The 72089-nt window shown below is 38.6% G+C and overlaps 2 long non-coding RNA genes across 2 annotated transcripts; one reads left to right on the forward strand and one right to left on the reverse strand.

Annotated features, from left to right (window-relative positions):
• Positions 1-4111: 4111 nt before the first annotated feature.
• Positions 4112-17662, reverse strand: LOC116667103. Its single transcript, XR_004323864.1, has 3 exons — positions 17594-17662; positions 17321-17378; positions 4112-4443 (listed from the first exon to the last, which is right to left on the reverse strand). It is a non-coding gene; the product is annotated as an uncharacterized LOC116667103 (long non-coding RNA).
• Positions 17663-50703: 33041 nt separating this feature from the next.
• On the forward strand, positions 50704-67462 carry LOC116667104. The gene is made up of 3 exons (XR_004323867.1): positions 50704-50713; positions 57126-57129; positions 67376-67462. It is a non-coding gene; the product is annotated as an uncharacterized LOC116667104 (long non-coding RNA).
• The last annotated feature ends 4627 nt before the right edge of the window (positions 67463-72089 follow it).

Consider the following 72089-nt stretch of genomic DNA (forward strand, 5'->3'; position numbering starts at 1 on the left):
ATCACAGTGTGCAGATACCACAGTCATGTTTTCGTGTATCCATGTGGGGGGACGTTGAAGTACATTATGCTCCTAATGCATACAAACTTTGGAAAACTTTTATGCTTAGAACTTGACTTAAGACACCCCATCACCTATTTCTAATGCTAGTGAACTTTGTGAGTTCAGTAAATTTTCTTTATCTTCGACAAGATGAGTTGGAAGTGGATTTCAGAGAATCCATGGCTTTTAAGGAGAAGGAAGAATTCAAATAGTGATAGAATATAGAGCTAAAAAAAGATGTAGAGAAAAATTTTAGGTAATAAAATTTGATAGGAAGGTATTTGTGGGAGCAGGACTCTGCAAAGATATGAGCAAAACAGTTTTAGAGAATGGAATTTATGAGAGAGGTGGGATTTAAGGTCAAAATGTGATATTGAGGCCGGATTGTGGGGCCGTTTGAATGCCAGGCTTAGAAGTTTGAATTTTACTTCATCCTTTAAGACCTAGAGAAGACCTTTGCTTCCATAAATAAAAAGACAACATTTTCTTCCCAGCAGTCAGCATAGCAGAATTATGGGCTCTGTTGTGTTAGCCCTGACACTGTCCTTTTGGCTTGTTTGTTTTTCTTTATTTTATAAAATAACCCAGTTTATTGTAAACAAATACAAAATAACCAAATCAGAAAGTAAAAGCCGTACATAAATCCACTCCACAAATAGTCAGTTTAATACACCTTCCAGATAAATACACAAATATGCGTATCACACACACATAGACGCAGTCTTAATAAAAAAGCCACTTCTTTGTAATTCTCCATTTCTATACTTGCCATTATAGGAATATATTTATGTACAAAGTTATCAACTTAACTCAAAATATTTATGAGTTATATACACATTGGTGAAAAAAACTTTAAAACTACTAAAAATTCATAATCTGACTGAGGTCAGAAATATAATATTCACATTCATGATAGAAACTAATGTTTTCCAAAAACTCTTCCTACCCCACCCACATAGATAAATCCTTGTTGAAAAATTGATATACATCTTTCCTCTTTTTTAAAAAAATTAAATTATATAACATATAAAAATGATGTTATATAAAATATAATATCTGTTAAAACACATGTATGTGTGTGTGTGGACACACTTTTAGATGCACACACACATATGTATTTTAATGAAATTGTCATTTCTACTCACAGGACTGAAGCTTGCATTTTTTTCACTTAACTTATCATGGAAAATGTGCACCTAGTTCTTTTTAATAGATTAAGAGCATGGATGCATTTAGCCATTCTTCTTATTGTTGAAAATGAAAGTTTTTTCTTTACTATGACTTTGAGCCATGTTTACTTTATGAATTTACAACACATTTTGGCTATGAATGCAATCTGAATACACTTCTACTTTTTTGCCTAAAACTCTAGTCCAAAGATTGTCTCCAATGCTGGATGTTCTGGAGGTCATTCCCACGAACCAAATCTTCAAACAAGTTCTTACTTCAATAGTTAGATGAGCTATCACATCCACCAATCTCATTAAAAAAAAAATTACATATGTTGAATGTGCCAGAAACTGCATGTTAAGGATTCAGACATGTTTAAGATCTAATCTTTACTCTCAAGCAACAGTAAGTTCAGAAATTAATGAACTACACTGCGAAGTTTCAAATGGTTTTTTGAAGACTTAATTTTGTCCCTGATGCAACCTAGACTCATTTGTCCCTATGATTCAGATACACTTCAGATTGTCAGAGGACTGCTGGTGTGTATGCACATAATATATGCTCTTTATGATTGACAGTCTCAGGAGTTTGTTCGCTTGTTTCTTTTTTATGAAAAAATGGCCCTAAAACATAGATCTGCAAGGAACATAGTGAGTGGCCTGAGGTACACCAGTAGAAGTCTGATGGTAGAGTAACTCTAAGGACAGGAAAAACGGCACCCGCGTACTACTGAGGTCAAAACTCTGATGTTACAAAGCTCTTGCTTAATATCCCAACTCCACTACTTGTCAGCTGTGGAATTTTGACAAGGTATTTGACCTCCCTGTGCCTCAGTTTCTCCATTTTTAAATGTATGATTTTAAGGTTACACGCCCCATGGAATTGTAAGGATTAAATGAGAAATTGCATGTCATGTTCCAATCACAGTGCTCCACCAAAACGAAGACTAAATACATAAATGTGTTCAATACATTCAATCAATAAGGGCAGTAAAATTTTGCAGCTATTTTATATGGGTATTTATTTTATTCATATTGTCTTATGGGATCATTCCTGATTTTTAACTCAAATGGGACATAAAAAGGCAAGTAAAAGTGAAAGAGGTGAATTGCAATCATCTCCAGGGACCTTGAGAGTCAGACAGAATCTGTAGTGGTTGACATAGTTGACAACGTGTCAGGAGCCCCCAAGAACCTCTCCAGATTCAGTGATTTGCTAGGGGAACTCACAGGAATCAGCGTATGGTTATACTCATGACTAGTTTATCAAAGCAAAAGGGTAAAAATCTAATTTAGCAAAGGGAAAGGGGACATGGAACAAAGTCCAGGGGAAGCCAGGTGCAAGCTTCCAAGAGTCTTCCTGTGGTGGCGTCGCACCAGACACATAATGGCTCAAGCCACGAGTTATGACCGCACATATGAGATGCTGTCGACCAGGGAAGCTCATTGCAGACTCATCACCAGGGTTATTAGTGACTGGTCGTGCAGTCACCCTCTGCTTCACGGTGTATCAAAATTCTAGAACCCCAAAGGGAAAGCAGGTATGTAGAATAAATCATAAGACTTATACAAACATTTTAGGCAAGATGAGCTACATTTACCAGTTCTGAGGATGGTAAGAAATCTAAATTCCCAGGTGCCAGTCAACCAACCCTGCAAGGAAGCCTTTCTAAAGACAGGAGCCTTGCACATGCTGAGTTAACTCTGCTGCATAGCAATGAAAAATAAAATATTGACACAAGCATATATAACAACAAAGCCACACTGAAGGTAGAAATGTTAGCAACAGGAGTAGTATTATGACCCTTAATATCTATGTTTATACTAAATTATCTCCCCAAACTTATTTTATTGAACTGCCAGGAAGTAACCTCCACTTTGGAGAATTAGGACCCAGGCCAGACATTAGCGCTCTCAGACCTGAGCAGTTTGAAATCCCATAAGAACAGGTTCTCCATGCATCTTGGTGGTTGCAGGAACATCTTTCTTTTCTTTTTTTTTTTTTTTTCTCTTTTTGGCCTCCAGGACTGACAATTTCTGCCTAGGAATCATCAATAGAGCTGGCAAGTGGCACTTTTGATAGGTATTTACTTTGACAAAGTCACAGTTGAACAGAATAGGGAAGAATAAAAATTATGGACAGGCAAGAATCCTTGGGGATAAACATGAACTAACTCTTGGATACTCTAAGGTCAGATGAGAGACACTAGGAGGACTGGAGTTCCTGCAGAACTGGTGAAACTCATTTCTGTGTATTCCCTTTTCCCTAGCTTTGTGCATAATTCAACAAAGTTATATTGAGCATGTGTGTCAGGGAAACGGATGTTGAAAATAAAACAGTGAATCAGGGAAGCAGAACTCCCTGTCTTCGTGGAGTTTACGTTCTGGTAAATACAGAGCTTAGACTTATCCTGAATTTGCTAAATAGATCTTTTATGCCTTCATTCAAATCGTATTAAATTCTCAAGAGAACAAAGCCAAGGATGATGTCTGAATTTTTCCCCTAAAACACTCTTGTTTATTTATGATTAAAGGATTGTCAAATCACCTTCAAATAAAATAAAAATAATACCCGGCTTTCACTTCACTATGTTAGCTCTGTGATAAAATATTTACTTACTCTATCCAAACAGGGCACTGGAGTTTGGCAAGACTTGCCCTTCAATGGTCCATTCAGTCCTGCAGTGATCATTAATTCCACTCAATCGGCATCCATTCAGTTATTGGATATTTCTCAAGTACCTAATTAGAGGCATCGCATATGCTAAGCATTTAAATACAACATCTATTTAATTGCCTTCTTTAGATGGTGCAAAAAACCTGTAATATCTAATATGAATTATGTTCTTCCCTTTAACAATTGGGGACAGTTTCTCACCTTTATAGCTCCTGGCTCTTCTCTCTTCCTTTAGGATTCTCAATGTGCAATGACAGTTGCTCAGATATCACATTGGCAGGTTCCTTCAGCATCCAGAGATGTGATTCCTGACAGCTGTATATATTAATGGGTAAGCGCAGATTTCCCGTAACAGTGGCATTCAGAACCATCACGTTCAATGACACTCCCTATCACTGGGTGCCAAAGAATCCAATCAGCAATATCTCCATGATAGCTTTGATTCATCCCAGAGTGATTTTGAATTACTTATGATGGGTTCTCTTAAATCTCTAATTCACCGTCATGGCCATGTAGTTTGTTTTGACATAATATTTGTTGCTGGGGAGGGAGGACCTGGCAAGAAAAGTGTAATTCACACGTGACAAGTTGAAATAGGTTGTCAACAGGTTTTTACAAAGGTGCTGTCAAGCATAATTGGAAGCAATGTGGAAGAGCTGCTGATTCCTGGGAACTGACATCTGTAAAGAGGCTACTTGTCAATCTCAAGCCATGTGTCTCTGCTAGAGAAAGAAAGGACACATTTTCCTATAAGGAAAAAAAAAAGCTTTTAAGGGAGCGGGAGAGGGCCTGGGAAGTCATAGCTATTTTGAGGTCAATTGTTGTAGGCACACAAAACGAAAAGGTCTCAAGGTCACATTGCATCTTTCCATAGGCACATTGATATTGCCATCACCACCATTTCTGCATGGGTGAAATGCATTTTTAGCAACTTTCAAATGACTTTCAAATGACATATAACCATGCACACACACACACATAAATTTTTGGTATATAATTTTGGGCTATAATTGGGAAAACTTTAAACTATACTGAAAATCCCTGGATAGGACAGAAGACCTGAGTGTTTTTACTGCCTTTTCTCCTTGCAATGGGATCTAGGTAAGTCGAGTCACCTCTTTGTGTCTCAGTTTCTTCACCTGTAAAATGAGGGAATTGGATGCAATACATCGAGTTTCCTCCTATTATTTTTCTACTCCTAATCTTTATTTAGTAAATGTTTCTAGGCTAGCTATATAGATAAGTATAGAGATACCTGAATTATATAGGATGTCACATAAGATGTACCCATGTTTACAGTCCCTTTTCAAATAATACATGATCATGAAAGCTCATATGATTCAGAAAGGAAAGGAAGGACAGAAACAAACACAAGAGAGGAAAGGATGTGACAGGTGAAAACAGAAAGAAAGAAGAGAAAGTTTGAAAAGTTATTATGAAATGACCTGCCTCTTAGTAGGAACTTCATGAATATTTAATATATATTTGTTGATTTTGGGTGGTCTTGAGGCTAATAGGAGATGTTATATGTTAGAACAAAACAACATGTTTGAAAGTTCATAAACGTGGGTCGTGAAAAAACAGACTAGAACCTGCTTTAGTGGTGGATTCCTCATTACTATTGAAAGAATTCTGAGGTCCCTCTTAGTACAAGTAGCAACAATGCCATCAAAACATACGGAATTCTCAGTGGATGACTTTTCACTGATAATGGGTAGACAGAGCCCACTTCTTTACCTCAATGTTCAACAAAAAGCAGTCAAAATATAAGCATGCAATGCCATTTTTAGATTTTAATAATAATAATAATATAGGCACATCTTGTTTCACTTGGCATCATTTTATTGTGCTTCACAAATATTCCATTTTTTTTAGATTGAAAGTTTGCAGCAATCCTACATGGAGCAAGTCGACCAGCACCATTTTTCCAACAGCATTTGCTCACTTCATGTCTCTATGTCACAGTTTAATAATTCTAACAATATTTCAAACTTTTTACTGCTGTTGCATTTGCTATGGTGATCTGCGATTGGTGATCTTTGATATTACAATTGTGATTGTTTGGGGACACCGTGAATCTCACCCCCACAGCAAACTTAATAAATGCATGTTCTGACTATTCCACCATCCAGACATCCCCCGTCTCTCTCCCTTTGCTCAGGCCTTCCTATTTCCTGAGACAAAAGTGTATTAAAGTTAGGCCAGTAATAACCAGACAAAGACAATGAGTAAAAGAAGCATCTGATGCCTCTCACTTAAAATCAAAAGCTAGAAATAGGTAAACTTACCAAGGAAGGCATGCTGAAAGAAAATAGAGGCAACAATCTAGGGCTCTCTCACCAAACGTTGATGAGTTGTAATTGCAAAGGAAAAGCTCGTGAAGGAAATTAAAAGTGCTACTGCAGCAAACACACAAATGATTTTTACAAAGCCAGACAGACTTTTTGCTGATACAGAGAAAGCTGGAGTGGTCTGGATAGAAGATCAACCAGTCACAACATTCCCTTAACCCAAAGCCTAACCTAGTGCAAGGTGCTAACCTCTATTCAATTCCGCGTAGGCTGAGAGGGATAAGGAAGCTGCAGAAGAAAAGTTTGAAGCTACCAGGGGTTGGGTCATGAGATTTAAGGAAAGAAGCCATCTCCATAACATCAAAGTGCAAGGTGAAGCAGCAAATGCTGATGTAGGAGCCACAGCAAGTGAATCAGATCTGGATAATTCATGAAAGCAGCTACACTAAACAACAGATTTTCACTGCAGATGAAACAAGTCTTCTACCGCAAGAAGATGCCATCTAGTATTTTCATAGCTAGAGAGGAGAAGTCAATGTCTGGTTTCAAAGCTTCAAAGAACAGGCTGTCTCTCTTGTTAGGGGCTAATGCAGCTGGTGACTTTAAGTTGAAGCCAATGCTCATTCACCATTCTGAAAATCCTAGGGCCCTTAAGAATGATGCTAAGTATTCTCTGCCTGTGCTCATAAATGGAATGAGGCACGGATGACAGCTCAACAGTTCACAACATTGCTTACTGAATATTTTAAGCCCACTGTTGAGATCTAATACTCAAAAAAAAAAGAATCTTTTCAAAAGATGACTGCTCATGGATAAAGTACCTGGTCACCCAAGAATTCTAATGGAGATATACAATGAGATTAATATTGTTTTCATGCCTGCTAACATTACATCTATTTTGCATCCCCTGGACAAAGGAGTAAGTTTGATTTTCAAGGCCATTATTTCAGAGATACGTTTCATAAGACTATAGCTGCTTTAGGTGCTATAGGTTGTTGAAGTTGGGGGTGGCTGTGACAGTATCTTAAAATAAGACAACAATGATGTTCACTGTACTGATTGACTCTTTCTTTCATGGATGAGCATAAGGCTGTAGGTGGCTCTGGGCAAAGTAAATTAAAACAGTCTGGAAATATTTACCATTCTATTTGCCATTAAGAACATTCGTGATTCAAAGGAAGAAGTCAAAATTCCAACATTAACAGGAGTTCGGAAGAAGTTAATTCTAATTCTCATGGATGACTTTGAGGAGTTCTAAACTTCAGTGGAGGGAGTTATTACAGATGTGATAGAAATAGCAAGAGAACTAGAATTAGAAGCGGAGCCTGAAGATATAACTGACTAGCTGCAGATCTCATGATAAAGCTTTAACAGATGAGGAGTTGCTTCTTATGGATGAGCCAAGAAAATGGTTTCTTGAGATGGAATCTACTCCTGGTGAAGATGCTGTGAAGATTGTTGAAATAACAACAGAGGATTTAGAATATTACATAAACTTAGTTGACAAAGCAATAGCAAGTTTTAAGAGGATTGACTCCCATTTTGAAAGAAGTTGTACTGTGGGTAAAATGCTATCAAAGAGCATTGCATGCTACAGAGAACTCATCCATGAAAGAAAGAGTCAATCAATACAGTGAACATCATTGTTGTCTTATTTTAAGATACTGTCACAGCCACCCCCAACTTCAACAACCCTGATCAGTCAGCAGCCATCAACACTGAGACAAGTCTCTCCACCAGCAAAAAGATTACTACTCTCTGACAGTTCAGGTAATGTTTAGCATTTTAAGAATTTTTAATTAAGTGTGCACATTGTTTTCTTAGACATAATGTTACTGCACACTTAATAGACTACAGATAGTGTAAATTTAATTTTATATGCACTGGGAAACCAAAAAAGTCCTGCGACCCACTTTATTGTGAGATTTGCTTTACTGTAGTGGTCTGAAACTGTACTTGCAATGTCTCCGAGGTTGGCCTGCATTACTAAACACCACTCAAGTCCGTGCAGCATTTATCCTTAGCAGATGTGGCTTTTGATGGACACTCTTTCATGCTGTTAGATCCTTTGGTTAGTTTCAGATTTTCTACCCCTGGTAACTGTTTTCTAGTCATAGACCTTTATATAATCTTTAATAGTAACATGCTGAAGACTCTTTAAAAAGGGGGTTAATTTGACTCCCTGATTTGTTAATTGTGCCTGGCTCAAGCATCTAAGATGGCAACGTTTACCATTTGCTCAAACTAGCTACACTGAATGTCGTAAGCCCTAATTCTACATCAGCCATGTCTTGGTTATATATGAGCTTAATAGCAGTCATCAGGTGAACATCTGCTCACTCCTCACTGCGGGGAGGAGGATTGGAGAGGAAGGAGGAGTAAAGAGGTAGGGGAAAGGCAATGAGAAGGATAGGCTTAAAAGTGGAATGTGAACCTCGCTCCATGAAGGGATGTGTGACCAGACTAGTAGTGAGATTAGCAATGGTTACACTTGACACAATGGGATTTTCAGTTCATCACTCCATTGCTTGGTAGTTAATGTGATTTGATTTTCTCTGTTTTATATATTTTAAAAAATACTCACAAATTACAGTTTCTCAGTTATTGCCCTTTAGTGGACATCTATCAGTTTACAGAATGTCCATTTAAAAAAATGGCTATTAGCTTAATCAGCTGCCCGACATGTAATGGGGAACCTGAAAACATTCCTTCCTGTGTGTGACTCAGTAGAAAGTGCAAGTTCACATACTCCACCCAGCTTTCTAATCACTTTTCAGAAGGTCTACTTGCCCAAATGCCATATTTTAGAGGCATAGAGTTGTTGATTTCTAACTTGAGTGCATTCTTCAGGTCTAAACAGTCATATGCTATCCATTCCTTAAAGAAAGAAACATAGATTACCAGGTGTTTGAGGAAAACCAAGCACAAAAAGCTAGAATCCAAATGAAAAACACATTAACACCCAAAAAAACAGATAGTTAATGGACAAAACCAACACTGAGACATGTACACGTTATTTTTCTTACAAATGGAACCATGATATGTGGGGTTTGCAACTTTCCTTTGTTTATTTGGTTTTACCTAACACATGAATGAAGAGCTTGACCATGCTGCAGGCTCCAAGGATTGGCTACTAGTTCTTTGTATTCTGTGGCATAAGGCTATAGATCTTCCATCTTATTCTTGCTCAGCTATTAATTTAAATCCCGTGAGTCTGTGGACAGCCTAGAGATTAGTGTGCTTTGAGGTCGGGTGTCCAACTCTGACCCACATAGTGGTCATCTCTTGATTAAGGATTAGAATAGACTGCTTCCATCACTAGAGGTCTGGATGTAGATCATAAAGACAGAAGGATTTACATTATTGTTTGGAAGATCATATATTATATTTTCTGCTTTAAGACATTTATTTGTTTAAATAATTTCTTAAAATTTTGATTTTTAAATTTTTTTCTTACATCTTTGCCCTCTCTCTATCATCATGACGCCCTGATACTAATATTAACAGCGTGTGTGTATCATTCTTTGCATTTTCCTATGCTCATATAATCATAGACATACACACACATGCACACTCACTGGGCTTGTTAATAGTTTTGCAAAATTATTTTTTATTACATATACCAAACTGATACTATTAACCGTATATAATGTAAAGGAAGTTGCCTTACATAGTTGAAAATATTGTAAATTATGACAGACTTCTGAGAAGGTAATTTGGGGAAATTTATCAAATATTTGAAAATGCCTGTGTCCACCACTGTAGCAATCCTACCTCTAGGTATGTGTTCTAGAAAAACACATATCCAGGGGCCTACAGAGGAGAGAGAGAATACGAGCATAACAAATGCAGCATCATTTCAACAGTGAAAATCATTGACATTGTAGAAGCATCTTAAACGTTCTTCAGTGAAAAAACAGCTAAATAAATTGTGACTCTCCATAAGGTGAGATTCGGCCAGAGCCCGGTTCTGCATTAAGCTCAGCAGGCCCAGTGCCCAGGGCCCACACAAATACTTTCCTTTTAATTTCTTTGAGTATCAGAGAAAATGGATCTAACAATAATTATATAATAATTATTCCATCCTGGATTATATTCATTTTTATACCAGTATAGTCATAAAAGATCATTTATATCACTTTTTTAATGTAAAAGGGGCCCAGGGAGGCAAACTTTGGTAGAGCCCATGAAAGTCGCACTTCAGCTCTGCTTTTAAAAGTAATGATGAATATTTACATAGGCTGCAATGTTAATATTTTCAAGGTAACTTAATAAATTCAAACAGTAGTATTTTGAACAATGTGAATATTATTCTACAAGATATTTTAGAAGACATCATACTTCTATGTGTAAAGTGTATAAATACAAAAGCCACCTGGACGAATGCACATTTAGCTTAAAATAAGAGATGCTTTTGCTAACAGGAGTGGCTTGATGATGTGTGTATGAAGGGAACTTTTAATTTTATTTATGTTCTTAGATTTTTCTTTTAATTATTTTATAGCAAGGTTGTGGGTTTGAGTTACATTATAATAAAAATTCTCTTGAATATACTGTTCTGGTTACTTTCATGCATAAAAAATTGAATCAGAACCTAGTGGTTTAAAGCAACATTTCTTATTATGTTCTCAAATTCTGAAGGTCAGCAAGTTGGACAGAGTACAGCAGAGATAGCTCATCCCGGCTTCATCAAGCTGGGGCCTCAGCTTGAATGGATTAAAGACTGGCCATCGCATGATGGCTGGGGGCTGGAATTATCTGACATGTCTGGTGCCTGGGCTGGGATGAATAGAGGACTCGGCCTGCTGACTATAGAGCATGCATGCGATCTCACCATGTCACTTGGCCTGCTCACACAAGGCTACCCCAGGGCAGTTGGACTGTCTAAACAACAGCTGGGGCTTCAAGCATGAGTGTTCCAATGGATAAAGCAAAAGCCCCATCCATCACCTTTTAGGATCAAGCCTTGGAAATTGCAATGTCGCTTCTGCCATATTCAAAGCAGTCATAAACTGCTGCCTCCATCCCCAAATCTGGATGTTCACATGATGAAAGAGTGTGAGCGATGTTGTCATGGCCATCTTTTACAGATACAGCTAACCACAGGCTGCCCTCTGATCACAAAAATGTACATCCCTCCAATATACAAGATGCATTCATGCTCTGTGCTAAGACTGCTAAAATTTGGTCCCATTATGATGGCATCAACTCCAAGTCTAGAATCCTATCATCAAAGTCAGATCCATATCAAGAGGAAGCCCCCTCCATGTGACAGATCTAGGACACAGTGTCTATTAATGGGAAAAACTGTAAGCTAAACAGCAAAGGAAGCAATCAACCAAATGAAAAGGTGACCCACAGAATGGGAGAAAATACTCACAAACTGTATTTCTGATGAGGGGTTTATATCCAAGATATATAAGAAACTTCTACAACTTAATAGCAAAAATACAAATAATTTAATTAAAATGGGCAGAGAACTTCAATAGCATTTCTCCAAAGAAAACATACAAATGGCCAATAGGTATATGAAAACATGCTCAGTATCACTAATGTTCAGGGAAATGCAAATCAAAAGCACAATGAGATGTCACTTCATGCCTGTTAGGCTGTCTGTTATCGAAAGAACAAGACATAACAAGTGCCACTGAGGAGAAAGTGGGATGAACACTATGCTGTGGGTGGGAATGTAAAATAGTGCAGCCACTTTGGGAAACGATATGAAGATCCCTTTGAAAATTGAAAATAAAACTACCATATGATCTAGCAATCTCACTTTTAACTATATATTCAAAAGAATTGAAATCAGGATCCAAAAGAACTATCTGCAGTCCCAGGTTTATTGAAACATTTTTTATAATAACCAACGTATAGAAAGAATCCAAAAGACCATCAACAGATAAATAAAGACATATATATACATATATATATATATATATCATGGAATATAATTCAGCCTTTAAAAAAGAAGGAAGTTCTACCATTTGCATTTGTGAATTTGAAAACATCATGCTAAGTGAAGCAAGCCATTCACAGGAGGATAAATACCACATAGCTCCACTAGTGTGAGATATCTAAAATAGTCCGACTTATAGAAGTTTTGATGGCTTCTAGGGACTGGGGAAAGTGGGGATTGGGGGGTTGCTAATCAATGTGTATAAAATCACAATTGTATGAGATCCCTAAGCTTAGAGATCTGTCCAAAATAGAGCTTGTAGTAAGATATGCTGTAGTACACGTAAACATTTATTAAAAGGGTAGATCTCACGTTAAGTGTTCTTAACACACACACACAGATCAAAAGAACAGAAGGGAGCTTTGGGAGGTGATGGATATATTTATTACCTTGATGGTGTTGTGGGTGTATGCATATGTCCAAATTCATCAAATTGTCCTTATTAAATATGAACAGATTTTGCTTATCAATTATACTTCAGCAAAGCTGTAAAAAATATATCCATCAAGTTGCTGAAATGCAGAAAAAAAAATTCTATAAACTAAAGAGTGTTGTCTGCCCCCTCACCCCCTGCAACACACACACACGTACACAGTCCAGTGGTGGCGCAGGCCGGAGACAACTTGCCAATTCTTGATCAGGGTCAGTGTCACTCCTTGTTAATTGTTATCCTTGACTCTTAGCTCTGCTATCTGGGGTTTCAGTTCAGATTTCTGAATCAAAGTTCCAATTATTTAAGAAGTGACTCATTTTTTTTAACTAAGTGGCCCCTTCAGCTTACTTCCTGTATATTAAAAAAAAATGGATGTTTCTCTTTATACGAATTGGCCCTTTCAATCCCTTACTCTTAAAAAAAATGGGCTTCGATGTGTATCTATTTATAAGTAACTCTATTAAAAAAAGAAAAGAACACATCTACATACCTCCTTGGGATGGACCCTTTTTTCCCTCCGTTTCCTTTTGAGGCTGCTGGGGAAGATTTAAGATACTTAGAAGCCTTGTGGTGCAAGAGACAGCCTGTGAGGCACACCATTCAGATCCTCAGGGGGCCTGTGCTGATCTGAAAGGATCTAAGAGGCACCCCACCTTACGTATTTCTGAAGTCTTAAAATCATTTTTTAAAATGACACCTTTGGCTTCATTGTTATCCTGAGAGCAGCCTTCATTTTATTTTCGCCCAGAGGCCCTTTTTCACTTGATTTTTTGTTTTGATGTTTTGCTTTGCCTTGTGTTTTTATTTCTTTGGAACCCAGCGAATTCTGGTTTCTTTATAATTCCTATACATTTTGCTTGAAAATTGAGCAGTTTCTTGTTATTTCTCTTTATCTAAATGTCAGCCAACACAGATCAAACAGATTGAATAAATTAGCTGGCTCTTCCCACATTCTTCCTGAACGTTATCTAATCAAACCAGTCTGGATAATTAAGGAATGTTTCTATTCCCACATCACCACAGGAGAAGGTGTTACCAAACTTTTTTACTACACAGAACTACCTTGTTTCCAGCCTCCTATAATAATTCCCCCAATGAATCCCAGCTTTCTCCAACATTCTTCTCAAGGCATTTCCAGATTCTGCTCACTCTCTGATCCAGAGTCAAAGCCATGGGTTTTAGGTTTCTATTACAGCAGCACATCTCACTTTTAGTACCAAATCCTACTTCAATTCTTTGCTTCATAAGTTGACCCAAAACTTAGCAGCTTAAAGCAACCATTTAACTATGTGGATCTGGGGGTCAGAAATTCAGATAGCACACAGGAGGGTGGTTTGTAGACACTAAAGGGAATGATGTTGAGGCTCACAGAAGACTGAAATGGCTGGAGAGGGTGATGTGAGGTTGAAGGTTTGTTCATTAACATGTCTGGTGCTTGGCCCCAGAAGATCAAAGACCAACACTGCCGCCCAGAGCACCTACACTTCCCTTCAGTATGGCCCGGGCTCCTAATAGCATGATGCCTCCAGGAAGGGTGGTCTGCTTCCTCTCCACACACAGTTATTCCAATGCACAAAGCAAAGCTGCATCACCTTTCATGGTCCAGCCTCAGAAGTCACTTACACATCATCATTTCTGGCATCCTCTGTCTATTGATGCTGGTAAGCTCACCCTGATTTAATGGAAGGAGCAAAGACCCCATCCTTGGATCAAAGGAATGGCAAAGGCGCATCACAGAAAGAGCATTCCAGATGGGAAGTATTGTGACAATCTTTGGGAAGAACACCCTGCCACACATGCCACAGCAAAGTATAAATACTAACCTACAAAAAACTAAAACTTCCAGAAGATCCATAAAAGTCCATGTGGAAGTTAAGTTTTTATTTATTCTTAAAAATCACCAATTAGATCCAAGCACAACTGAAACTCCCATTAGCTTCTGTGTGTAGAGTTGAATGGGTTATAATGTAGTGGCTCATAGAATGGATCATGTATAAAAAAGTGTTCTGTGGACTTGGCCACCTCCTGCTCATATTCATCAATTCAGCTCTAGTATCGCCTTGAGGAAACTTTTGCTGCCTCTTTCTGCACTCACTGCTCACCCCGGCAGGGTTTTGCGTCCCTTCCTTTTGTTCCGAGAGCACACCACGTGGGTATACATTGTAACACGCATCACTGGGGATTCGTGATCACAAATCTCCCTGTCCTTCTCCTTCACCCTGTTGTCAACCTCCTGGTGCCTGAGGACTGGACTGTGCCTATTTCTCATTGAATTCCCAGGGTTTATCAAGTGCTTAGAAGACAACACAGTGGGCCATTCTCCTCCTCAAGGATGATAATAACAACAGTGAACTTTTACATTTACACATTCTTGGAGTTAACATGCATGTTATCTGACTTGAAACTCACATGTCAGGATTGATATTCTCCTTTTCACAGATGAGTAAACTAAATTCTGGATAGGTTTTGTTAACTTGTCCTTTATCACTAGACACAATGACAGCTGAGGAGGGACTGCAATGCAGGATTTCTCAATTCTAGCTCAGTCATCATCCTGTTTCTCCTTTCTGCCACTATGAATGATTTAGAAATGATGACTTGTCATGAAGCTACTAAACAGACTCCTGATACAATTCTGATCACACTATATTGTGATTTAGACAAAGCAATATTGATATACTTACCTTGAAGAAACTCTATATAGAATGTCAAGGTAAATAAATATAAAATTTAATTCCCTCCAATTTACAGTAGCTGGATCCCATAAGAAAATAAGATACTGTCTTAAGATTCCATAAAAATTGGAGTTGCATTCAGCAGACTTCAATCTTATAAAACTGAAAATGTAATTATTTAAGTGTACATTCCAAACAAGATATATTTATTCTTATACCACTCTTTAAATATCCTAATGTTTCATATTAAATTGTACATAAAGAAGATACTCACTGATATATAAATTATCCAAATTCTTTATTCAAATATACGTCCACTTATTTCTAAGTTCAGTTGCTTATGTAATTTCTTGAGGAAGGAAATGAATGTTTTTAGTATCATTGGTACTTTCTCAGCATTTCACTATTAATATGAATACTTAGAAATTAGAAGAACAGCATTATGGATTTAAGTCTTATTTTCCTTCACATTTCTAGGTCTGTCCTTCCTAAATTTTAATCATTGACACAAAGGGCACCTTGGAGAGGAGCATACTGATTTTCCTGATGCAATCTCTCTCTCTTTTTTCATCTGTTTCACTACGATAGCTTCCTGACCTTTGAGAACTTCCATTTTCTCTTCTGGAAAACAGGCTAAGACCTACCATTTACATTTTGCATGAATGGGTGGAGTTGAATTTTGACCCCTTCTTCTGGCAAAAAAAAAAAAAAAAAAAAAAAAAGAAAGAAAAAATATGAACACGTGTTTGTTACTAGGCTCCCAGTACCTTAGAATGTGACAGTGTTTGGAGATGGGGTATCTAAAGAGGTCATTAAGTTAATGAGGTCACCAAGGTGGGCTCTAACCCAATGACTTCTGCCCTTATAAGAAGAGATTAGGACACAAAAGTGCAGAGAAAAGAACTTGTAAAGACACAGGGAGGAGGTGACCAGCAACCAGCCAAGAAGAGAGACCTCGGAAGGAACCAATCCTGTGGACACCTTGATCTCAGACTTCTAGCCTCCAGGACTGTGAGACAATCAATTTCTGTGCTTTAAGCCTCCCGGTCTGCGGTACTTAACAGACAGCGCTAGTAAACTAATACAAGAAAGTATAAATTATCCTAAATTTAGGTTTAAATTGATAACAGCACAGCCAGCAAGGTTGAAGGTAAGTTTTCTCACATTCTGTCTCTTCCTGGAATCTCTTCCTTGGAGTTCCAAGAACAGAAGAGCCATCGGCATTTTGCTCAGATTTGCACACCATGTCTTCTTCATCTCTTCAAAATCATGATAATTATTTTTTTCATTTTTTTTTCTTCTAATGTTTCCCTAAATTAAAACCTATCAATTTCAGGTCCCACTAAGATCTTTCCAGCCTAGCAACATTAGTCGTTGCCTGTGTGAGACTGCCAATGAAATTGATACATGCTTCTTACTGTAATAGGCATATTTACCTCTTGGTGAGTGTGTATTTATCCTCCAAATGTTAATGAGTCTTATGCATCTCCCTTTCCAGGGAGACTGTAATTTCACACACAGTCTACAGATGCACAAGGAGGAAAAACCACCTTTCATGCTGGTCACTGCACTTAATTTTCTAGTGCCTCTGAACAAGCAATTCCAAAAGCCAGGTGGCTTGTGCTGCCCCACAGCAGAAGTGATTGCTTTCCCACTGTCTGACTTGAGTAATGTGCTAATAGAAAACCTGAGTTATGGATCTCCAGAACCAGGACAATAATAAAATCATAATGATATTGTTAGCAATCTGGCCCCAGTGCTGGTTCTTTCTCCCAGAGAAACACTGTCACAGAAATAGAAAACCTCATCAATCACAAAAATCACACGAGAGGCCAGCCAACCGGCTTAAATTTACACACAACGTTGCAGATGAGACTGAATTTCACGGCTGGCGAGCGGTTTCTCTTAGAAAAGCCCAATTAGTGCACGAATTGGTGTGGCTGCGCCTCTCTGAGTAGATCCTGGGAAGTATGAACCAAAGTGACTTTGACAAGGTTGCACAGGTATTAAGAGGTAGGACCAAGATGAGAGCTCGGTTTTCACGTCAAGCCCACGCTGCCTCTCTGCTGGCACTTACGTCTTATGCTCTAGGGGCTCAGTGTGTGGCCAAATCCAAGGTTCTGCTTCCTCAAAAACTGTAAGCAAACAAGAAAAACAAATGAATATCTAAGTGCATGTATTAGTCAAACAACCCAGCTAGCCAGCCAAAATTAACTAGTATGCCCTTGAGTCTTAAACACCCTCTTACCCCTTACAACTACGTAATCAATACCAACAGACAATGATTTTGCAGCTTGAAGAACAAGAGAAAGCCAGATATCCAAGTTTCCAAGTAGTAAGCGCTACCTACCGTACTAGCTTCAGATGGAGCACGCACTCAGGAGATGCACACTCTACCACTCATAGTGCTGTTGTTGTCTTCACTGTGGTTTTTTCAAACTCATATCTAATCCATCAGAGTAGCCAATTAGAATTCCTTAGACAGTAGACTCATACTTGAACCACTTCCAAAATGAATGAGTCAAGTGGAACCTCTTTCGACATGACTACCAATAAAACCAAATCATGCTGACAGTGTTTGGCTTTCTCAAAACATGGACCAATTTTAGGGAAAAAAAAAAAAAGATTCCATCCGTAGTAAGTAATTTTTAAAAGCAATTCGTAACTCATGCATTTACTTCAAATCTGAAATTTTTATTCGATAAATATTCATTGAATGCCTGCTTCATGCCAGATCATGTTCTACCTGCTGTGGGCTGTAAATAAAAATCCTATGTTCATAGTCTGGTAGGAAAAGTTAGACAATAATAAAAAAGGGAACAAAAATGTAGAATGTTGTAGTTAAAGTGAATTAGAGTGGGGGTATAGGGAAAACCATGCTGTGGGTGAAGGGACAGTGTTCTTGCTATGGTTTTTAACTGTTCTTTTATTGAGTTATAGTCATTTTACAATGTTGTGTCAAATTCTAGTGTAGAGCACAATTTTTCAGTTATACATGAACATACATATATTCATTGTCACATTTTTTTTCTCTGTGAGCTACCATAAGATCTTGTATACATTTCCCTGTGCTACGCAGTATAAATCTTGTTCATCTATTCTGCATTTTGAAATCCCAGTCTATTTTAATGAGGGCGGTCAGAGAAACCCTCACCACAAAAGCGATATTTGGGCAGGAACCTTAAGGAATAAGAAATGAAATTATATTGATATCTGAGCCCAGAGTGTTCCAGATAAAGGACAGGTCCAGAGCTAAAGCTCTGAAATGATGCAGTCAGTGGGCTCAAGGCTTATCAGGGAGTCAGTATGGTCAGAGGGTGGAGGAAAGAAGGGATTAAGAGGGGATGACTTTCAGTTGGACAGGGAATGCTGTAAATAATTTACATCCTTGTAAGCTAGTTGTTAAGAATGTGGGTGCCATTTTGGGTGGAAAAATAACATGATTTCTTTGTTTAAAGGATCACTCTGCTTCCGTGTTCAAAATAGACTACATGGGACAAAATTGGCAGGAAGGAGACAGTTAAAACATATCACCCAGGCAAGGGGTGCTGGTGGCTTGAACAAGGACAACAATGATGTTGGCAAGAAGTGGTTGGATTTTGAATTTATTCTTGAAGGCAGAACCAACACACTTTCCTGCCAGATTCAGTATGAAATATAAAAGAAAGAGAGGTGATAGGAATGATGCCAAGTTTGTGATCAACTAGAAGAATGAATTTGTCATTTATTGAGAGGAGAAACCCTGGGGGAGGGGAATTTACTGGAGGAGTAGAGAGATAAGGAAACACATGTTCTCACAAAGTATTTTGAGTCAATGGGTCTAGGTTTAGGAACGGTTTTGGTGAAAATAAGATGAGATTAGTTTTAAAAAGTTTACTTGGCATATGTTGAAGTTCTGAAAGAAGCTTCTTGGAATAAATTACGCTTGAGCTAAGGTACAGAGGATTAGTAGGAGCTATGAAAGTGGAGAGGAGGATGGTTTAAAGGATCTATGGAGAAGTCTAATGGGTGCATGGCTGGGAGCAGGATAAACCACTGCACACCAAAACACAGTCTGCCACAGAACTTGCTTTGAAAAAGTGAATTTGTTCCATTGCAACCGATATATTAAGGAACTGTTTGAGCATGACTGAATTTTGATTTTCTTATCTGTGATTTTTGTCCATGAGGAACACTGGTGAACACAGAAAACCACATCTCACTGCACCGAGCTGTGTGGAAATACACAAAATGCACACATGCAACATCTTAAACACCAACAGCCACCTCAGTCCAAATGGAGTGCCGTGGACCACATGCACCCTTCCACATCCGGTGTGACAGCTTTCCCTCCAATTCCAGGCAATTCTCCTCCCCCGACCCCTCCTTTGCAGTTGTTCACAATCTGCACCCTTCTCGTCCTCACACTCGTAAACACACTTCAGGTCTCTGTCAGGGTCAAGTTCCATTTCTTTTGTAGCACGTATGCATTTCTTAACCATTTGGCAGGTGTAAAACTGTGTTCCCATTTGTATTGGTTTCTATCTCCTTTTTGTGTGTCCCAAATGAAATGTTCAAATTTTCTCTGCCCCTGGCTCCATAAGCCACGTTGTTTTATTGCATAATTTTGCACAGTGCCATGATTGTTAAGAATGCACATATCATGTAATAGCAGAACTGACTGAAGCTGAAGGAAAGCCAGGTGCTTTGGGAGCGTGGAACCGTGCAGGGAAAGGATGGAAAGCGAGGGAAGGGGAAGAGCTGAAAGATGAAGTGGGGAGCTCGGACTGTCCAGGTCATCAAGGGTCTTGGAAGACGGTGTCCATTGTTTGACTTTGTCATGAAGTTGATCATAAACCATGACAGACATCATACTTATAATTTAGAAAGCTCTCATGGAGCATGGAGATTGGGTAGGAGGAGAGTGAGGCTACAGTTAAGACTCTCAGTGAGGAGTGTGTTTCTTCAATATGGGCTGGACGAGATGGAGACTTGGTCGATGACAGCACAGATGGACAGAAGTGGACTAGGCAGATCAAGTTCTGCTGATTTCTACACTCATCAACAGTTTATCTGGAATATGTCCACAACTATGTGGTACTCTAGAACGAGCAAAACTGTCAAATAAGAGTCAGAGCTCTGACTTACACTACACCCCCCGGGTATAGATGGATTAATGCATGAGATGCGCTGGGTGGGCAAAGAATATCCCTCCTGTGGCTCTGACAACAGCCCTGCAACCTCCTTAATCCCTTCTATGGTTTCCCTTTCCCTGAGCAACCCTGGTGCAAAGCATCCGATGAGATCCATAGCTCCCAAACTCCATCACACCATTTTTAGGTTTCATAAAATTAGACTTTGAGAAGTTCTTTCAGGAAAGTTCCTTAATCCTTCAGTCAGCATCATGATGCCATTTTAATGAGCACAGAGTGGATTTAGCCATGGAATTAAGATGCTTGAATGGCTTGGTTTCAGCCCACACTTTATCAAACCCACATCACATTCCCTGCAGTCTAACTGCACCTATTTCAGAGAATCAAAGATAACCTTTTTTTTTTTTTCTTCCTGTCTTTCTTTCACTTTCAAGGCAGGAGTAAAAGGGAAACACTGACCATCCCATCACCTTCTTAGGCTCTGATTCAAAAGTGCCCCTACAGTTTAGAGTAAGACCTCAAAGCAGAGATTCAGTATTCAATGCTGTGATCCTACCCGTGTCTCATTCCAGACGAAATTACTTTTTGGGAATCTCTTAAGCCCCTCACCCATTTCATATTCCAAGCAATTTCCTCTCCCAGTGTCCCTAGAATGCAACCGAATGTTTTGATTCTGTAGACCTGTTCCATAAGCAAGGCTGTGTGGAGAAAACACTTTCATCAGAGTGCAGAGACTGAGCTCCGGGAACATCACTCCAAGCAGAAGAATTGCCCGATGGCCAAAGGTAGGGTGTGGGGCTCCAGGGACGGGGCTCCGGCTTGAATATCCTGTTCGTTTCTCTTCTTCTCACGGTAATTCTAGGGCATGCTTAGAGCCTGACTTCATCTGCCGCGGCATTTTATTATTTGATTATGCTCAGGTAAGCTAATTACTAGTAAGAAGGTAATGAAAACCTGAAGCCGGCAGTTAAGTGGCAGCGAGCAGTTCAAGCGTAATGGGGGTTTTAAGTGTTTTCATTTTCCTCCCATTTTGCACATTGTGAAGAGCCATCTCCTGCTCCTCTGTCTAATGCCCTTAAAATCAGGAATTCATGCAAAGGAAAAATCATCAGGCCAAAAGCAGTCCTTTCTGCCAGCATGCCAAAGGACACTTTTTCAGCGATTCGGGACTGATGCTCAGCTAAGTTTTATTTCTTTGATGTGTTTGCTTGATTTATTACTGAAGCTTATGATACTCGGCCTAAGGGGATTTAAACAGAACTTAACATATACAAATAACTATCTTTCCAGCCAGAAAAATCCTACAGTCCTAGAAAAAGAAGTCTGCTGTGCCCTGCATGACGATTGGATGACTGTGGATTAGGATCCGAGTCTAGCTCAGGGAATAGCTTTCAGACTCAAGTCTGCAGTGGGATCAGGAGAAAAGAGACTAGAAGATCTGAGAGGCCTCTGTGTCTCCTCTGAAGCTTAGGGGGTAAGGGGAGTAGGTGACAGGACACTAGGGAGAGGGTGGGACCGGGACACGCAGGGTCCAGTCGCCCTCACTGTAGTGGGCAACATGCAGTTACGATGTGATGCAGGGGAAGCGGTTTGGCTCTCACAATGGGAAGTGCTTGAAGACGGTAATGAGTAAACAAGGGGAAACCAGTTTAGAAAAAAATAGTCTAGAAAGAAAAGCTTATCTGTATGATAATTTTCCTAGGGCTGCGGTAACAAAGAACCACACACTGCATGGCTTAAACAACAGAAACTGGTAGTCTCAGAGCTGCGGAGGCTGGAAGTCTGAGATCAAGGTGTCAGCAAGGCTGTGCTCTTACTACCAGGTCCAGATTCGTTCTGCTCACTGCATGACAGGCCAATACATTGGGAGCCAAGATGTTGGGACAAGGAATACTGACTTTACTCAGAAAGCCAGCAGATCAAGAAGATGGGGGACTAATGTCCTGGAGAACCGTCTTCTCCAAAGTCAGAATTCAGGCTCCTTTTATGCTAAAAAGGGAAGGGGGCGTGATCGGTTGTTGCAAACTGCTTGGTGTTGGAATCCATTGTTCTTGCAGCTGTCCACGTAGGTCAGGTCGTGGTGTCCCTGTAAACCTCCAACTGAAACAAATGTGATTTTCTAACCTGCAGCTTTCTATGAATGGAAAAGTGTTAATACGCTTAGAAGTCAGAGCCTTGAGAATGGGCTCTCCTGTATAGTTCAGGCTCTAGGCAACATTCTTTTACAAAAGGTTCAGAACCAGCATGATTAAGCCCAGGAAACAGAGCACAGGGTTAGAGCCAAAGGAACAGATATAATATGGAGTCAGATTTGTTCTTTTCTATTATACTGTCTCTGAAGGTGACAGAGAAGGATCTGATCCAGGCCTCTGTCCTATTTTCTGCTGGTTTGTTAGCAGCAACCTTTGGGGTTCTTTAGCTTGATGCATTCTCTTGTTTCCTGCATGTGTGTGTGTGTGCACGCGCACATGTGTACAAATTTCCCCTTTTGCTAAGGACACCAGTCACATTAGATAAAAGGCCCACCCTGTTCCAGTATGACCTCATCTTATCTAATTACATTTGCAATCACCCTGTTTCCAAATAAGGCCGCATTCTGAGGTCCTGAGGGCTGGCCCTTCAACATATGAATTTTTGTTTGAGTACAAAATTCAACCCATGACATAATGTGTTTCATAAACAAAATCACAAGACAATTAGACAGTGAAGAAGGAAAGTCCAAAAATGCATTTTCTTTTAGAGAAAGGAAAAAAAAAATAGAAGACAAGATGAAGGAAAGTAGGAAGGAAGGAAGAAAAAAGGAGAGAGAGGAATCAAGGGATTTAAGATAGATTTTTTTTTTTAGTTTATTTTAATAATTGAGAAACTCAGCATAAGGATGGATGTGATGGGTCATAACCACAGTGTGATTAGTCACAATTCCCTGTGAGATATAAAGAGGGGTGGCAAACTCAAATGTCCAATGCTGGTCCAGATCCCATCTCCTTATTCCATCAACATTACTGCTAGGCATCTGAGACCAAAGACGGGCAAAGCTTGAGTGATGCAAAAATACAAAACAATGAAATACATGCATTTAGGAGAAGTGAGTTGGAAGCAAGCTCTGGTCACAGCCCCACTGGGGTGGGAAGAAAAGAGAAAGAGACTAGGAAGCAGCATTCATTAAAGGGCTTTCTGCGACAGCCAATTTACAGAAATACTTCTTGTCTCTGTTTCACCTTCCCCCTCTCCTGCCCGCTCACTCCTACCTTCTTTCTTTTATTAAATGGTTTTCTTCCCTTGCCTGGCACCACTCCGGCGATAAACAGCACAAAGCTCTGTCCTCAGGAAGCTGACCAGAGTAGTGTTTATTTCCCCCATTTCCCAGGAGAGAAACTGAGGGTTGGAAAGTGTAGGCAGCACCGCCAACCTCTTGCTTCAGAAGACACAGGATGTGGATTTCGTAACTTTGTTGCTCTTCCAAAGACCCGACCTCAGCGCCTCTCCTGGAGAGAGTAGAGCTCAAAGCAGGAAGTTTGGTAGAGAAATGGCCTGGGGTGTAAGTTTCCATGGGCAGGCAAGGGACAAAGTTACCCCTAAGTGGTTCTTTATATTCTTCCTCTTTTTGTTTCAACTGAAGAAAAAGCATCTTTGGTTCGAGGGAGATCAGGATATCAGAGGGGTTTTCTGAGAGGACGATGTGAAGCTGGGTGTCCAGGATTGGCTCCAGGTTTAAGAAAGAAGGTAAATGAGGATTTTGTTTTCCCTTCCTGGTAGTCAGTCCAGCTCATCCCTCGAGCAGGGAAGCAGGAACTTCACGCATTTGACTTTCAAAAGGACTGGATGGATATACTGCAAACTGTGGGGAGGTTGGGAATGGAAATAAGGTAGACCAGGGTAATTTGTAATTTTTAAACTATATATTTTTAGATAATTTTATACGGAACATGATGATGGATATAAAATAAGAAGAAATTCCTATATACTTGCTACTATTTTTTGTATGACAATGACTGTCTTATGAATTGAAATGGTGAATAAAGATGGAATCTATAACTGATGACTGTAAAAAAAAAAGTGGTATCTATAATGTGTGTACATATCCATGTATATATACATATGTATACATGTATGCATGTGTATGTGTGTTTACATAAAATTCTGCCACCAAGTGTCCCTTGGAAGTCTGGGTCCTTAGTAAATTTCCATTGGATAGTTCTGAATCTCCTTTTTTTATCTTGGCTAACTAATTTACTCACTTTCTAAGGAAATGGAAATTTGAATTAGTGTCTATAGCTGTTGTCCACAGGGTCACCACACTGCTTATGAGTGTGAATGCTGCTCTAGAGGAAGATGTCAAGGATGCTGCTATCTGGATTTAGGATAACATAACTCCAACACGCTTTAGACAGAACACAGTCCAAATGCCCTGCTGATCTGGAAGGCTGACCACCTGTCTTGTTGATGCATTAGGCTCCCCACGTCTTTGCTCTTCTAGGATTGCTTTATCTTCTATCGCATTTCAACTCCCACCACCAAGATGAGATGCAGGAGCAGAGGAAGGGAATGGGCCAGAGGACAATGTGCGTAGAACACGCTCAGGGTCACCCCACCCCTCTGATTCTCCCTCATTGCGTTTGAACTATGTTCAGCATCTGGTCCGTCAGGATGAGTTCTTACTGGGGAAAGTTATTTTGTTTGTTGACTTTTTGTTTTCAGTGGCTCTCCAAGATGGTTCTAGACTATCTGAAAACTAAATTTAGATCCAAACTGAAAGAGAGAAGACAGAAAGAAAGAACACTGTATAATTTGAGGAAAAAGCAGGTGTTTTAAAGTCAGACTGACATGGGATCACACCCTGGTCCATCTGTTTGTTAACTGTGTTAACTGTTTTAAAATGGAGAAAGTATCAAACAGGGTACCTGTGCAATAAAAAATGTTATCATATATATTAGGAACCCAGGAACATGGATGGGTCAATAATTTTTAATACAATGCTTTTTTTTATTATTTAGCCAAATTAATTGGCTTGATGTTGTATTCTTAAAGTTACACATGTTGGCATTTACCAGTGTTGGTTTATAATTTAACTTCTTCTGGTGGAAAGGTGTCAAGGAGGAGAGGTGAGTGTGATAGAAACTGCAGGACAAATGGGAACCTCAAGGAAAATTTATTTTACTATCATGAACACGATGAGGATGATTCTCAACCAACATGCCAATTTTAATATAAAAGGGAATGTGCTTGTAAAGAAATTCAATCTCACCTTTTACTAAAATAAGAAGTTAAAAAATAAATAAGCACTCACTACTTAGGTTAAAAAAAGCCTTCATCCAACAGCATGACACCTATATAAAACTTATAATAGTTTATGGATAACATTTTCCATGAACAAATCCTTTTATGCTCTGTAAATGCCCTTTAAGGCAGGTACATCTATACTGGCTGTAGCTATACTGCATATAAAACTATAAAATACAATTGAGAAATAGAAAGCTCAGAGAATTTAAAGAATTGGACCAAAGTCATCCATGTAGTAAACTAAGGAAAGAACACAGGTCCCTTGGGGTCATTCTTCTGTATTTGTAATACTACCTTAGTAACCCTTATTGAGCAGGTGTGATACTGAAGTGTCAAATCAGTTACACTGGACCGTTTAGACCGTGAAGATACTGGACTGTATCTGGTTTGCTCACCATTTTATCCCCACCTCTAAGCACAATGCCAGGTGTATAAGTGCTTAATAAATATTGATTGAATTGATGAAATAACAAGATTGTTACTAGGTCAGCTTGTTGGGGGCACGAGTTATACTTCAGAAGCTATCAAAATTGCCTGTAAGTGTGAGCACATTAGGAACACTGACTCTCAGGAGGCAACAGTTTGAGAGCAGGTCATTTTGAACTTCGGCAGGGGGTAATTGTGTGTGTGTGTGTGTGTGTGTGTGTGTGCCTATGCAAAAGGAAGGGGCAGCGGTACTGAGAAATTAGGATGAGGGTCTAGGGATTATAGAACACAGCCCAAAAGACAACTTTAATATAAATAAAATAGCCTTACTATAATCCAACCTTTAAGTTAGGTTGGGAATTGCGCTCTACCAGATATCTTGCATATGTTTGGGATCAGGTAATATTAGGGCAAAGGTACAGGATGTTTAGTGATCCTTTAGTCAAGGGGTCAGCGAACTATGTCCCATGAATGAAAGTGGCCCACCTCTTGTTTTTGTAAATAAGGTTTTACTGGAACACAGCCACGTGCATTCCGTTAAATATTGTCTGTGAGTGTTTTCACCTGAAACGGTGAACTGAGTAGTTGCAGCAGAGAATGTATGGCCCACAAAGCCTAAAATATTTGCATCAAAATGTTTGTGGACACCTGAGCTAGTCCACACCCCTCATTTAGCCAATCCTGAGCCTGGGCCCCTGATGGATGGGTGGCAGGGCCTGCTCAAAGTGACAGTCTTAGAGGCAGGCTGGACCAGAACCTGAGTCTCTTCACGGCCACCTTCCTTTGCCACAATGCATCCCATCAGCCTATTCTAAAGAGTGACGCCGCTTCACAGTTACTTTCACTTTGCTATAAAATACAATAAAATCCACCGATTTTATTCCATGTGTCTATGGTTTCTATTGCCTATGCAAAGCCCAGCATCTTCCAGCTGCTTTGCAACATCAGCCACACGAGAGCACCTAGGACCAGCGATCCCTCCAGGGGAGGCCGCAACACCGTTAACTGGGCGTATGGAAGCTGAGGTGAGAACTGGCACAAAGCTGCACAAAATTTCACAGAAAATTGATGTGAGAAAAATGAGGCTTCAGCAATAACTCAAAGGCCGATTGTATTCAGATGCCAGCTGGATATTCTCCTTCAGTGGGTCTTCCATAAGCATGAACAGCAGACACACACTGCTCAGTGGTGTGCCCCAGAGAATGGGAGGGGATGGGCCTGGATCCCCCCTCATGGTAGAAGATATGGCAGTGACTTCAGCGGTGGTAAGGACACCACCAGCATGCCACTGCAGGTGTCCGAGTCACCTTTCTCTTACGGGGTGGACAGCAGGAATCGGCAGAGCCAAAAATGTCAAATGAGGCCAAAATGATAGAACACTTACTGAAGCTCTGTGGGAAATGCGCAAATCATGGAAACAGGCAGAACTACAAAGTTGGAAGGATTCCAAAAAGCCAAGAAAGGAAGCAGGTTACCCTAAAAGTGGAAGAGAATCAAGGAAAACAATTGAATATCAATAAAAGGAATTAGTATTCAAGAGCTGGCGTCGGTGGTTGGAGGGGGGAGAAGGAATTAAAGGAGTGTGGTCCTGGTCACCATGGCGGGTTCAGGCACCTGCCCCGGCAGTGTTCGCACTGGTCAGCTGCACCTGGGGGGCCAGGGGAGGGCCAGCCAAGCAGGTGAAAGTAAGGAAATGCTGCTTACTCCAGAGGATGTCCAGAGTTTCTCACTAGTTAACAAATCAGTGCATCACTTTGTAACTGAGTGCTTCCGGTACATTGTGACACATGTGCGTGGAGATCTGAGACTTTTTGACCATCCCGTCTTGCTTTCACTGGAGAACTGAACTTTTTCCCAATCCATATCAACATGCTATGGATATGATCCCAGAGTGGCCACTGATCCAGGTTAGCTGTAACAGTCAGGGCAATTAGTTCAAACATCTGCATGCACTCTTTCTAATGTAGTAAGAAGATGAATTTCTTATTATTAGGTGCCACAGAGTCATTCATTTATATGGAAGAATGATCAGAGATGAAGTCTGAAGACACTGACTAAATGACTCTGAATCCTGTCATGCCAACAGCTGTCCATGATGGCTGCATTCTGAATGGCACCTGCGGCCCCCACCCCTATTGCTGTATTCTGAATTAATGTCACATGGATGAACCTGTTAGGTTGAATGTAGCACACATACCTCATCCTTGGATGCAAGGGAAGCTGGACAAGGGCATTCCAGGGTAATATCTTGAACCCTCCAAGAAAAGGGGTATCTGTAAGACACAGTGATCATTCACTTCCCTGTCCAATAAGAGGACCCCATCTCTCCGAACCTAACATTTGATGAAACATATGGGTTAGACAGGGTACATGAGACTTGAGGAAGTAGTGTAGATGTTGAAAGGTAATGGTTCACTCTTTTTAAATCAGGAATGAAAAGTACCACGTACAGTTGCACCTGCGGACTGCGTCACTGACGTGTGGCTGGGATATGAAAGGAATGTGGCTCGGAGGGAGGTAGAGGTGAGAGGTATGGTAAAGGACGGGAACATGACTGCATCACAAACACCTGGATCCACTTGTGCCTGAAGCCACATAATCCCTGGATTTTACAGTTTCCTGAACCGGCATCCTCACGTTGTCCCGTAAACTAGCTGTTCATAAACAGCGTAATACAGTATCTAGTCTCTACATCGGTGAGATCACAGATGTGCTTGCTGAGTAAACTCCTAGGCTAAGGGGAACCTAGATAAGCATATAGTCTTTTCAGGAATGGAAAGCAAACTGTGTCAGTGCACCTCTTACAGGTGAATGCTTCAAAGAGAAGATCAACAAGATACATAAGATTTTCATGTTTGTCCTTCCTAGCAGACGCTACATCACCTTCTTCCTGCCAGTAATTCAGGAGCTTTCGTGTGGATGGGTCAGAACCCTCTGCCTGGGACATGTTTTCTAGCTAGTGTTGCTATTAAACACACATACACACCCCCTGAGCCTATGATGGTTTTCTCCCTCTGTGTCCGCAAGACACCCTGGACCTAGTAAGACCGGGGCTCCTGCGAGCCAGGCCGCAGCGCACCTATGCGGGCCGCCCTGCTCTCTCTCACTTTCTTCTAGCTGCGCTCTGGTGCCGCCATATTGTCCATCCCACTGCTTTGCCACTAGTTAGGCTAATGTTGCCCTTTGTGCTTAAGAAGAGAGAGAGAGAGAGAGAGAGAGAGAGAGAGAGAGAGAGAGAGAGAGAGAGAGAGAGAGAGAGATGCAGGGAGGTTTGCAACTTAAGGCCCGCCCTCCAGCCCAGTTCATCAGAGAACTCCCCTCTGGACCCCTTGAGGCGAAAGGTCTGCTGAATAGAAATACAGTTTGCTTTTGTTTTCCTCTTCTTCCTTTGGGAGTGTTGTCAAAGTAAACCCGATCCAGTTAAGGAAGCTAAAGGAGTGAGGCAAGTTTTATTTAGGGCTGTTGCAACGGGACAAAGAGTGCCCCCCACCCACAGCATAGAACTGAGCTCCATTTCAGGGAGAACAGAGACAGCGAGAATTTGTAGCCAAGTAGCAGGGAGGGGCCAATGAATGGAAACTTACTATTAGGAGACGCAAGTCTGGGACGATTCTGGCTAAACCGACCTACCTGGGAGTCCTGCTGAAGGCAGGCCAGGGTGAGCAGGCACCAAGAGGGGGGGGATTCCTGCTGAACCGATGTAGTGTTCTTGCCCAAACTGCATTCTACAAGAACTTGCGCGGGGGGGCCTAGGAGAAGGTGCAGGAGCTTGGCTAAAATTTGATCGAACGAAGCATCTTCGCCGGTGTTTTCCACAGAAGCTATTGAAAGAGCAGTGCCATGCTGACCAAGCAGAGTCTGCGGGCTCCTCAGTCCCCTCCTCATAAAAGCACGTTCACAGAGGGGGCTGTAGTCACCGTCCGTAGTGACCTGTAGTGAAAGCAGCCCATGGTGAACACAAGCGTGTGCGTGTGTGACTGAAACATCACACTGCACACCAGAAACGGACACAACACTGTAAACCAACTATACTTCAATTTTAAAAAGTGTGTTTATAACCTCGAAATGCAGTGATGACTGATAATTGTGCTCTAGACACTGCAAGACAGTGTTACCCAATTTAATCCTCCTGAAAACTCTGTTAGGTAGATTGCTATTATTTCAAATCTACAGCAGAGAAAGGAAGTACAGCAGAAAGGTTCTGACTCACAGAGGAAATGCAGGAAGTATGCAAGTCAGAGAGACTCCACACCTAAATGCCGGAGAACATATAAGTGGGAGCACCTGGGCTTTGAAATCAGGTTTGTCTGAATCAAAGCCTGCATTTGTTGCCTCATACCTGGTGCCTGGGCTATGACTCAGGATGCAAAGTGAATTAATTTTAGCAGAAGGGAAAGACTGAAAGTTCTCTGTTGAGTCTGGAAGCAGATAAACGTATATGAAGACCAACCCTGGCAAAAGTAAATATGAGGCTACTGAGTGTAGGGAAGATTAACTAGACCGATGTCACTCTCGGAGTTGGGGAGAGGACCTTCCCGTCTTCTCATGCTTCCATGTCCCCCTAACCCAGGACAAAAACAGGGGAAAACCATCACTGGTCTATTCCCCTGCTTTATTCTATGGTTGGAGAGGGAGGTGGAAAGATTCATCAAGCTGGAGAGATGATAAGTTTGAAAAAAGAACAGAGAATGTACAGTAACATTTCCTTCTAGTTTATTAGTCAGCAGTCTCCAGAGAAAGAGAACCCGTAGGATGTGTCTATGGAAAGAAGACATTTGTTTTAAGGAACTGGCTCATGTGGTGTGGAGGCTTGGTGGGTCCAAAATCTGACAGGGGAGGCTAGCAGGCTGCAGACTCAGGAAGGAATTGCAGTTCAACTTCAAAGGCAGTCTGCTGGCAGAATGCTTCCTGTTTGCTTAGAGAAGGTCAACCTTTTTGATCTCCTAAAATCTTCAACTGATTGGATGAGGTCCATCCGCGCTAGGGGAGCAATCTGTTTTACCCAAAATTCACTAATTTTGTTATAAGTCTCATCCAAAAACACTCTCATAGAAACATCAGAATAATGTTTGACCAAATGTCTGGGCACCAGGACCCAGTCAAGTAGACATGTAGAATTACCCATCACACCACTTTCCCCTCCTTTTTAAAGGCAGGTTTTCAAGCACGTGGGTTCTGGTTTTTCCAGCACTCCCAGGGACTGGGTGGGTAAATTTGAGTCACAGACAGAGGGTGTATTGAAAGTCCTTTGGCAGCAGATCTAAGACCATGTCCCCATCAGTTTGGTAATAATAAAGATGATATTTTTACCTCTTTTTTCTGATTCCTCATAAATGGGTCCTAAATTTAGCAGAAGGACACAGGATGATATTATAAATGGGTGCAAGGACTCCGAATCTTAGAAATTAAAGACAACAGTTAAGCACATAAAATTCAGACAGCTTGAGGTTTTTTGGCTCAGCCAGGAGATGCTTTTGAATAAATCTAAGATTTAGTAAGCTCAGATCCCTGAAGCCTTTCTGGGTGTGGATCACAGCTACCCCTAGTTTCTGTTGCTGGCAGACGTGAAGCTATTTTTAAAGAGGTGAGGTCCTGGGTGATGCCCCCTTGGCTCTTAATAAGCACATCCCTGGGGCATTGGTAGCTAAAATTGACCTGACTTACATAGTGTGGCTGTGTTGGGAAGCAGGTAAGAGGGAAAAGATTGGGGCCCAGTCAAGATTCCTCAGTGAATGTTTTAAGCATCAGTAGATGAGATGATTTTTGCTTTCAGCCCAAATTTTCTTGTTTGCTTGTTTTTTTGTTTGTTTGTTTTTCTTGCAAGAGCCTAAGGCAGTGACTTAACATCACCATTGCAGTTAGGTTCAACGTCCGCTCAAGAGCATTAAGTCCAGCCTTTGAATTCATAGAAAGCCAGGGCACAGTGCGCTGAATAACGACTTTAGGTTGTAAAGAAGCAGCCTCATGAATGAAAGGCTGGTAGATTTCACTGATGAATAAATAAAAAGGGAACAGTTCTTCACTATATAGGTAAAGGTGGAGAGGAACTCCATGAAACAAATAGCAACTCAAGAGTTAAAAAAAACAAAACGAAAAGGCCTGTGCCTGTAACATCCGCTCCATCTCTAGAAATTGAACTTTCTTGGAAATAAATTGATTTAAAAATTATGTTTCTGTCTTTTCTCCCAATAGGAGCAGTGGCGAATGACAGACGCTTTATTGAAGGCAATGTGCTTGGGTAGGCAGAGGGGCAGTTCCGTCAGGCAGGGTTTGAATTAGAGTCCAGGACTGGACAAATAGGAAAAGGGGAAGAGGGTTCACTTGGGTTGATGCCCTAGTAGGGAGGTTAGGAAAGACGTGGGCATCTTTGTTGATACTAGATCAGAGAGGATGTCTCTACCCCCCGGTCACACATAACAAGAAGGCTTTACTCCAGAGAGCAGAGTGCACCGACCCCCAGAGGGAAGCCAGACACAGGGCACATCTAAAGCATTTAAGAGCTGTGTCACAATGAAAGGGAAACTGTCCATAATAGATCAGAACAGCCATGTGAAGTGATGACAGACAGCTGGTACCGATTTGAGAAGGAAAGATCAGGAAGGACACTGGCTGCCCAAAGCCACGTAGAGACGTTAGAAGCAGCTTGGCGGCGGTTGTCAGGAGCGCAGTTATCCCACTGCCCTCAGTGGGCGGCAAAGGGGATGGAGGCCACGAGGAAGGCGCAGGGCTCACGCGCCTTTCCAAGGGAACCGAGCAGAGCAAGAATGAATCAAGAACAGGGCTGTTTCCAACACTGGTTTGAGAAGAAAATGCCACCAGGGTGAGGTTACCCTACTCAGGAAGGAGAAAGAGGACGGGATTGTTTCGGATGATGGAAGATGTTAGTCAGACCCACAAGTCATCAGCTTCACACCTCTCCTAATGCCGACAACCTACAGAGGATGCTACGAAGACAGATACCTAGACCTCAAAAGAAGGAGATACGGAAGGAAAGATGGTGGTCGGATCCAGTAAAGCACATTAGCACAACAGAGAAGGGAAGGAGCCGACAGAAAATATAAAGTGCACTAAACCACTGAGTCTTCCTTAGAAGAGAATGTGGAAGAGAAACTCAGACGGAAATAGGACAAGAAGGTCCTATCTTCTTCTGCTGCAAAAGCTGTAGCAGAAATGTTACTTGGCCTGAAATGCTCGAGCACGGAAGGGACACAGGGCCTTGAGGCGTTCACAGCAGAGGTGTGGCCCCTCACCCGGCAGGCGAGAAAGTGACTGAAACTAATATGCTCGCTCAGTGCCTAAGGGTGCCCGCTTCATAACCATCTCCAGGAGCTTTTGTTTTGGCTCCTGCAGGGAGTGATCCTTCAAGAATAACCAATATGGTGACAAGGACAAAATTGTCCCTAGCAGACAGTTTCTCATACTCTGGAGAGATTCCGTGGCAAAGACTGGGCGAGGAGGCACCGTGGGATGAGGCTAAAAGTGGCCGCTTTGAGATGGAGGTTGAGCCGTTAGGAAGCCCACACTCAGCCGCGAAGCCAGTGCACCAGAAGTCCAGGGCTCAAAGGGGGAATGAACTTGGGAAGCTTTAAAAGTGAAGGGAAGGTGAGACAATGTGGTGGCTGGGGAAGCCACCTCTGCAAGGAGACGGGGACTCCCTGGTGTCACTCTCAGAGTAGCCATAGGCTGTCACTAACACTCCTCTCAATGGGAGATTTTCCTCGGCAGAGTTTAAGTTCACAGCTTTTAGCTCCCAGATGCTTGGCACAGACTAGTTGCTGTCCTGGCGAGACAGAAGCAATATTTTTTCTACCTTTGCAGTCTCTCAAATATTGACAATGAGCTCCTTGATCGGTACCGGTATGGCAGCTCTGCTCTGCATCAAGTACTGGTTTGGGGACTTAATTGTACTTGGAAAAACTGCTCTGAGGGTCTAAGAATTCTTCTTTTTTAGACTAGATGCAGGTAGTTTTCACTTCATGTCACTCTACCTTTATAGTCCAGGGAGGGCTTTTGTTTTGTTTGTTTTATGTCTATACTTCCCTCTTTATCTCCAGTCCCACCTCTTACTTCTCTCCTCTCCCAGGCATCCACGCATCCAAGAAAATGCATTTGGTATCTCTTTCCACTTCTGCATTGTCTTTTCTTTATATGCGGAGGAGTGAGGTTTGCCTGGGTTAATTTATTTAAAATGTCACCCCATCCCCAATATATTTTCTGACTTTTCCCCAGCTTTATATCTTTTCTTTCTTGTCATAGGTCAACATCCAATCCACATATGTATCTTTTAAAATGTTCTGTCTTTCTCAATTGAATGTAAGTTCCATGAGTAAAGGAATTTCTGTCTGTTTGTTGCGTCCTTAACTTCTGGCATAGTACCTGTCACAGAGTAGGCTCTCAATAAATATTTGTGAAATGAGTGAATAAATGAATACATAAAATAGTGTCGGGCAGGGCTATTATTTTGACTTTACCTGTGTTCAGTCAATGTAGAATGAGTTGGGCTGGCAGTGAGGAAGTGTATATTGTCCTGTTAACATCTGAACTCCTAAAAGTGATGTACGAGAGGGAGCTGATGTTGACTTGATTCACCTTTGGACGTTGAGAGGCTACACTCATTCTGAGATTCTGAGTAAGACTGGACCAGAACAAAGAGTGGGGAAAAAGTAGTAGAGAAAGGACATGGGATATTCAAGCTTTATATCTTCTCTGAGGGTTTGCTAGTGGAAAGGCATTCACGTGCAAACTACAGATATTTTGTGTCACAACTACTATTGTATTCGGGAGTACATTTAAGCTGTCATATGAAGTTACTGTTTAATCACCAAAGCGTTACACATTGTACAGAGTGTCTGTGCATCACAGAACAAGGGGTGTGTTTTGGATCTTGGGTACAACAGAGTTTTAGGATTAATTTAAATTACTGCTCTGTCCTATTTAGACATGGTGGAGGGGGGAAAGATAGACTGTCCACCAATGATTCTGGAAGAAAATACAAAGGATCAATGTTTGGAAGTGGAAGAAAAGACTCATGAATGAAGACAAAAGACTGCCGTTAAAAAAAAAAAAAAAAAAAAAAAAAAAAAACCAAAACTATTGTTCTAGTTTCCTGAAGGGGGCAGCCACGTGTCTGGTCAGCTGTAGAATCAATTGACAAGACCAACGGTTTAAGGGGGCAAAGCCTGGGAAATTAAGGAGTTACAAAGGAGCACTTATCTCTGCTTCCTCCAGTTTCCATGTGGATGATGTCTGTAAACCGTCCACTCTCCAGTAGATGCAATAGGCTTTCTCTTCTTCTTCTTCTCTCAAAGGCTTCCCTTGTTACTTTCCCTGTACATAATTTATCTTGTTGGTGCGGATGGAGAGAGAGGATCTATAGCTCTGTTCCTTTATTGCTCTCTTTCTGAGTGGCCAGTCCTCAAGTAACACAGGCTTCTCTACTGATCCATGGGGTAAACATGCTGGAAAAACTGTAGCTTTATGGACCTGGTTCTATTTAGGAGAGGGGAACATATTAGGGGATTTAATTGTGGGCAACGGGTCAAACAACCATTTTCTAATTCTACTAATCAGTCAAAATCTAATAACTTTATCTCCATTCTTCCTTCCAGTTCCCAATGGTTCCAAACTCCAGAAAGGATGGGTGATACTTATTGGCTTTCTAAAACCTTAGCCTTTTCAAAAATAGATCTTAACCTAATATAGGAAAGTGGTTTTTTTTTTCTCACTATTTGGGAGATGTTTGCAATGGAGGGAGCTGCTTCATAAGGCATTCAGATTCCATATCACTAGAGACTGAGACACCACCTACCCAGACATTGTTGAGTGAGTCTTTTCTCTAAGAAAATATTTGACTTATTATAAAAATAATAATGGTCCCCACGTTAGTGCAGAACTTTAGAATTTACAAAGAGCTTTAAGATGCGTCAGTTTGCTTAATATGAAGTCATATGTATTTATTTTTATATTTATGTATTTGATTCATTTGAGATGATGTATTATTCTAATTTAGATGTTCAAGCGAGTCATCTTCAAAGTAGACCCTTGAGAGTTTACTTGATTTTTATGAAGCAATAAAAATAAAAACATTTTCAAAACTGTAAATTAATAATAGACATTAGTGATTATTATCAACAGCAGTAACAGTACAAGGTTAAATCAGCTGTCATTACTCAAAACTGCAGTGTCCTCATAGGGCCTACAGTGTGCTTTGAAATGCTTCTTACAATGAGAAATTGTTAACTTTGGGGGACTGATTCTATTTTTATTTTAATTTAAGAACGTCACCAAATGTAACCTCTGGCCAAATGTTATAAATAAAGTGAGGAGGGATCAAAGAAGGTAATATGATTTCTAGGGCACGAAAAAGTATAATTTTTTTTATTTGCTTGATTTTGTTATTTTTAGGGGCCAGTACTCTGTCTCAGCTGGCTTTGGGACAGGCATTGTAAAGAAATTTGAATCCTGAAAACAGCTTTTAATGTATGATAGTGATAAGGAGCAAGACCTGCTTTGAATTTTGGCTTCACCACTTATTGTTTCTGGACCATTACAAGCTGCTTAAGCTACCTCTACGTCTTGGATTGCTTATCGGTAAAAGTGAGTCTAATCATATCTAGCATCTAGACACTGCTTACTGAATTTCATGAAATCATGAATGGGAAGTACTTGGAACAGAGTAGGTGTTCAATAAATGCTACAAATTATACAGCATAACCAGGCAGTCTCTCTGCATCCTGAGGGACCCCTTACAAAGTACATCTTATTTTGATGACTATAAGGTACTCTCTTGATTACAGTGACAGAATCATTAAAATGGTATCATACCCCAGCTATAAAAACAACCGACAGTCGGTTAGCCGGCTTAGAGGACTGTGTCCTTAAAACTAAGCAGAGAACTCAGTTGCGGATAGGTATTTAAATTTTTCAAAAAAAAAGCTGAGCTCTGGCATAATAAAGTAGGGTCAGCTTTCCCCGGAGCTATACTTTGTGCTTACTAGTTCTCTCTTGCCTCTTTTTCCATTGGGATTCTGCTCTCAGTTTGCCTCCCAGCTTGAATTTAATACTGGCCAAACTCCAGACGCGAAGCTAATAGTTCCTGGCAATTTGCCAGTGCCCTTCTCCCCGGAGGAGGTTGGTTATCCCCCAACTTTGGCTTCACTGCTGTTCCGTCAAGAGTGATGGCCCAGAGACCAGGTTTCCTTTGTAGCACAAGTTCCTACACATGGTGCTGGGAGATGTGAAGAGGAACACAGCATGTCGGGCCTTGACACTATTGCCCCAGCGTCTTTAGCAGAACTCGACCTCTGACTGTGCTTCACCATGTAGAACTGATGCCAAGATTGAAGAACACATCTAAGAAGAAAATACCAAAAGGAAAGAGAAAGAAAAAGAAAGAAAGAAAGAAAGAAAGAAAGAAAGAAAGAAAGAAAGAAAGAAAGAAAGAAAGAGAAAGAGAGAGTAGAATAGAACACAAGAGTGATTCAAGAACTATTGATTATCATTGTCCTGAAGTAGAAGGTCCCCAGTGAGAGACAAAGACTTTCTTCATCAAGGAACCCAACAATAAAATGGACCATGAAAATGAAAAATGGGTAGGAAAGTCACAGTGACCACAGCAAGGAGAAGCAAGTCTGTTATGTTTTTACACAATAATAAATCAAAACAAGAACAACTACTTAAATATTAAGTCTGTCTTTAAAACTTCCTTCCAAGAGGACCTGCACATTTGTTATTGGAGAAGAATTAATTGATAATGTAAATGATAAGCTCCTTTTTGACTTTTTGTTTAACCAAAATATTTATGAGGTTATTAATTACAAAAGGAACATTTTATTGCTAATAACAATCATGGTAATAATGTCCCCCCACCCCTGACAAAGCATTCTATCCTGGGAATTCTAGTAATTTCCTGGAAACAGCTTATTAGCAAACTATAAAATAATTTCTAATTTTTCTTCCAGTTTTCTACTCTATGTTATGAGTTCTTTAGAGACAATTGCCCAAGGAGAAAATGAACTTAACATTATTGTTTGGCTGATTAGTCAACAGATTGGGTAGATAAATGGGTGAATGGATGGACAGAAGACAGCAGAAGTGTATGGTGTGGGTGCCAGGTTATCTGTATTACCAGACAAATTGGGGTTAGCATCCTGACTGATCCATTTCTTAGCTGCTCTGGATTTCAGTGTTTTCTTTTGTAAAGTGTATGTAATAAGTTGACTTATATCTAGCAGTGTTGTGAATATAAAATAATACACATAAAACATTTATTATAATCTGTCACTTAGTGATTGTTCAATGAATGTGGTCTATCTATCTTTCTTTCTTTCTATCATCATCATTCTTTTTCAGATCCTCTTTCAGAATTAGCAATAATTTAGCAAAAAAATGATAATAAAAATAAGAAATAATAATGGATCTGAGCTCCAGTGCCAATTCGCTGACTACAGTCAAGTCAATGATTCTGGATATCAAGGTCCCTGTCTTTGCCCATTCAAGCTGCTATAGCAAAAATGCCATAAACTGAGGGGCTTAAACAATTAAATGTGGATTTCTCCCAGTTCTAGAGGACAGGAAGTCCCAGATCAGAGCACCAGCAGATCAGGTGTCTGGTGAGGACCCACTTCAAGGCTGTTTTCTTGCCGTGTCCTCACGTGTCAGAAAGGTTAAGAGAGCTTAGAGGTTACTAAACCCATTCATGAGTGCCCCACTCTCATGAGCTAATCATCTCCCAATGGCCACATCTTCAAAACCCATCACCATGGGAGATTAGGTTTCCACATGTGAATTTTGTAGGGAACACAAAGTGTGCAGTCCATTTTAGTCTTCACTTGAAATTTCAGGACTAATAATAACAGTTACCCCTCACACACTCTCCCTGAGCTTCACTCTGACATAACTGGTAACCGAATGCAGGTAAGCTCTGCTTATTCACCTACAGCTCTGATTTTCTGTTTGAGATTTAGACTTTTCTAAATGTAACTCCCTCTTTAATAGAACTATCTAAACGACCCTCTAAAACTCAAATTTAACATATTTAAAATGGCCTATATTCTCTCTAAATCACACCCCATCTCCACTTTTTTTCTTTATTCCCTACTTTAGTTAATAGGATCTCCATTTACCAAGGAAATTAAGACAAATCCTCTCAAGATTGTGTATATCTCTCCTCCTCCTTCATACCCTATGCCTTATCAGTCATGAAATTAAGCTTATATTGCTTTTGGAATTTCTGAATTTATATGATCAGTGCCCAAGGCCCTAGTTTAGAATTTAACTCTTTATGGAGTGTTTAAACAGCTTAATATCGATCTCCCAAGACTATCTTTGGCATACAAGTGCCAGAAAAAGAAACTGTCACCACAACCATCACTCTAGGTAAGAAGTCATATGCTCTGGCCCTGTCATTCCATGATAACAAGAAGGTTGACGTTCCAAAAAGGTTGAGCTTCTGTCTGTGTTACTCACCATTCAGCTCCAATGCCAAGCTTGGTGCTCAGAAATATATATGACACCTTGATTAGACAAAGAGGAGAAAAGGTGTGCGAAGTCAAAAGATCCAAACCTGGGAAATCCAATAAGTATGAAAAATATCAAATTAACAGAGGAAAGTCCAGACCTGAAGAAACCTCATGATCTGAAGATGCTCACTGAAGAATCTCTCCTGTGACCCTTGAGACCTACACCTTAGTTAAAAAGAAGCCATAAAAGTCACTTACCCCTCCGAATACACCAAAGAAACCATGAGTTTCTTAGTGCAAAGGACTGTCTCCTTCCTCCTCTTTGTCTCCCACAGAAAGCAAAATGTTGGGCACAGGGTAAATACTCAGCAAATTTATTGAACTGAACAGAAATTATGAGTTACTTTCTAAACAGTTACAAGGTGCTCCTTGCAACTACAATTTATCTGAAACACAGTGGTTAAATTTCTTTAGGCATTCAGCACTTCAAACTGGTAATTTATTTGTCATGCAAATCAGTGAATTTATATTGTTTCAACAATACACTTTGAAAAGTCAAATCACCAAGGTAACTTGAAGGAATATGATTATCTGCAGAGGCCTGGTACACGATTTCTTTTAGCACCTTCAAAAAAGCCAGGGACTAGAAGCTGTCATATCAGATGAGGACATAATACACATAAACACACACAGGCACCCAGAGAATAAGTCCTTGTGTTTTTAAGCAAAGTAAAAGAAAATAAAATGTAAAACATGTATTTTTAGAGTTGGCATTCTCTTTGGGAGTCAAGAGATTTTTTGCGTAACAGGCTAACTCGTATATTTGCAATATATGTGTCTGGTTATGGACAGAGTTCAACAAAAGAACATGAATTTTGGAATCTCTTCATTTTAATTTATTATTTTTATGATCAGAGAAAAGAGACTCAGTTAGTCACACACAACAGCATCACTGCAGAGGCTGAGAAGTGGCATTCTGCTGTACTCCTGTTCAGTTTCTCCCATTCTTTGTGCAACCCAAGAGCTGGGGCAGTGGAAGCTAGAGACTCGGGTTAAAAGCTTGATCAAGAAGGGAGAGTATGTATATCATTTGAAATCACTTTCCTGAAACTAAATAAACAAACCAGGTAAGCAAAACCCTCCTTCAAAGCTGAAATTATGTCATGGAGACCAAACAGAAAGTCTAAAGGAAGTAGAGTTTCTTCCAACATGGCTTTTCCTTTATTGAGAGAACAGCTGAATTGGATGAGGATCCCCCAATACGATTAGACACTTCTATGAGCTCCAGTATATCTAGGAACAATGCAGAACACAGAAGACATATTCCTAATCGAAGACTGAGACAAACCCCAATCTAGACATAGGCTCATGACCTCTTGGGTTGACTTCTTGACAGCAACAATGATGCTACGTTAAAATAGACTCAGCTGTGCTAATTCCGATGCCCTGCTCACCTGACCGTTCTGCAGTCTCCCTCTTATGTCCTGCCAGGTCATGGAAAATACAAGTTAAGAAAGGATCCATCTTGCAAATTCCCTGGGATCTAAAACAGGATTTACAGGAGCATCCAGATACATGTGACGGAAACCCAAAGAAAAATACTCACAGTATATTTTTCCAACAGTTCAAAAATAAACCTGCCTTCATTAAGGTATAAATGGAAAATTAAATTCAAATTAGACCACACTCAAAGCAATATGAAAAGTAAAAGGAGATAAACAAGTAATGCATTCATTGATTCATTTGCTCAACAACCAGCAAATATTTATTGAATATCTGCTCTGAACCTGGTACTTTTCTAGACCATGAGGCTACAGCAATGACTCAAATAGACAAATGTCTCTCTCTCAATGGGGCTCCTGGTCTACCAGAGAGAAACCAACAAACAAATCAAATATGTGATTTGCCAGTAGGTGATGAGTGATGGGCAGGTAAATAAATCAGAGGAGAGGAAGGTGGAGTGTTGGCAGGTTATTTGCCACACTCACCAAAGAGCCATATGGTGACCAGGCTCCAGAGATGCGGGAATACCAGGGCATCTTGGGCTGCTTTTGATGACTGACTTGATCTGGGAAAAGAACAAAAGGAGGTAAGCCATTGTAACCTCAAGTTAGAGAGTGAAGGTGAGACTTCAATGGGGGGTGATCTTGTCAGGAGGAGGTAGAATCCAGGGACCACCTCTTTCCTCATAGTTATGATGAGGAAGAGAGGAAAGGACTGCTTTGTTTTGCTTTGTTTTGTTTTCCCTAGAGCACATGGAGGGCCTTGACCCCTAGGCAAGCCAAACCATGGTATTATTCTTTTTTCTTTTTAGTTTTATTTTTTTAATTGAAATATTGTCAGTTATAATATGTCAATTTCTGGTATACAGCACAATGTCCCAGTCATGCATGTGTGTGTGTGTGTATATATATATATATATATTCATTATCATATTCTTTTTCATTAAAGGTCATTACATGATGCTGGACATAGCTTCCTGTGCTATAAAGAAATTTGCTTTTTTAATCTATTTTTATATATAGTGGTTAACCTCTGCAAATCCTAAACTCCCAAGTTTATCCCTTCCCACCCTCTTTCCTCTGATAACCATACTCTTGACTCTTCCTAATGGAGACTGGAGAGTGAGGGAGGGCTGGTCCGACTGGAGAATCTAGTCTCTCTTTTTATTTGTGGCAGATAGACGGCAGAAAGACCAGTAGAAGACCTCTCTTCTTCGTCCTTCTCTACCTTCAAATAAATTCAAAAAGTTATTTTTAGTATAGAAAACAGATATAATATTGGAAAGAATACACTTTGTGCTCTTAAGGAAATCAAAGGATACATGTAGCTAAAAGTTGAAACAATGACAAGTTAACAGGGACACAGATATAAAGGACATGGGTCAGAGAAAAAATTTAAAATGCAAAGATTTAACAAAACAAATAAGGCTACAGAAGATTTAAAAAAGACACCGCAAGTGCTCATATTATTCTGGAAATTCTTTTAGGAAAAAGAAAAGTAGAGTAAAGTAATACCAATGTAGAGGGAAAATTATAATTAACTACCTTATAGATGCTATGATGCTTACCTAGGGAAGCAAAAATAATTAACTTAAAAAAATGAATAAGAAGTGTTCAGTAAGATGTTCAGGTAACAAAATAATGACATATGAAGATTTGTTTTCTTATATGCTCGTCATTAAATTAGAAAACAAAATAGAAAAAGATCCCATCAAAACATCATAAAAATATTAAAATAATTAGAATCAAACTTTGGAAAAGCTCTGCAGTACTGATGTGAATAAAATGACAAAAAAATTACTATTATATAAGAGTAGATGAATAAATAGACATCCCTGAATGTGAAGTCCCAATTTTATATACATATGAAATTAAATGATGCAGAAAAGTTTTATATATCTAAAATATATGCATATATAAAGTTATGTAATATAAAATTATAAGCAGATTTAATATACAATAATTATGATATATTATATATTGATACATCATATATAATAATATATGACACATAAAATAAATATTACAGTATGTTTCTATATGATATACACATACTATATATTTATATATGAGGCATAGTGAATTTAGGAAAGTTACCAACCATTACACAGCTAGTGTCCACATCAGAATTCAAACTTAGGCAGTCTGACTTCAGGGTCTGCATTCTTAACAACCGTGCTATAGTGAGAAAAGGGTAAAAAAAAGCTAGTGGACATGAAAGATTATACCCCTGAAAGTAAACACAAATGTCTTTTGAAGATATGAGATAATATTCACCTTAATATCAACAAAGATGTGAAAATTAATAAAAAATGGCAGTGAGATATCATAATTTGCTTATTGGATTGAAAAATCACAGGATTACTGCACAAGAGTAAAGAATAGCCAGTCACTAAAATTGATTTTCAGAGTATAAATCCATACAACAGTTTATGAAGCTGATTTGCTAGTATGTTAAAAGTCTTGCTTAGTCCTGAGGACTGTGTGACTGCCTTCCACTCTCTCCTCTTTTCCCAGACACCTGGAAGACTGACCCTTTCTTGCCCCTTTTGAAGTTAGAAGTAGCCATATACGACCTGATTTTGCCAATAGAAATGTATCATTAGATGGTGAGATAGTTTATATTTTTATTATTATATTATCATGATTATTATATAATGAAAGTAAGCTTAAAAGCTAATTACAAAAAAAAGACAGTTGGCTTGAGTTTAACGAGTAATTGTCAAGAAGATCTGAATTAGATAATAGAGAATGCATGGTGTGTGTGCTAATGCGAAACAGCATGTACGTCGTGTAAGGACCATAGCTTTGGTAGCACTAAGATGGAGGCTTGCCTTTCGTTCACATCACTCATTTACTATTTGATCTTGAACACATCATTTAGCCTTTCTAGTCCTCTATAGTTTTACTCCATAAAATGGCAGAATTAACATATATATCATGGTGGTATTGTAAGAATTATTATTATGAAGATTAAAATGAAATATATACATATATAAGTAAAACATACATTTATATGTAATGAGGTGATATATAATTATACATATTATAAAATAAATATTATATACAAGTGTGCATATCTTACCGCTATGCCTTGGCTCAGTAAATACATGTTAGTTTTTGTTAGTTAGGATTTACTTTATTTCCTACCTTGTCTCCTCCGTAAAGGAAATCTGGCGGGTGGGGATTTTAAGGCTGGTGTGGCAGCTTTCCTCCTTCTCTTTTTTTGCTTCTCACTCGGTCTTTCATGCTCAGGGTTACTTCACAGCATAAGATGCATGTTAGAGCCCCTGCTACCTTGTCCGCACTTCATGTAGTAAGAAAGAGGTGGAGGAAAGACGAAAAGGACCTCTTCTCAGGTAAACAGCTTCCTGTTAACACAGCGTTAGTGCAAATTTCACACAATATACTTGCACACATATGACTGTCCAGAAACGAGTCCCATCCACAGCTCCTGTGTCCCATTCCACATGCCTTTTTCTCAGCCTTCCCCAGTGAGAGAAGACCTTCTCACCAGCTGAAGTCTGCAGGTACCTTAGAGGAAAGTGTGTATCGTGTATATTAAAAGGGAAGCTATTTTCACGCCCTTTCCTCCTCCAATTGGTTGTTCTGCTTCCCCCTAAAGTAGCCTATTTGTGTTCTTAATTCATATCAACACTTTTCCTACTGTGGATTGTGTGTGTGTGTGTGTGTGTGTGTGTGTGTGTATACACAAATTCCCCAGCTGTCATTGAGACTAGTATTTCCTGAAAATGCTTCCCATCAAACCAACCCACCCTGTTTTCCCTGACTGTAGCCCCCACATCTTGCTTGGGACTTTGCCTGTGAAACACCTCCTTCCAGAACTCACTCTCCCAAATCCTGGTAGTGGAAATGTTACCCCTCGTACAAATGCTATCTCAAATTTCACAGCCACCTCCGCTCCTGAGTCCATGTCTTAGATCTACCACTTTCATTCTCTGTGACTTCAGAGAACTCAGTTTACATTTAGTTTGTAGATGCCTTCAGAACTGAAGTCACTCTAATTAGGTTCATGTCTGCAACCTCCTCTTGGCATTGAGTCCTTGAGGACCGGGAGGCTATCTCCAACATCTCTGCTTTCCCTTTGTGTTTATCCAAGGATGTGGCATATCAGTTGTTTGTTCACAGCATGATACATAAATCTGGGTTAACTACAAAGCATTGGCTTCCAAAGTTTCCAAGATAACTTTATTCAAAAATATGTTTATTTTTATTTCATTATAAAAATCAATTCAGAGTCATCAAATACAATTTGCAAAACAGAAATATATGGGTAGGGGAGAACTCTCCCAGAGTCTAAATTCTGCAGTGGCAACATATTTATTTAGGTTTATTTTTATGAACAATTTGAACATGATTATAATCATACTTTACATACAGTAGTTATCCTGCTGTTTCCCTTAATAAGGGAAATGCTTACAATATAATTTATGACATCCTCCTCTTAAGCATTCAGTTTAAATCTTGTGTAATATTCCATTGGGTATATTTACTATAATTTGTTTAAGCATTCCAATTTTGTTGGTCATTTAATTGTTTCAAGTTGGTTAGGATTACAGATAACTGTTAAATGTCTTTTAACATGATGGCATTTTTATATTTAGGGTTATTTCTTTCAGATAGGGTTTCAGAAATACAGTTGCTGGATCCAAATGTATTAAGCTTTTATTATTCTAGCAATACATATCTCCAAAAGGCTTTTCATAATGGTTGTGCCAATTTTCTGACCTACCTTATTTTACATCACCCTTGTCAGCATCAGGGATGAGGATGAGGCAGATGATGGTGATGATGCTGCTGCAAGGTTTTTTTTTTTTTTTTTTTTTTTTACTGATTTTTCACTGGTTTCAAGATTATTAACACCAAAGTATAAGACAGAATTAGACAGAAAAATGTATTTCATTTTCCAGTGTTTGGTCTGTCTGAGGACTAGTAAATTGAGGTTGATTTGAGAGGACAGGAATAGGAAGACAAGGAGCAGGAGGAGAAATAAAATAGGAGATGAAGGGAGGAGTAAATAAAAATAAGAAGCGTGTCTTGTGTTATCCTTCTGCCGTGTTTTAGAATATTGATTATCCATAAGCATTATTGTAAGTTTATCCTTTATCTATTATTTTTATTGAGAAATAACTGTTACTAAACAATCTCTTTAATATGTTTTATTATGACCATGACATTTAGAAACGTGGCATAATATAATCCATTAACCTCTCCAGAGAATAAAAGGAATTCTTTAATGATCCCTTTTGTCTGTAAGATGCCATTAAGCAGAGCTTAAGAAAGCAATTTCATTGTTAAATAACACCATTCATTCTCAAAATATCTAAATTATTTGCTGAGCAGTTAGTTGGATAATAGCAGTTTGATTAATCTGAAGATAAATGCAATAAGCATTACAGGCTCTCAGTCCTTTCACATCCATGTCTGGCTATTAAAGCCGTGCTAATCTGGGGAAAAATAAGAGATCTTGCACCCATCCTCCGTTACATTTCAACTCAGGGAATCAATGGATATTACAGGTCAGAGACGCTCCCATAAATTACCTGGTTATGTCCTTCACCATGTCCTGCCCCAGCCCTGGGCAAGAAAGTAACTGGTCCACATTAGGGTGTTCTTGCCTTCCACACGTTGACTTTTTTATTTATACTCTATAAACTTTGGAAAATTCGTATTTTTAAATCTTCGTTTTGCTCTTACTTGTTCCCTCTTTCTCCTCTTCAGTTGAAATGACTTATATCCTAGGAAGGTTCTGACTATCCTTTGGAAAAGTTCTAAGAAATGCATGGCCAAAGAGTTGACAAGTGCAGAAAAAAGGAGAAAAGGAGGGAATTATTAAAGTGAGTCATAGCATGTGTGATCTTGAATGCCTGGCAAGTTTGGCTCTGAGAAACACTGGCCAAAAGGGAATTGGAAAAATAAACGCCAGGCCTGGGAAAACAGAGCTGAACCGAGGCTGAATTTTGGAAGAGTTCACCCGAGGGGTGGATCTTGGGGTCTGGGAGGTGGGAAAGCAAGGGTTTTGCCTTGGCTGGATGTTGATTAAATTGTAGAGCAGTGTCCAGGTTTCCATTTAGGACAGGCCTCCAGTCTGTGGCCAGAGGATACACAAGTGTGGTCTTAGGCGGGGGAATTGGCAAGACTCATGCAGAATTAAGTCATCTCCTCAAGTTGTCAGAAACTTTGGGCAGAATTCTAGTTCCAGAAGGCAGCTTGTCTGCTAATAAAAATGCAAGATAAGATTGGTTATCAGAAATGGGCAACGATTCATAAGATCGTGTAGTAGGATGGTGGGTTTTAGAAGCTACAACAGAATGAATACGTGGATCATCTCCTTCTAGGTATACGCCATAAGCAGAAAGGTTAATTCTAGACACTAAAAAGCTCGCAATTGGAGTTTGAAGAAGACAAATATTGGAGCATGGCAAAAATCTCAATTTTTTTGTTGTTTTCTAAGAATCAAATATTGGGTATTTTGGGAGTGGTGAGGAGAAGAGTTTAAGGAGCTAAAAGTATAGTTACGTGTGTGTATGTGTGAGTGTGTGTGTGTGTGTGTGTGTACATATATATTTATATATATAAAATGGTATTTGCAATGGACTGAAGTATGTGCTTCCAAAATTTATATGTTGAAACTCTAACCCCCAACATGATTATATTTAGATTTGAGGCCTTGGAAGGATAATTAGGTTTATATACACTTATGAGGGTAGAGCTTCTCTGAAGATGGGTCTACCATGATAAGATTTGTGTCCTTATAAGAGAAACATGTAAAAGCTTGCTTCACCTCTCTCAACTCCCCTCCCACCCCAAGAACAAAAAGAGGTCATGTGGGCACACTACAGGATGGCAGCTGCCTACATGACATGACAAGAGAAGAAGCCTCAGAATGGAACCTACCTTGCCTACACCTTGATCTGGGACTTCTTAATCTCTGGAACTCTGAGAAATTTATTTCTGGTGCTTAAGACATTCAGTCTATGGTATTTTGTTACAGCATCTCAAGCTAATATAGTATTGAATTATAATATACATTTGACAAAATATTCAACTCCTAAACTTAGAGGTGAATCACTTTGCACTAGGTAAACATAACGAGATAACTAGCTTAAACAATGGTGATTACAGTGTCACAGAAACTCCTTTCATGGTCTCTTGTCACTTCAACGGTACTACTAACCTGACTTCCACTTCCACTGATTACCTTTCACTGTTTGTAAAGTTCACATAAATGAAATGCACGTGTCTGGTCGGTTTTGTTCATTATTATGTCTGTTAGATTCATCTAAGTCATTTTGTTTAGTTGTAGTTTTTGTTTTTTCATTTGTTTGTTTCATTTTTGTGGTTGGGTAATGCTCTAATGGCTTTATCACAATTATTTACACATTCTATTTTTGATGTACATTTAAATTGTTTCCAGAGTTACTATTACTAATAGCACTGAACTATTACTGATTACTGACAGTGATAAACATAAAAAACACTATTCTGTTGGATAAATAGCCAGGGGTGGAATTGATGAGTAAAAGAGCATGAGTTTGTCCAGTTTAGTAGAAACTGCCATAGAGTTTCTCCCAAAGTGATTCCATCATAAGCATAAACTAGGTTGTAGTTTTTTGTTTATTGTTTTTGGAGATTTTTTAAATTAGACTAAATAAAGTCTGTGTTTCAAGCAGGGTGAAGAGAAAAAGAGAATGAAATTCTACACACTTATTAATCTTCTTGGCCCAGAAATAGTACATTGTTTTTGCTCCATATTCCATTGGCTGGTAAGATTTGGACAGACATAATACAGGGGAAAAAAAAAATCAAATAAAGGAAGAAAATCAGCAAATTAAGTTTTAGAGACTTATAAGGATTATAGTGTAAACAAAACTGCAGGTTGTTGAGGTGAGGGCACAGGGAAGACAGATAAGACATAAGAAATGAGTTGAGTCAAATGACAGTTAATGTAGAATCAGTGAAGATTTTTGAATAAAGGAGTAACTTTTTTTTTAAACGGGCTGGGTTGTGGGTTTTTTTGTAATCAGAGTCTTAAAGTCAATTGTCCAGAGGCACACAGCTAGATGGCTCTACTGACAGATAGTTAGCTAGTTAAGATCTCATGACCAATGTCCAAAGGAGAGGTAATTATGCATCTACTTGCAGTGGTCATACTGGGAATGGAAATCTGTGAAATACATGACAGAGACAAAGAGGAAACAGAAGAGAGCAGGGTTGTCAGAATGCATTAGAAAAGGCTTTTCCAGGCTCCCAGACCAGTGGTCTTTCCATTTTACCATACACCCCATGGCAACTCCTGGGGTCAGTTCCAATCCTATTGCTTTATGATCCTGGAGTTGCTAACAGATTTATGTCAGTTGAGTAGCAATTATTCAGAATGCATGTGGCCACTGAAATTTTCCTGGGGTCTGCAGGATTATGTTATGCTCGTATAAGGAGCAATACATCAACATGGATGAACCAAAAAGACAGGAAAAGAAAATCAGATTGGAAAGTGGTCAGTGTAATAGGTCAGCTGTTCCATTAAAAATCAGTTTTCTTTCTAACGGACATTTTAATTCAGTTTTTTCCTAATAGCTATAAGGCAAAAATATTTTTGCTGGAAGATTCAGAAGACCAAAATCTATTTCCTTCTGTCTCCTAATAAGGTTTGCCAGTAATACCTGTAGCTTCAGAGAAAAGTTAAAATTTAAGTCAAGTATTTTATACAGTCCCCAAACGATGACGAATCAAGGGATGGTGATGTCTGTATCAGAGAAATAAAACTTCCACATCCCTCAGTACTGTTGGGATAGAAATTCATAAACCATCTGAATTGAACCTTAGTTATAGTGCTTCACTATTCAAATAGATTTTCTTCTTATCTTTCTGATAATCTAATGAGCTCATTGGGCGAATACATTTTCCCCATTTTGAAGATGAGAAAAGTGAGTCTCAGAGGATTTCAAATACTTGTCTCTCACTACGGTAAAATTGACAATGGAGGGCTTTGTCGTTAAATTTGCTTTCATTCCTACTTGGTGTCTGTGCACTCTAGAATCCTGGTGGTAGCAGGGTTTCCTATGTCTAGCTAGATTGGTTCATTTCCTAGGACTGAGGCAGTAGAGTAGTTGTGCGTAAGGGAGAAAAAAATGTAAGCTGTGGGAAGATCTTAATTTTAATGCAGGCTCCACTTCATGTGACTTTATCTAAAATGTAGGGAAGTACGGCTTTGGAAAGCTGCATAATACCTGCAAAGGTATCTGAGTCCTAACCCTGGGGACCTGTGATCAGTACATGGCAAAAGAAAACTTGCCGATGTGTAAGTGAAGAATCTTGAGAAGGGGAATTGTCATGAATTATCTGAGCGGGCTTTGATTCTAAGTACAATTGTCTTTACTGGGAAGAATAGAAGATTTTACTGAAAGAGAAGAAGGCCCTGGGATTGCTGAAGCAAGATGAAGAAAGGCACGAGAGCCAAGGAACGCATAACATGCAGTTCTTGAATCTGGGAAAGACAAAGGAACAGATTACCTCCTAAAGCCGTAGGAGGGAGCATGGCCTTACTAACATCTTCATTTCAACCCAGAGAAACTGGTATTGGACTCCTGACCTCCGGACGGTAAGAGACTAAATGGGTACTATTTTAAGCCACCAGGTTTATGACAATGTGTTACAGCAGCCATAGGAAACTAATACAATGGCTTTTCAAGACTGTTAATGGGATTCAATGCCCTGTAAGTAAAGGCCAGGCAGAAGATGGGTGCCAGTTACGGTAAACTAAGATCTTAAATTTCAATCTAGCCATCTCTCCCTGAGAGGTGTAGAACATAAAAGAAATGGCAGGTAAATAAATTCTCTTTATCACTGATCTTCTTCCATAAAATTGTTTCTAATTGTCTACCCTTGAGAACTCAGTGATGTCACATACAAACCTTACTGGTGTTTTTAATCTTTTTTGAGACATCCTATCTGAAAATTCATCTCATGTGATTCTTTCCATCTTTCCTTTCTTCTGACCCTGTTCTGATCCTATTAAACCTTCCGGAGACACATATCAAGTACAACTTTCCCAAGAATGGAAAGGCAGAAGATGAGAATAAAGGAAGTTGGGAAAAATCTTGTGTCAACCCAGACAGCAGGCAACTCTTAGCACAAATTTAGATAGTTCTATAAGTGATAATACTCATAACTTCCCTCTTTCATGTCTGCTTCTTATAAACGCTTTTTATGGTGTCTGTATTTTATTAATCAAAGATAATTTATATATATATTTTATTTTTTATTGAGATATAGTTGATATACAAGATTACGTAAGTTACAGGTGTACAACATGGTCATTCATAATTTTAAAGGTTATACTCCATTTATAATTATTATAAACTATATTCTATATTCCATGTGTTATATAATATATCCTTGTAGCTTATTTTATACATAACAATTTGTACCTCTTAATCCTCGACCCCCATATTGGGAGGAGGGTCAATAAAACACTCTTTGAGAATCAGAAAAATACTGGGAAGTTCAATTAAGCTGAATTAGATATTTGATTGTCTTAAATTGTGCCCTTCTCCACACTTATGAGGCAGAATCTTGATCCCAAAGATTGTGTCCTTTTGTGAATGGATGCATTTCTTGGCATTCCCATGCTAATACATGCCAGTCTTGGAACATAACTCATCAACCGCACTAACCCTGTTACTGGACCTGCCAAATAGTATCAGCCATGCTGTTAACAGTTTTTGCCAACCAAATTATCTGTGATTTTGACAGGCTCTTGGATGCTATGCATTGAACAACTGCCTTCTCTTGTCAAGATTCACTTCTCCAACAGGACCAAGTTTCTTAGCTCCTTTCTTCTTACCGTAAGCCTCTTATACTTTCTACTTAACTAGAACCACTGAGGCTTTTTGTGCCTCATCATATACCTGTTTCAGTTTGACAGTTCAAGTGTGGATCTTCAGTCCTAATTTGGAACTCAAAATTTGTTTATTTATAAAATTTACCTTGGCATGGGATTTGAGGGGAAATTGGCTTTAAATTCCTCCTCTCTACTTGCTAGCTATGTAACATTGAACATACCCTCTAATATCACAAAACCAAAGTCTACCCTTGGTGTGATGTAAATAATAGCAGCAGTACTCATTTCTTTGGTGGATGTTGTTAGAAACATGGAGGACATTGTTCATGCTAGTGCTTTGGGAAGTCTTACAAACTTTAATGAGTAAGAATCCTCTTTTCTTCTGTATTGCCAGAGAAATCCCAACAGGAAATTCTCCCCCTGCTGACTATTATTTCTAGAATAACAAGATTGTAGGAATCAGTCAAGTGTGCCTCCTCTGACTTTTCCTCTGTCTCTAAGTCACGTATTTCTCAAGTGCTACCCGTTACTCATCTCGAAAAGATGAAGATGATACATCCTATGAGTGGAGTTGGGACTCAAAACTGCAAATCTTCATTATGATGTGTTTGGTGTGGTAGCATTAAAAAAATGAATAAATAACTCCCAAACTCTTTGGCATTCTTCTCACTGAGATGTGAGTTCTATGTCCTCTTCCTTTGAATCTGGCCTCTCTAACTTGGCCAATAAATAATTGATGATGGAAATGGCCAGGTTACCACTTCCTGTAATTTGAGATACTCACTCTTAGAACACAGCTGCCATGCTGTGAGGAAACCACACGCACAGATGTTCTGGCAAAAGTTCCATTTTAACTGATGCATCAACCACTTGGCCTGGGAATTAGTGGCCCTTATATGGCTGCAGCCTCCAGCCTTTGAGCAATCCCTAGCCTTGAACTGTCCAAGCTGACGGTGCAAGAAGCAGCAGTGAACTGTTCTCTCCAAGCCTTTCTTATACTGGAAATACACGGGGGCGGGGAGCAGTTGTAATTATCGTGAGCCACTGCTTTGGGGTGTTTCTTTACATAGCAATGAAAATTTGGGGTAAAAGATCTTATGAGAAAAGAGCAACATATTTGGCATCTTGATTAAGGGAAGACTTGTTTTGTTATTATAGTCCCCTGTGGGGCTGTGGGAGACAGTGGGGGCACCATTTAACAATTTTGCATATTTACATGTATAGACAAGGGGGTAACCAAATTATGCTAATATATATATGTATATGTGTATATATATATATATATATAGTGTTGAGGTTGAAGATAAGGAAATATATTTCAAAGCAAGGAGAAACTTTAGAAGAGGTACAGGGTTAAGGTTCAGAGCTGAGAGGTTAGCAAGTCAAAGAAAACCAGAAGACACGAAAGAAGATTAAAATAAGCTGGTTGAAGTATCACTTGAGCAACATCAGATACTCTGATTTTTTGCCCATAGTTTCTCTTTTACACGTTCCGGATGCCTAATGCTTCATGGTGACAAGGCAGGTCAGATTCATAAAAATGTCTTACGGAGATAACTTTAACGTTGACGATATGCTACAGCATGCATAACCTCAGCATCTCCATCCTGCTGGGCCCAACTTTGTGACTTTTTGCAGGAAACAATTGCTTTTTACAATCCAGCCTACATTCCTCAGTAACACAGCAGGGATCTTGACCTATAAAAGTGTGCCCTCGAGCGAAATAGATTTACAGTAAAAGGACAAGATGTTGCACTCAGCAAAACAATAGTTACCACTTCCCAGAGTTACGGACTGGACTAAAGTACCAGATCAGTCAACAGACGACTATGGTGATAAAAGTGAACTGACAGGAAATACTCACTGAGTGGATAAGGGCTCCACAGGCAGAGTTAAAAATGTTTTCCACAACTTGAGTTACATGTTGAAAATGCCGGTTTCCGAGACCCTTGCTGAGCGGCTCCAATTCCAGATATATGGTGTGCAGATATGTTTTTTGCCACTCAGGGTGATTTGACAGACAATGATGTTTGAAAGCCAATAATCTCAATTTCAAATTTTTGTGGGCAGTAGGATTGAGTTCTGTGTGTTCCTGTTGGTACTTAGCACATATCTCAAGTTAACAGAGCTCCCTTCCCTTTCTCTTCCCATATCCCGTCTGGGGCAAGATGCAGAAATAAACCTCTGGCTTCTCTCTTGAAGACAGAGCATGTTGGCAGGCTGTGAGGACCATGCTTTGCGGGCACCTGGCAGCTATAATTCTTTCAGTTCTGCCTTAGAGTCTGAGTTGAGGTCACACATTTCTTGACGGAGCAAGCCTGTTGTAGATGGGCCACGCCCAACATAGCTCTCATTTGAAGGGCGGTCTTTGCTCCAGGGTGCTCCACTGGGCTGGCAGAGGCTGTGAAATATGCACCACACAACCTCATAGTTGGCACCACTGACTTTCCCTGCCAGGTGGCCTGGGAACAAGCCTGCTTCGGTCCTGTTAATTCTCAGGTGCTACTCCACAATAAATCCTTCGCACTCCTCACTTAACTTCAGCATCTGCTTTCCAAAGGGCTTCACGGATAGACCTTTCCCTTCAACTTCCTAAACAATTCCATCCTAAAACCGTTAGGTAAGGCCAAGCAAAGTAAGTCATCCACCTGGAAGGACAGCTTTATGTAAGGTGTCCAGACTCAACCAGGTTGAAGCTGCGTGTCAATACAAGAAGAGCGGTCAGAGGGAATCAGCCTGCCGTGTGAGGAGGGCATCCATGTCTGTGGGTGGCTCAGCTTAGGGTTTCAGAACCTAAGCAGGATAATGAGAGTGTCTACATGGAGGAGTGTCCCTGTCGGGCACTGGAGCACAAGTAAGATAAGGAGGGAATCTGGGTTGGGTGAGGAGGTGGGGAGTTAGAAGCCTGGCATGGACCATCAGAGCCCAGCAGAGGGAGATAGGCATTATCTGTAAGGTCACACCAGCGCAGGTGTACAGAGGCCAACAGGGAGAACAAAGCTGTAAGCCAGGACAGCTGGGTCTGGGAATGCAGACCTTGAGGAGGGTAAAGAAGGCACCCACACAGCACGCAGATTCATGAGGTAAGGAGGCCATCTGCAAATGGGCCGCCTTGAGGGCGTGGGAGAAGCTAAGCAGGTTAAACAAAGTGCCCGTGCAGGCCAGCCAGGAGTGATGGCAATAAATGCTTGGTTGCCTAGAGAAAAACTGACCAAATAAATTAGTGTATTAGGAAAAAGGGGAGCTTCACTGTCAGAGAATCAAGTCAGAAATATGGAAAGAAAAAAAAAATTGGAATAAAGCCCCTGATGTTGGATAGGAAACACTGGATTAGAAATATTAGTGTCACCTCATGAATTTCTGGATTTCAGTAATAGAGACAACAGATATTGATGTATTTGTAAATCTCTCTCTTCACGTATCTATGAATGTGTGTGTGTGCGTGCACATACACGTGCAAGTGTCTCCAAGGCATCTCAAAGATCTATATAGGCATCTATTTTATATGTATATCATATGTATATCATATGCAAATCTCTCTCTATATAGCATGTTCACTCACACAAACATCTACCTATCTATATATAGACAGACATAGTGACAGACATGGATACATACACGCATGCACCATAGCTCTGGCCACTGAAAGGGTCACGGTGATATTTCTAGTCCTACATGCTCTTCTAGAATGTTACCATTATTTCCCTTCAAAAAATGAACTCTCTTCTTCCTTCCTTTGAAATTACACGGGAATTTATCTTTGCCTCAACAAATTGAATGTCTGAATTTGAAGGCATGAAGGCGGATATAACTTCTGCGTGGTATTCTGTCTCCTGAGACGTTCACCTTTAGAACCCAGCTACCACGTTGTGAGGAACCTCAGTCCTCATGGAGAGGTCACCTATAGGCACCATGCCTGACAGCTGGAGCTAATGTCTCAGTTTACAGCTGCCATCCACCACTCTACATATAAACGAATAAAGCCCAGATGACGGTGCCTGCTCAGCCTATACCCAGTGGAGCAGAGACAAGCTGAACCTTCCAAGTCCTGCTCAGAGTGCATATTTGTGGGCAAAATAAATGTTGCCATTGTTTTAAACCATTGATTTTCGGAATGGTTTTTATGGAGTCTGAATAACTGGAATATTTGTCAAGAGCCTGGATTTTAGACATTTCTTCTTTGAGATGCCCAATGAAAGCCACAGAGAGAATGGCTTCCAGTGAGGTTAGAGAGTTAAGAAAATAATTTGTGGGGCCTATGAAACATTTGTTGACTTATTCACGAATTCATTTGGCAATGGAAAGATCGCAATGCCATTTTCAGAAGAGTCAATGAACTGGAGTGGGCAGAAAAGCAGAAATGAGCAGCCTAGTTAGAAAGCTAGTGAAGTGGTCTCACCAAGATATGACTGTGGCTTGAACCAGAGGGCTGAAAATACAGAAAAAGGGTTCTGAAAGGCTCTGCGGGCTGTTTGTGAGGTATGATGGCCGGGATCATAAACGAGTGTCTTAGTCATACTTCCTTCTTCACATACAGGTGTATGTTACTCATGGAGGGATCCATGGACAAAGATTCACCTTTACTACAGGATTCTAAATAGGCTTTAAGATGGCATGATCATCTGAATAGAGATCGTAGCTAGAGACTACTACTGATCTTCTTTGGACCAATAGAAAGACCAACAGAACTGAAGCCCACAAAACTGAATTATCCTCTGTTTTGACCACTTAATCTCTCTAAGCCTCACCGTCCGGATCTGTAGATTAGAGAAGTAGTGTTTGCCTTTCAGGGAAAGATTAACTGAACTATGTAAACAGCCTAGGACGGTGTCTGGAACAGAGTCAATGCTGTTACGTTAACTGGATTTGAATTTTAAGAGCTCTGAGTATGTGTCAGAATATATGATCAGTAGATTCAGAATTTGGCTTCCTATTTTTGTCTACTGTCATTATGACTCCTCCTCTGCTAACCTTCCAATCAGTAGCCCTATTAGAAACTCAGGACTTCCATAGGTTGATTGACCTGATGTCACTGGGGAGCTTGAGGCCATCAGGGGATGATGATGGAGCTGGAGTTTATGTTAACAGAAGAGAGACAGACCCTATTTTCCTAATCCTTTCCCCAGGCACACAGTGATTTTATTTCAAGATTAGGACTTGGACTGCTAACTTAGGGCATCCCTCTCACACATCCTGACCCATCAGACAATCATGAAAGGCTAGTCTATCACTATATTGGTGGCCTCAGGCCAAGAGCCTCCTGAAAATCCTTGCCTGGTTGCTTTGCTGATATATGGACACTTACAGAGATACACTGCAGTATCTCCAAGAAAAATAAATAAATATATCAACCTGCCCAGTGGGGGGCAAACAAGAGTATGCAATCCACCTACCCTTTTCAACCCTATAATAAGCTATTTCAAAACTGGGGAAAAGGCAGTTATTTCTCTCCCTTATTACACTGAAAAATTTCACCCTGCATCACAACACCTGAAACAGACTTCTGATCTTACCTCGAAGATGAATGATGCTAAATTGGCCTTTGCCTCCCAGGCAAGTGAAAGGTTGAACAATTTTATCTCAAGGAATTGGAACGAGTGTCCAAGCCATAATTTTAAGGAGAAGGTCGACAAAAGCTTCCAAAGTATTGTTTGCTAGATTACTTCCAGCTTGAGTTATTAATTTATTTGCTTATTGACTACTGATCAGGCTTTTTGGTAGAGATGGAAGACATAAAATAGAATTCACTGTATGTCCTGAGGTGGTATTCTAGTTGGAGGGGAGGGTGGGATATGCAGATAAATACATCTACTAATAATTTTTATACAGTGGGATAAATGTTAAAGTATTTCAAAGCACTCTGAATAGAAGATGATAGATCGATAGATCAATAGATAGATAGATGGATAGATAACATACAGAGATATTCATAATTATGCTTTAAGGTTTGGGGAAGGCATCTGATTTTGTAGTCATTTGGCCAATTAGTATAAATAGGCTAGTCCCCCCCTTCAAGAAAGAGGTATGTCTGAGAGATACGTATGGTTTCTTCCTCACATGGGGAGCGTTTCTGCAGGTTCGGGGAGCGTTTCTGCAGGTTCAGGGAGCAGGCTGCCCCGGTTAGAACCCTGGGTCTGCTGCTCTCCAGCAATGGTGTCTTGGGCAAACTCTCTGCTACTTAGCCTCAGTTTCCCAGCAATAATTAGTCAGGCTCAAACTTTATGTGAGGACAGGAATAATAAGTATTTCTCTTGTTCTCGCTCCTTCACAACCACTCTCAGATGGGATGCGTTTCCGGGAAGAGGTAGAGTCTTCTCTCACGCCTGCTGTGCAGCTTTTACTAGCCGCTCTGACCCACATTTGAACTTCTTAAAAACCCGTCACAGAAAAAAAAAGGTATCATTTGTCTTTCTTAAAATTCTCCCAGAGGACAGAACACAAGAAACATTTCACTTGTCAATACTGTTTACTACTCAGCAGAGGAAATGTAAATCTGATGTTTCTCCCAGGCAGTTGCTGATGGCTTTTCTTGGACAATGACATATCCCTGGACTCTTTGACATTTCATTTTATACTCCTGGGGCTGCCAGCTCTTTTCTGTAATGGCATGTCAAAATAACAAGATCTTGCCTGCTTATTTAGAACAACCTGTTTAATAACTGACAGCCGAAACCTGCCACAGTCTTTGAGCCACACAAGCTGGTTTATGCAGCAAGATTGGAACATTTTGTCCCTAGAACATAAGGTATACACTGAAAATATCCTCAAGGGTGGTGGCCCAGAATGACAACTTGAGAGGTGAGGGTTCTTTGTGAAATCATGACATTGGTATTCTTAGAGTCCCTGAGATGTAAATAATGAACACTAAATCTTTAAGAATCATTACCAGCCACAGTGAGAGCAAGAAACATATGGTGGACAAAATAAACCTCGATCTAATTCATTCAACTAAAAAATATTGCTGAATAATAAAGGTACATAGTGTTCTGCCACAGAGTTTTCCCTTGGAAGGGAGCTGGGGCTAGCAATTGTGGTAAAGGAATCACATAGATTGACCCCATTCTCTAGTATTCATTTAGCTGTGTGATCTTGGGATAGTTAGCTAACATTTCTGGGCCTTCTGTTTCTCTCATGTAAAATGGAGATGACACTCCTTTACTGTATTATTTTTAATGATAAGTGAGAAAAATGTATATACAAGCTTAGCAAAATGCTGGCACATAGCAGGTGTATACACATTGATTTTTTTTTTCTTTCTGGTAGTATCATCACTATCATCATCATAGCCATCATCATCATCACCATCATCATCACCATCATTCATCACCATCATCACCATCATCACCATCAACATCATCACCATCATCACCATCATCATCACCATCATCATCACCATCATCATCATTACCATCATTCATCACCATTATCACCATCATCACCATCATTCATCACCATTATCACCATCATCACCATCACCATCACCATCATCACCATCATCATTGCCATCACCATCATCATCATCATCATCACCATCGTCATCATCAGTATCATCATGATTCATTTCCTTCCTCTCCCAGACCATTATTCAGGTCTACAAAGCCTTCTGTAATTTGGCTCCTGCCTGCCTCTCATACTTTAAATCCTGCCACTCCACCTCTATCATTATAGTCTAGCAATATCTGCCTTCTTTCTGTCCAAGCGCATTCTTGCTTAAAGGCTTTTGTACTTGCTATTCCCCATGTCTGACATTCTTTTCCTCCAGGTTTTTGTAGAGCAGGTTTGTTTTGTTACTCAGATCTTAGTTTACGGATTATCTTCTCCTCTGATTACTAAATCTCTCTTTATTATATCCCCTTATTCACCTATCTATTGATTTCTTCATTTTCTCAGAGTTTTTACCATAATTAATTTGCTTCCTGGTTGTTAACCCATCCCTGCAAGAATGCTATCTCCATGAGAACGTTGATCTTTGCTGATGCTTTACTGTTGTACATCTTTTAAAAGTGACTCGTAGTAGAAACTAAAAAAAAAAAACAAAAAAACACACAAAACCGAGTAGATGATATAATTTATCAATTACCCAATTAATTAATGAGAGGTTTTCAGTTAAGTACTATGAACTTTGGAGTCAAACATAACTCAGTCCAAATCTGGCTACACTCTAATAGACTTTGGAATAATGTTTTAATCAGTAAAGCTTTGATTTGTCCATGTATAAAATCAAAGGTTTTACAAATCCTCTCCAAATTGAATGAAGATTTAGATGAATATGTGCAGATAATATCACTAAAGAAACATCCCGGAACATAGATAATGGGAATATTCATTACTGTGAAGACCAAATGCCAGCTAGCACCACATTCAATCCAATGTCAGCATTCTACCCCTGATGCAGGGTCTCTGTTTGCATCTTTGTATATTTTGTGTACATATTTTCAGGAAACTTTGGTTTTGGAGATTAGTTATTCAGCATCATAAGCTTCAAATATTTTTAAAATTCACATACACTTCACTGTTTTAAAGTTGTAATATTCATCCTTTTTCCTTTTTAAGTGTACAATTCACTGTTTTTATTATTTTGCAAAGTTGTTAAACCATCACTACATATGATTACAGAATATTTTACAACCTCAAAAATACACCCCACACCAAGTAACAGTCAAGCTCAGTTCCTGTCTCCCACACCCTGTGTTGACCACTAATGTACGTTTTATATATATAGATTTATCTATTCTGGACATTTCATGTAAATGGAATTACAAAATGTGGTCTTAAGTCTTTGTTTTCTTTAACTTCAGGTTTTCAAGGCTTATCTATATTGTACCATGAATCATTTCTTCATTCCTTTCTATTGCCAAATAATATTCCATTGGGTAGTTACACTGTGTGTTGCTTATGTATTCAAAAGTCAGTAAGCACTTGGAGCCCATCAACTAACTGGAGTTTCCGTATTTTATCTATCATGAGTAATGCTGCTCTGAACATTAATGTATATTTGTGTGTGGACATACATTTTCATTCCTCTTGGGTAGATACATATAGCAATTTTATGTGTAATTTTTTCAAGAACTATGAAACTGTTTTCTAAAGTCACTGCACTATTTCATACTCTAATCCACAATGTATGAGGGTTCCGTTTCTGCACATATTCACTGAGTTGTTAATTGTCTGACTGTTTGATTATAGCCATCTTAGTGCACATGAAATGGTATCTCATTTTGGTTTTGATTTACATTTTTTAGTGACTAATGAAGACAAGTATATCTTCATGTACTTTTGGCCATTTGCATATCTTCTTTGGAGAAATGCCTACCCAAATCCTTTACCCATCAATTTAATTGAATATTTATTTATTATTGAACTATAAGAATGCTTTTTTAAAAATAATATGCTCTGGATATACTTTTTTTTTCAGGTATATGATTTTTAATTATTTTTTCCCATTCTGTGAGTTTCATTTTCTGATTAAAAGTTTTTCATTGTGATGAAGTTCAATATATACATTTTTTCAATTTGTCACTTTTATATTTAGTGTTATATGTAAAAAAAAATGCCTAATCCAAGGTCACAAGATTTATCCCTATATTCTCTTCCAAATATTATTTTTCTTTTTAGTTTTAGCTCTTACATTCTTACATTTAGATCTTTGATCCACTTGAATTGTTTTTTATATATAATGTGAGCTTGAGGGAGAATTACATTCTTTTGCATGTGAATGCCTAGCTGTCTCAGAAGTATTTACTGAAAAGACTATTCTTTCCACATTGCATTGTCTTGGAACCCTGGGCAAAATCCCTTGACCATAGATATGTGGGTTTACTTATGGACTCTTATTTCTAGTCCATTGATCTCTATGTTTATCCTCATGGCAGTACCAAACAGTCTTGATTACTGCATCTTTGTATCAAGGTTTGAAATCAGGAAGTGTGTGTTCTCCAAATATATGTGTGTGTGTATGTATATACATATAGTATTCATGAATCACTATGCTGTACACCAGAAACTAACACAGTGTTGTAAATCAACTATACATCAAACAAAAAAAAGTAAGTTATAAAAAGAATGTTTCTGAGTATTCTGGTCCCTTGCATTTTCACTTGAGCAAAACAAAAAAACAAAAACAAACCTAGGATTTTAATAGGCGTTTTGTTGAATTTGGAGATATACTTGGTAAGTATTATCATCTTAACAATACTGAGACTCCAAGAGCAGGAGCTGTCTCTCCATTTATTTAGGTCTTCAATTTCTCTCAAAAATTTGCATGGTTTTCACTGCCCAAATCTTATCTTACCAAATGTATTTCTAAATATTTTATTATTTTGATGCTATTTTAATAACATTGAAATTCATTCTCAGATTGCTCTTTGCTACCGTAGAGAAGTGCAGTTGATTTTTATGTATTGACCTTGAATCCTGAAAACTTACTGAACTTGTTGATAGGCTCTAGTGGATTTTTCAGTGTATTTTTAAGGATTTTCTTCTTATAAGTTCATGCTATCTTCAAATAGAGATAGTTTTACTTCTTCTCATGCAGTTTGGATGTCTTTAATTCCTTTTTTCTTGTATAAGTGCCAAAGCTAGGTTTTCCAACGCAGTGTTGAGTAGAAGTGGTGAGAATAGACATCCTTGTTTTGCTCACGATCTTAAAGAGAAGACCTTGGCAGTTGTTCACCCTTGAGTATGACGTTTACGGTGGGGTTTTTTGTAAGCAAACTTCATTAGGTTTAAATAATCTGCTATTCCTAGTTTAAGTGTTTTCATCATAAAATGATGTTGGATGTTATCAAAGGTTTTCTTTGGTGTATGTGTGTGTCAGTAGGATCATCATGTGTTTTCCCCATTATTTCATTGTATTAATATGATACACTGCATTATTATTTTTGTGTGTTGACCCTACCTATATTTCTGGGATAAGTCCACTTGGTCCCAATTTGACCTGGTATAGTCATTTTTATATGTTTCTATACTTGATTAGCCCATATTTTGTTTAGGATTTTTTGCACTTATATTCATTGGGTAATTTGGTCTGTAGTGAGTTTTTCTCATGATGTGTTTGGTTTTGGCATGAAGGGAAAACTGGCCTCAAAATATCTAGGGAAGTGTTTACTTCCATTTTACATTTGGAAGAGTTTGTGAAGTATTGATATTAATTTTTTTAATATTTGATGAATATTTTCATTTGCCAATAAAGTCATGTGATCCTAGGTTCTTTGTGCAAGTGTTTTTGATTACAGATTCAATCTCTTTACTTGTTATAAGTTCATTAATATTTCTTATTTATTTTTGAGTCAGTTTTGGTAGTTCGTATCTTTCTAGGAATTTGTCATTTACAGAAAATGTATCAAATTTGATGACATTTAATTGCTTATAGCATTCTGTTACAATTATTTTTGTTGTTAAGATTAGATGTAGTATATCTTTTTCATCCCGATTTTGGTTATTTTAGCCTTCTATCTCTTTTTTTTTCTCTTGGTCTTTCTAGCTAAAGCTGTGTCAATTCTGTTTATATTTCAAAAAGCCAACTTTAAATTTTGTTGATTTTTCTCTATTGTTTTTCTATTTCTTGTCTCATACATTTCCACTCACATATTTATTTTTGTTCTCTTTCTGCTTGATTTAACTTTACTTTGCCTTTCTTTTTTCAGTCCCTTAAGCAGGGTGTAAATTTAGTTATTAAATTTGTGATCTTTTTTTTAATGTAAACATTTCCTCTAGGAAATGATTTAGCTACATCCCATACATTTTAGAACATCGTGCTTTTATTTTCATTCATTTTGAAGTATTTTCTACTTTTATTGTGACTTCGTCTTCCACCTATTTATTTAGAAACTGTGACTTAATTTTCACATATTTGTGAATTTCCCACCTTCTCTTCTGTTGATTTCCAGAATCTTTCTATTACTATTGAAGAAGGTACTTTGCCTTACATAAATATTTTAAGTCTATTGATGATTTTTATAACTTTATTTATAATTTATCTTGAAAAATAGTCCGTGTGCACTTGAGAAGAATTTGTCTTCTACTTTTGTTAATTTTACCATTTGACAGATGTCTTCTGGGAATATTTCACTTATATTGTTGTTTAAATCTTCTATTTCTTTATTGAGCTTATGCTTAATTGTTCTATTCATAATTTAAAGTTTGATGTTGGGATATTTAACTGTTACTGTTGACTTGTCTATTTCTCCCATTAAATTTATTAGCTTGATTCACTTAGTTCAGCTCTGTTGTTAGGTACACATATGTTAATTGTTATAGTTTTCTGTTTATTTGACCATTTCATCATTATAAAGTGTAGTTGGCCCTTGAACAATGCAGAGGTTAGGGGCACTGACTACCAGCACAGTCAAAAATACATGTATAACTTTTGACTCCCCCCAAACTTAAGTACTAATAGTCTTCTGTTGATTGGAATACATTAATAGTTAATATTTTGTATACGTGTTACATATTGTATTTTTACAAAAAAAAGTAAGCTGGAGAAAACAAATTGTTATTAACAAAATTGTAAGGAAGAGAAAATGCATTTATAGTCCTGTGATATATTGATCAATACCATAAGTTTATGTCATATGTTTATGAGATGAATTGTCTTTCTCTCAGTACCTACTCAATATTACCTTATATGATGCCAAACACTGTAGATGTTATATGTATTACTAACACTAGAAATCAGAAATACAAAGATAATATAAAAATAAATTAATGTTTTTGTAGGCATTATGATTGATGCATTGATAATGAAGAAGAAATACGATTGCTTCATGATATCTTGGCTTTACACTTATGAATAAGTCATCATAAAATTTTTATGGCATGCAGTATTACAGTCACATTTATAATACAATATTGGAAACATTGTTACATTTTTAAAAATCCACTTACCTGTAATGTAGGCTGATACACAGTCTCTCCAGTTATGAGAGAGATGCATACTGTACAGTAATGTAATCCTTTGAAAGTAAAGTTACCAAACAGTAAGAAAACTAACACATTGGCTTCATATTAAATATTACTCACCTTATGCCTATATGAGAATAGGCTATCCGCTTCAGTACAAGCCTTGCGCATGATGTCCTACACAATGAATGCTTATGCAATGATTATTATGATGACACAAAAATAACTCATACTGTTTTGCAGCACAGTCATTAAATTTTTTCATGAAAACACACACACACACATACACAACAGATAAGTTTATTTACTGTATAGCATAATGACTATTTACTATTCATTAAATGGAAGTGGATCATTATAAAGGTCTTCATCCGCATTGTCTTCACGTTGAGTAGACAGGAAAAGAAGACAACGGTTTGGTCTTGCTTCCCTAGGAGCAGCAGAGGTGGAGCCATTTGCCTTAGTTTCAGTGCCTGTATCATTGAAGAGTTCGTGTCGTAAAAGATGTCATATGTCATCTTGAATGTCATCAGAACCATAATGCCAGATTGTCTAATGTCAGTCTGCTTCCTGGCACTTCTTCTACGTCTTCTTCCTCATCATCGGGCACTGGTCAGGAACACTCATCTCATAAAGTAGTCTTGGTGTTCCTCTCGTGTGGATCTGCTTCAAGATCCATGTCTTGAAAACTTTCACTCCCAACCTTCTTTGCTGTATTTACAATCTCTGTCATGATTTTCTTGATTGGCTCTGTCACAAATTCTGTGAAGTTATGCACAATATCTGGACACAGTTTTCTCCAGCAGGAATTTGTTTCCAGCTTAATGGCTTTCATGACTTTTTCTATAACAACAGAGATATCTTCAGTAATATATTCCTTCCAGACTTCCTTGATAATTCTCTCCATCAGGGCTCTCTTCCATGGAGTTAATGATCCTTTCCACAGAATACTGTGTATAACAAAACTTCAAGGTTCTTATAACCCTTCGATCTGGAGGTTGATTGATACTGTATTTGGCAGCCAGTAGACCATATTAACACCTTCAGGGTTGAACATACGAGGTTCTGGGTGACCAGGGGCATTGTCCAATATCAAAAGAACTTTAAAAGGGAGCCCCCTACTGGCAAGGTACTTTGTGACTTCAGGGGCAAACCATCAACGGAACTAAGGCAGAAAAAGTGTTTTCATTGCCCAGCCTCTACTGTTGGACAAATAAAAGACTGGCAAGTGGTGTTTATCTTTTCCCTTTAAGGCTGAGCGTTAGCAGGTTTATAGATAAGGGAAGTCCTGATCAGAAACCCAACTTCATCTATGCAGGACAGCAGAGTTAGCCTGTCCTTGGCTGCCTTAAATCCTGGAGCTCACAAATGTCCTCTGTGGCATTTTTTTTTCCCCAGAATAGTGCGATTTCATCATCATTAAAAACTTGTTTAGGAAGATAGCCTTTCTCTTAAATGATTTTCTTATTTTTTCCTGTTTTTAAAAAATTTTTATTGAAGTATAGTTGGTTTAAGATGCTGTGTTAATTCTGGTGTACAGCAGTGTTTTACTTTTCAATGATTTTCTTAATGGCATCTGGGAACTCAGCTGCTGCCTCTTGGGCGGCAAGAAGCTGCTTCTCCTGTTATTGTGACATTTCTTAAGCCAAACCTCCTTCTAAAATTATCAAACCATCCTTTTCTGGCATTCAGTTCCCTGACTTTAGATCCTATACTTTCCTTTTTCCTTAAGTTTTTTACAGAATGACTTTGCTTTTTCTCAAATCACATTAAAGTCTACCAGTTTGCCTTTCTTATAGCAATCCTGCCCCCACATAAAAGCTGCGTTTTCAGTAAGAGATGAAAAGGTATTTCACAAAAAGTGCAAGGTTTTCGCACCTGCTGCTGTAGCTGCAATGACAGCTTCACAGGTTTTCCTTTTCTTTCTTTTTTTTTTTACAATGGTCTTTACGCTAGATTCATTTATCTTCAAATGACAGGCAACAGCAGCTGCAGACCTCAATCTGCAGTACATATCAAGCAATTCAATTGTTTTCTTGTAATGTTATGACTTTTCTCTGCTTCTTGGGAGCACTTGCAACATCACTAGGGGCGCTTCATATGGGCCCATGGTGTTATTCGAAGTTTACCGCATATTGCCCTAAACACAAAAAATATTCAAAAACCATGAGAGATCACTTTTTTCTGTGATACACAATTTACTGGAGAGACAAACTGGTGATAGGGGTGATTAGCATCACACAGCGTTTTAAGTAGATACTTGCAACACCTAGCTGACCACAATAGCAACAGGAGGTGGCGATGAAATTATTGTGGTAGTATCATATATACTATGGTTAATTCTATGCAGTTATAATTTAATACTGCATCTTTGTATTTGTTTACATTTCTCTCAACTGCAAATGGTGCCAAGTAGGGTTTGAGTGTGTACATTTTGATAAAATTTAATTTTTTATGATAGATTTGTGTATGTTTTATGGCAGTAAATCATAAATTACACTATTCTCTAACCGTATTTTATGCATTTATAACCTACTTAACTTTGTCTAATTTTGTAAATACTTCTAGGCTACTTGGTTCATCTGTGAGTTTTTTCAAACATAACAAATCTCCAAAAATATTTCCAATGTATTTATTGAAAAAAAAAATTGCATATAAGTGGACTTACACTGTTCAAAGGTCAACCGTATCATTCCCCATTTTTAGTAATATTTTTTTTCTTTAAGTATATTTTATCTGATGTTAGTATAGCCACTTCATTTTGTTTGCTTGATTTATCTTTTTCCACCTTTTTCTTTCAATCTATTTGTATCATGGAATGAAAAGTATAGCCCTTGTAGATAGCATAGTCATAAATATATACATAATATATAAATATATATATTTAATTCTTGTAATTTCTACTTTTTAACTGGGAATTGGAGTATTTGATTTCTTTTCATTTAATATAATACTTACATGTTAGGTTGTATGACATTTCTCTATTTGCTTCCTATGTGTTATGTGATTTTTGTTTCTTTACTCCAGTTTATTTCACCATTACCCTCTTCTCTTTATGTGAAATAAATATATTTATTTATTGGTTGCCCTAGGGATTACAATTTATTATCTTACTTTGTAAAACTCTATTTTGAATTAATACAAACTTAACTACAATAATATACAAAAATATATTCCCGTCTATCTCTCTATCTCTAGCCTTCCTTTTTTATACTATTATTGTCATACAGATTATGTCTTTTTGCACTGTGTGCCCATCAACACAGATTTATAACTCTTGCTTTATGTAGATGTATTTAAATTCAGATAGGGAAAAAGAAGAGATGTGGGAAAACATTTATACTAGTGTCCATATGTATATAACATACACATGTATATAATGTATAAAACATTAATGGAGTTTTTTATTTCTTCCCATGGGCTAAGCTACTCTCTAGTATTGTTTTATTTCAGCCGACAGGACTCACTTTAGTATTTTGTGTAGGGCAGTAGCCTACTAGCAAGAAATTCTTTCAGTTTTTGTTTATCTGGAATATCTTGATTTCCTTCTAATTTTTAAAGGATAGTTTTGTTACACTGGGAATTTTTGGTTGACCCTTCCTTCCTTCCTTCCTTTCCTACCTTCCTTCCTTCCTTCCCTTACCTTCCTTCCTTCCTTTTTCTTTCTTTCTATCTTTCTTTCTATCTTTTTCTTTCTTTCTTTCTTTCTTTCTTTCTTTCTTTCTTTCTTTCTTTCTTTCTTTCTTTCTTTCTTTCTTTCTTTCTTTCTTTCTTTCTCTTTCTTTCTCTTTCTTTCTTTCCTTCCTTCCTTCCTTCCTTCCTTCCTTCTTTCCTTCTTTCCTTCTTTCTTTTCTTTCTAGCAGTTTGAATATGTCATCTCATACCTTCTGGCCCCATGTCTTATGCTATAAAGTCAGCCTTAACCTTACTGAGGATTCCTTGTACATGATAAGCCTCTTCTCTTCTCTATCATTTGCCTATGTTTTTTGGCTGATTATATGTGCCCAGGTGTGAATCTCTTTGAGTTTATCCAACTTTGGATTTGTTATACTTCATGGATGTGTAAACTAATGCTTTTCTTCATACTAGGATTTTGTTTTTTGACCAGGATTTTTTTCAAATATTCTTACTGCCCCTTTTATTATCTACTTTTTCTTTCTTTCTTCTTTTTTTTCTGGGACTCCCATTATGGTGAGAGTTCATATGCAAATGTATATTGGTATTCTTGACTATATCCCACAGGTCTCTGAGGCTCTGTTCATTTTTTCTTTATTTTTTTCTGTTGCTCAGACTAGATAATATCAATTAGCCTTTCTTCAGACATGCTTATTCTTCTCCTACTTGCTCAAATGTTGAACCTCTCCAGTGATTTTCTTTCTTTTCAGTTAATGCACTTTTCAGCTGCAGAATTTCTATGAGGTTCTTTAAAAATATATATATCACTTTCTTGATTTTTTTTTCATTTGGTAAGACATTGTTTTTATACTTTTCTTTAGTTCTTCAGACAGTTTTCCTTAGGTGTTTAGCTATATTTAAAATATCTGAAAGTCTTTCTAGTAAGTCCAATATTAGAGCTTTCCCAAACAAGGTTTCTATCAACTGTCTTCCCCTTACATATAGGCCACACAGTCTTGTCTCTTTGTATATCACATAGTTTTTTGTTGAAAACTGGGCATTTTAAATAGCAAAATGTGGCAATATTGGAAATCAGATGTTCCACTATTTCTAGGATTTGTTGTTGTTGCTGTTTGTAGTTGTTTTTAGTTTGTTTAGTAACTTTTCTGAAATATTTATATAAAGTATTCATTCTTTGTTGTTTGTGGGTACTGAAGTACCTTCCCATTTAGCTTAATGGTCACCTTATGAGATGAGAGATTTTCTCAAATGCCTGGAACCAATACGTTTCCCAATATGTCACAAAGGGTCCAGTATGCATATTAGGGCATGCGTTTAATACTAAGTCATACATTTAATGATTCCACCTTAGCTTTAACTTTCTTTTTGCACAGCCTCAAAAAGAAACAAAGTTGAGAACTGATGGTTTTCTTTGGTTTTTTATGAGCTTGCAGACAGCCCCATACTCATACTCCTATACACGTAGGTGCCTTTTTGGATTCTTTGGAATGTAACCGTTTTTCAAAGCCCTGTATAAACTTCTTATTTCCAAGATTTTTCCCCTTAAGTTTCTCAATTAGCTTATCAGTTCCAGTTGTTATCCATTGTCTCAGGCAGCTGTGATGTTCAACAATTGCCCCTGATTGTTTTAGACAAACACCACTTTGCAAAAATGTTGTTCGAACGGAGTAAACGCTCAGTAATGTCAAATAAAGGCAGTATTGCAAATGAGGTCTTCCAGGAAATTACCAGGTCTATCTAACAATGTCAATTCTATGGTAATGGGGCTTTGAAGGAGTTCCAACCAATTGTTCCCGCTTCTTTGGCTTCAGATTGGTGGTGTTTATAGTGATAATGGTCTCTCGATTTTCAAGGCTATCCTGGAGCTATAAAGAAAGAAGAGGGGAAGGGAAAACTAAGGTAACACAAGCTCACTGTTTCCACTGAGATTTAGCTGTTTGTCTTGAATGCATAATTCCTGAATTACTGCAAGCATTTGATTAATTTCCAGTGTCCTGAAAAGCTGATTCTTACAATTTTATGCCAGTATTCTCACTCATTTTTATGGATAAGACAATTTTTGGAGGTCCTTACACTACCATTTTTAGCAAACTTCTGTTCCACATAATTTTACCTCATACTTTTATATACATAAATTTCTAATGAACTTCTTAAAAAATGTAAATTAAATACATATAACATATATATTTAACATAAAAAGGCAATTATTTCCATAACCTTGAAGATTTCTATATATGATGGCAAGACATTTGGCATACAAATTTAGAAATATCTGACAGCTATTTTATTTTAAAAACTTCTTCATCTATCAAAGCTAATTTATCTCAACAGAAAGTAATGTAAACACAAAAAAATAGTAATGAGAGAACACGTTAATCTTTCAATGGTTGCTTTTGCCAATTCATCTGTTCGTTTATTCATCCCACCTGCATTAGCTGTGCTTGGCATTGGGAACATAATCCCCAAAATGATGCTGACCCACGTGTATCTTATATTCTGTTGAAGACGACATGTGCATAAAGGTGTAACTGAGTGTTTTACTACAAATAAATAGGCATATGCACAAATTGCTGTGAAAATGAAGGGAGTTTGACTAAATCTGTGTTTTTTGGAAAAGATGTTCCCTTGCTGATAATGGCATTTTAGGTGAAAGCATTAAGATTCAATAGGACTCTGCCAGGAGAATCTATGAGCTTATGAGGGGTCATCATCAAATATTTTACCATGAGCTAAGAAGAATTATTTAAATTATATTTTTGACAAATATTAGTTAATTCAGTCAAATCAAAGATCTGGCTTAAAGGTAATGAAAGACACAGAAATAGGGAGCTTACAAAGACTTTGTATGTATATTACCCATTTTTCTTTGCCCCCTCCTTCTCTTGGCAATAGCACTTCAAACATTACACGTTTCACATTACAGAACTAACAAACTCTTGCTTTATTGTGTATTATATATGTGTACATCTGTGTTCTCTATTATATTGTAACTCCAATCTCTATATCCCTACAAGATGAGCACTGTGCCACTCATGTAGTTAGTGCCCACCAAGCATTTGATGATAGAAAAGAGAACCATGGGGCAACTCTATAAAATCCCACAGCAGATTCTGGAGTGCATTATAAAATTATTGCACTTGGAATGGGTTTCTCATGCAACCCTCTCAGCAATCTCAATTCTAATCACAGTCAAGAATGTTCTGAAAATGATCCTCAGCAAAATTATCTTCAGGAGTGGCCAATCAAAGTAGCATCCATCCTTGAAATAAGTCATTTATACATTTTTTTGGTCTAATCTTTCTTCACAATTTCCAATGTGCATGTTCCAGACATCTTAAATTGAAATCCTGAATGAAAAATTAATTTGATCTGAAAATGTAACCATCATTTCTTTTTATCTAAATATTTCCACATTCCTTCAAGCAATGTTGTTTTATTTAATGAATCATTGGTCATTTGTACTCAATAGCAAAATTTTGACAGTTAAGTGAAAAATTTGATGTCTCATAATTATTCATAATGGAAGTCACAATCTAGTTACCCAATAAATATTTGGTTTTACAGGTATAAAACTAAAATGATTTATTTTTAACACTCATAAGTTAGAGATTGTATATAAGAATTGGGTCTACTATCTCTCTAAAAG

Source organism: Camelus ferus, chromosome 2 (assembly GCF_009834535.1).
Source record: "Camelus ferus isolate YT-003-E chromosome 2, BCGSAC_Cfer_1.0, whole genome shotgun sequence".
Classification (NCBI taxonomy): Eukaryota; Metazoa; Chordata; class Mammalia; order Artiodactyla; family Camelidae; genus Camelus; species Camelus ferus.